The sequence below is a fragment of the Trachurus japonicus genome, chromosome 5 (genome assembly GCF_045865225.1).
Source record: "Trachurus japonicus isolate A0001 chromosome 5, Traja_1.0".
In the NCBI taxonomy this organism is placed as follows: domain Eukaryota; kingdom Metazoa; phylum Chordata; class Actinopteri; order Carangiformes; family Carangidae; genus Trachurus; species Trachurus japonicus.
Genome location: NC_140911.1, coordinates 4033225 through 4101168, shown reverse-complemented (window position 1 = coordinate 4101168; position 67944 = coordinate 4033225). Strand labels below are relative to the sequence as shown.

Here is a 67944-nt window from a genome sequence, read left to right as displayed (position 1 = left end):
GATCCTCATCTCCTTCTTCCCGATGAGGCTCTTCAGCAGGTTCCCGAAAATGTTCCCCATGACGACGACGATGATGAGGATGATGAAGATTCAGGTGAAGCTGGACGTTAAAGTGGCCGGTGTCGTTGAGCAGAAGAGATCTGAAGAGGAAACAGAGAATAAACGACGCTGCAGCTCAGTTCAGTTCAGCTCCAGTAACATCTCACCTCTACATGCAGGTTCCCAAACAGGTGCTTAACACCCACAGCCATCATCATCATCATCATCATCATCATCCTCATCATCATCACCACCCACAGCCTTACAAGGTTGGTTTTCAGCCAAGAGACGCGAGGTGGAAGGCAGAGAGCCTCCATTCTCCCTGCAACTAGTTACTAGTCATTGATTTAACCAGAACTAGGACTCTGGAGCTGGAGAGAAGGGACACATGGAGCTGAGTTAAGGTGGAAATACTACAGAGTTAAAGGGATAGTTCAACATTTTGTCAAATTGGCCCATTCCCATAATCCCTATAGTCACAGCAGTAGGTTTGTTACCTTTAATTGTCGGTGCAAGCTATTTTTAGAACGGCGGAGCAGAGCCGTGAACTGCTCAGAGCTACGCTACGGAGGCTCATGGGATTTCTTGGTTTCCCTCATCACAAACTCGTCAAATACACAATCCAACAACTCCACAACGCTCTGGTGGATAAGTTGTGACCTGCACATTCACCACGCAATGAGATAATAACACAACGTTACCACACAGAGTTGTTTTAGAGGGAAATGCAGAGACTGCTTGATGAAAAACTGTCCCTGAAGGCAACGTGCATCAGCGTTTTTGCATGAATTTCCCTCTAAAACAACTCTGTCTGGTAACGTTGTGTTATTATCTCATAGCGTGGTGAATGTGCAGGTCACAACTTGTCCACCAGAGCGTTGTGGAGTTGTTGGATTGTGTATTTGACGAGTTTGTGATGAGGGAAACCAAGAAATCCCATGAGCCTCCGTAGCGTAGCTCTGAGCAGCTCACGGCTCTGCTCCGCCGTTCCAAAAATAGATCTAGATCATCATCATCATCATCATCATCATCATCATCATCACACAGAGGGTGAAGAGGAGACATGTCAGTGCCATGACTCCTCCAGGCTACAACACAATCTGTTCACACCCTGTTTTATTTCTCTCTCCTCCAAAGCCCCCAGAGCCACGTTCACCACCACCGCGTCCTACATTACAGCAGGGACTCGAACACGAACAACGTCCTCCACTGAGCCATGTGGTCGGCACAGAGACAGAAAGACAGAGAGACTGGAAGACGATGACACGTAGCCTGGAGGACGCCGAGCAAAAAGAGCCTGTGAACACGTTAAAATTAGATTCTGCACAATTTGCTGCTTCCTCCGTCTGCACACGACCGATCTGGATAATGGGACAAACCACAGAGGAGCCAGGAAAACACACATAGCTATATAATATATAATATATTATAATAATAATAAAAAATCCTTGGTTTATGTAGCAGCAGGGTTTACAAGGTGCTTTGACACACTAAAAGCAAAAACACATAAAAAACAACATAAATCATACGAGAAACACAGGAAACACGAACATGACCTGGTGACATCAGCTGAGATGATGATGATGATGATGATGTAATAATGCAATTAAAGGAGACAGAAATAAATAAAAAAAGAAGGATATGTGAGTTAAAAGAAGAAGTGCAATAAAATAAGATAAGATGAAAAAGTGGTAAAAGGAAATAATCAATAAAAACATAACGTTTGGGATAATATGACATATACAGTTGGTAAAATCAGCATTTAATCCCCTGTTGATTTCTGGCCTTATTTCACTTGATGATATAACATGATGATATTATTTCTGGATGTTTTGTTGATATTCTGTTTCTCTCTGTTAAAATAAACTTACCATAAAAACTACAGGCTGTCTGTCCGTTTCTTTGTGGAGGAGCAAATAAATGATGTATAAAACAGAAGAAAAACACTGCAATATTTATATTTTCCAGCATTATTGATTAACTAATGTGTTGGGAACTGAATCCTGTGACCACATAATACACAGTTTCTGAAATAAAGTGACCAGTAGAAGCTAAAACAGAGTAGAACCCAGTAGAAGACTGATAGACCCTTAAATTAATTGTAGCCTTTTGATTATTGTTCTTACACAGAGAGTTGAGACATTTTGTCTCAACTGTACCCCGCTGACCACTTTGTGTATTTCTCTAGATTGTGCAGTGACCTAACATGCTAGGATATCATGAAATATGTGAGTTGTTAGGGCGCAAAATAACGTTTGCAATGATGTAAGTTATGTTTGATGGTCACAAAAGGATAATAAGCTATTCGTTGGGGGCGATACGGCTCTATCTCCCTTGTTACTGCACGCACACTCGAAAGGATGGTGTCTATCTGCTGGTCATGGACTCGGGAGTGAGGCAAGACACGAAAATTTTTTTTGGCGTATCCCTTTAAAGTTCTGCTCCTGGTCTACAAATCACTGCATGGTCTAGGTCCAGAATACATGAATGACATGTTAGTAGAGTATAAACCCAGTAGAGCTCTGAGATCTACTGACTCAGGTCAGATAGTGGAGCTCAGAGTTCAGGCCAGACATGGTGAAGCAGCATTTAGCTGTTATACTGCTCACAACTGGAACAAACGAACTGTGAGCACTTTTAAATCCAGGTTAAAAACATTTCTCTTTTCATGTGCTGCTGAGCTCTTTTTAAGAACTTTAAACTTTATATATTTTCTTTTCTTTTTACTTTTTTATTCTTCTTTTGCTCCTTCTTTTAACTCTGTGTTTTTTGTTTTTATGCTGTTTTATGCTGCTCTTTTAAAAAAAAAAAGTTTTGTCTTTATGAAAAGCACATTGAGTTGCCTTGGTATGAAATACGCTTTATAAATAAAGATGCCTTGCCTTGCTCTGCAAAAACTCAAAATCTTACCAAGAATATTTGTCTTATTTCTAGTCAAAACAAATCTCATTCTACTTAAAATAAGACTCATCACATAAAAAGTAGTTTGTTTTTAGACACTTTTTTTTCTCTTTTTTTTTTTTTTTACTTCTTTCAAGCATATTTTCACTTGAAATAAGTAGAAAAATCCAATAAGTTTTTCTTTCTTATTACAAGCACAAAAACTTGCTTTCACTGGCAGATTTTTCTACTTATTTCAAGTGAAATTTTGTTTGAAACAAGCGGAAATGATCTAAAACAAGTAAATTTTTAGGTGATGAGTCTTATTTAAAGTGGAAAGAGATTAGTTTTGACTAGAAATGAGACATTTTGACAAGAAATAAGACAAATATTCTTGGAAAGATTTTGAGTTTTTGCAGTGTAGGCCTACCTTATTATAAGGACTGGGACTGGACACAGCGATGGTCTTGACTACAACACTGCTGGGCCCTGTCCATGGTGCTGAAGAGCCTCCACACACACACACACACACACACACACACACACACACACACACACACACACACACACACACACACACACACACACACACACCGGCTCGCCGTGCCGTGCCGTGCCGTGCCAAACTGATCCTTCGGTCTCTTTCTGCTCTGATCACCGAGTCCATGAGATGAGATGAGACATGACGGCGGCTCGACCGACCCCCCCCCACCCCCAGCCCCCCGATCCGCCCCATTCATCCAGGCAGCAGCATCCCACCGCCGCGGCCACTGGACCGAACCACGCCGAGGATGCGACACCTTCCCCGGCCACACATCACACACACACCCGCTCCTCAGCACGGAGATGATGATGATGATGGAGATGAGTAATAATAATATTATTATTATTATGGGAGGTTGATGGAGGTGCAGTGTCCTCACTTACCTTAGCTCAGGAGTCCTCCTCCGCTGAATGTCTCACGAGATTTCAGCGGGATCATTTACCAGAGAACGAGATCTCGCGAGAGTAGCCTAGGTAGATGTCAGAACCGAACCACAAATGTGTTGTGGTTGTTGTCCTGAGTGTTTCTGGAGAGGACGATTCATTCAACCACTGGGTCTCTGCACAGAAATAAATAAATAAATAAATAAATATAAGAATTATGTTTTTAAATATTACAGATAATGTGGTGATAAATCACAGAGAAATGTAATATGTGAGTGAGATGATCCAGAGTGATGTCATGTCATCTGTATTATTATAAACACTCTCTGGCTGTATGATGATGACATAAGTTTATAACATAAACAAGCAAAAATATATTGAAATATCAATTACAACGTCATATGGCGAGATTTTTTTGTAATATGTTATTTAAGATATATTTACATTAAGTATATTTGCAGGACATGTCTGTAATGCTGTCTATGTGTCATCCCTTAGTAAAACATGTCAAACCAAACACACACTTCAGTCATAATGTGTCATGGAGATAAAAATAGATTAAGAAGAACTTCAACATCCTTTGGTATAAAGTTCCTGTTAGTTCTTCCTTTATTAAAAACAGCAACATCCAATATGTTTGATTCTCTTTTAAACTGAAGCATAAAACACTTCATGACCTTCATGACCTCTGCAGACTGGAATGATATAGACATGTCAACAGTAAAGTTATTGAAGGAATTGTAAAACCACTCTGCAATCTATCTTTTCAATCAGGTATATTTCTTGTGCAAAATGAAAATTGCAAAAGTGATACCATTGTTTAAAACCGGAAATAGACGCCATTTCACAAACTACAGGCCTGTTTCTTTACTCCCCCAATTCTCCAAAATACTCGAAAAACTTTTTATAGATGTCAGAACCGAACCACAAATGTGTTTTGGTGGTTGTCCTGAGTGTTTCTGGAGAGGACAATTCATTCAACCACTGGGTCTCTGCACAGAAAAAATAAATAAATAAATAAATAATAAGAATATGTTTTTAAATATTACAGATAATGTGGTGATAAATCACAGAGAAACGTAATATGTGAGTGCGATGATGTCTCAGAGTGATGTCATCTGTATCTATTAAACACCCTCTGGCTGTATGACATAAGTTTATAACATAAACAAGCAAAAATATATTGAAATATCAATTATAACGTCATATGGCGAAATTCTTTTGTAATATGTTGCCACAATATATGTTAAAAATATGTAAATATGTAACTTTAAACACAGTCTTTTTACAGTCTATGGTTAAACATAAAGTAAAGCCTATATTTTTCTATATTCTATATACTGTACTGGATGTTTTTTTCTTTTTTATATGACATTAATGTTGACATATACTTATATTCTGGGAAGTGAACCCACATAACATATACAGGCTATTAGATGGGTATTTATGTATCATATGTTTGTGTTGTATATTATCAAATTTTACATACACATACAGATTTTTTATGGGTTAGATATCATATCGCTACATGCCAGTAAATAAAATGGTTCCAATTTCTAATGGTTTCCATGTGGAATTTCTACATGATTGTTTTTTATTTTTATATAGGCTACACTCATATCACACCTAGCTATAAATTCTGTGTTGTTTTCACCACTGGACCGACTCCATGCACCTTCACTCTGGGCCCAGCTCCAGACCACCTGATCCAGGACCAGAGGATTAACCACAGCTGGACACAGCAGGAGATTACACAGTTTAAAAGTCACTTCCAGTGACATCACACAACTGGCCTGATGTAAGATATATTTAGGCTACATATCAGTATATTTGCAGGACATGGTCTGTAATAGCAATGCTGTCTATGTGTCATCCCTTATCGTCAAACCAAACACACACTTCAGCCATAATGTGTTAATGTTGTGTCATGGAGATAGAAATAAATTAAGAAGAACTTCAACATCCTTTGGTATAAAGTTCCTGTTGGTTGTTCAATATGTTTGATCCTATTTGAAATTAAAGCACTTCAAGTAACTGCAGTGGGAATTGAAATAGGCCTACTGATTAAAAGTGTTTCTTGTGTTTTGGAGGAAATGTAGGCTACAGTAGCCTATATTTATTGCTGTGTAGATACGTCCATCTCAAACAATCACATATATAATACTAATATATTTCAATGGGATTTGCCCCCAATGGCACTCTCAAAATGTTCTAAAAACCTCTGTATGATTATTATTATGATTATTTGAAACGATAACCCCTTTTCTTTTCAATTGTGTAAATAGATCCTGCATATAATGTGGTTATGTTTTGTTTATTTTTTTGTGGTTTCTTTGGTCTTTATTGTCACTCTCTTTTTTTTTTTATCATTTAGGCCTACTATCTGTTACCTATTACTTGAATTCTTCATTTGAATAATTCTTTTACTGTCTATGCACTATGAATCTATCTATCTATCTATCTATCTATCTATCTATCTATCTATCTATCTATCTATCTATCTATCTATCTATCTATCTATCTATCTATCTACTAGACTTACTTGAGTAAGAGTACAAATACTACTGGTCAGAATTTACTCCGTTACAAGTAAAAGTAGCTCAGTCGACATGTTACTCGAGTAAGAATATAAAAGTACTTGCTTTTTTTGTGTCTCTGAGCCACAATAATTACAGCCGAAATCATGCATAGTTCTTCTCTGGATATAGGCTACTTAAGTAGGCTACAGTACTCAAGTAAATTTACTCTTTACTGTCCACCACTGTCTATCTATTTTTTTCAACCTTTATTTAAATTAATCTTGAGAATCATTGAGAGGATAGACGGATATTTTCAATACAGATAAGATGACAACAACAACACAGCATAACCACTGTGGAATTTCCTTTGGGATCAATAAAGTTGCTATCTATCTATCTATCTATCTATCTATCTATCTATCTATATATCTATCTATCTATCTATCTATCTATCTATCTATCTATCTATCTATCTATCTATCTATCTATCTATCTATCTATCTATCTATCTATCTATCTATCTATCTATCTAAAAAAAAGAAAGTGTTTTGTGTGTATACTATAGAAGGGAATCAGAGTAAGATCCACTCTCCAGTCCAGAAGGTGGCAGAATGCAGCCAAAAGTTGTCAACCATAAGACGATGAAGAAGCAGAAGAAGCCGAATCGCTTTTGTCCCTCCCGGTTGCCGTCGCCGGTTCGAGTCCCAGAGAGCGGCAGCAGCGGCCTGTCCCTCCTCCTCTCCTCCTCCACGGCCAGAGAGCTGATAGCTGATAGCTGTCATAGATATAGCTGCTAGCTGTTAGCTGCTAGCTGCTAGCTGTTAGCTGTTAGCTGCTAGCTGCTAGCTAACTGACTGTCTGTCTGTTCAGCGAGTCAGTAAAAAGATGGCGAACGTGGTTCTGGAGTTCAAGTCTTCCGCCGGAGACTCGGAGCCCCAGAGCCGGCCGGTGCTGATCCTGGGCCAGCTCAACAACCTGCAGGCGGCCAGCTGGAGCCAGCTCAAGGGGAAGCTGCAGCCGGTCGTCACCAAAGAGGTACAGACAGTCGAAACACGATTAAAACACACACACAGAGCTTCAACGGCTGATGCTAAAGCTAGCTCCGGCTACCACCGGGTTTAGACAGACTATAACGCTGCTGCTCGTTAATTAAACAACAACCGAGCTTTAATAACTAATCTTCAGTAGCTGCAGCTACTAACTTCAACGTGGTGTCTGAATAATTATGTTTTATATAGAATACGAACAGTTAATATTGTAATGGAGATGCTAACGGTCCTTTCTTTCTTGTCAGAGATCAGTCACATCCGTCATCAGGTTACAGCTCCAGCAATGACCCACATTAAATAAATAAAACACATATTTTATAGAATAGCACATGGCTTTACATAGTCTAGGTTTTGATTCTTTGCTTCATTCAGCAGTTTATTATTTAGTTAGATCACACTAGGAACTTTGAGTCATTTTTTAAAAATCGTTTTTATTTAATTTTTAACCTATGTTATGTCTTTAGAGCTGCAACAATTATTAAATGAATCGTCAACTATTTTGACAATCGAATAATCAATTTCAGTAGTTTTTGAAGACAAAAAAGTCAAAATTCTCAGATTCCAGCTTCTTAAATGTGAATATTTCTGGTTTCTTTGTTCCTTTATGACAATAAACTGAATATAGACATTTGAGGATGGTGGTTTGGGAAACACTGATTGATATTTTTCAACATTTTATTGACCAAACAACTAATCGATTAATTGTTTAAATAATCGACAGATTAATCGATAATGAAAATAATCGTTAATTGCAGCCCTATGTCTTTTAATTTGTTTTATTTGTTTTTATATGTAATTTTATGCCTTATGTGAACGATTAGCTCTGTCTTTTATTTCTGATGCTTTTTAATTAGGCTATTATTCTGTGCAGCACTTTGGTCACTGCTCAATAAGTAAAGCTGGATTAGATTGAATTTCTCCTGAAACAGTGAAGGTTTAATTTAAAATTGTGTGACAATGCAGCAGCTGGTCATGTGTAAACACAGTGTTGACTCATGAGAGCAGGGAGGAGAAGTTTGGAGCCTGAGATCATGTCTCTCCTGGTGTTTACGTGTGTGTGTGTGTGTTAGAGACTAAAATAATACTCTCCTGGTGCTCTCACGTTTTCCTTAAGGAGCTTCTGTAGTAGTAGTAGTAGTAGTAGTAGTAGTAGTAGTAGTAGTAGTAAATCTTTATTCAAATGCAGCCAAAATACCTGCAATAACACATAAGACAAGAAACAGACATTTGCAAAACAATAATAAAAGACACACAGTGGAAAAAGTAGCAGAATAAAATACGCAATTTCTAAATTTCATTAAAATAAATACAAGGGGTTATCAAATTGAAAACCTAAAAGTAGACTCAGTGTTGTCTCTTGTGTCTTGTCGTGCAAAGTCCTGAGAGGAGGTTGTGTAACGGTGATAAGGAGACACTTAACACAGAGTCTAAGTCTGTGAGGTCAAGGCAAGTTCATGAACATGAACAGAGCTGCTCAGTGTCTCTGACAATCATTAGACTGATATGATCATTACTACCACTGCTGAATATGACTGTTTTTTGTAAGACATGATATCTGATTGTCAACTGTAGGTGGAGGCGTCTAATTAGCTCTTTGAGTTTTCATCTTTTCCACCAAATTGTTCCTTTTTACTATATTGTGTATTTTTAACTGTGCAAAGTAAATCTAAAATCTAAAACCAACGGTAGCAGCCAGTGTTGGTGTTGTCAGTGTGAATCTGTCGTGTCTTTATGATGAACCTGACGTGTGTGTGTGTGTGTGTGTGTGTGTGTGTGTGTGTGTGTGTGTGTGTGTGTGTGTGTGTGTGTGTGTGTGTGTGTGTGTGTGTGTGTGTGTGTGTGTGTGTGTGTGTGTTGCCTCCTCAGACCTGGCAGGCGGCTCTGGGCGCTCTGAACCCGAACCCGACCGACAACTGCCCCCTGTACCTCAACCAGGCCACGGTGGCGGCGCTGCCGTCCCGCGTCAGCCGCCACAACAGCCCGTCTTCTGCTCACTTCCTGTCCCGTCTGGTGCGCTCCTGTCTGCCCGGGGGCAACAACCGCTGCATCCTGGTCAGTAGCAGCAGCAGCCGCATGTCTGTCAGTCTATCGTTCTATCTATCATTCTATCTATCTATCGTTCTATCTATCTATCGTTCTATCTATCTATCGTTCTATCGTTCTATCTATCGTTCTATCTATCTATCTATCTATCGTTCTATCTATCGTTCTATCTATCGTTCTATCTATCGTTCTATCGTTCTATCGTTCTATCGTTCTATCTATCTATCTATCTATCGTTCTATCGTTCTATCGTTCTATCTATCTATCTATCTATCGTTCTATCTATCTATCTATCTATCTATCTATCTATCGTTCTATCGTTCTATCCATCCATCCATCCATCCATCATCCATCCATCTATCGTTCTATCTATTGTTCTATCTATCAGTCTATCGACAATGAATATAGAATAATCAAACAGTCAAATTAAGGCAAGGCATCTTTATTTATATAGCGCATTTCATACCAAGGCAACTCAATATGCAATGTGCAAAATTCAATTATGAACCTCATCTTAGCAGCTATGTGCAATAATATTAATGATAATAATGATCAAACAAAATATGCAAATATGGCTCTAATAATCTATCTGTCATTTTTCCAATTAAAGCTTTTATAGATAAATAAAAGCCAATGCCTGTGCCGTCTTAACGCTAGAGGGGAGACGTGTTAGTATTTGGTGTGTTTTATGCGTTTGGTGTGATGACTAATGTCTGTCAGTCTGTAACAACTGGAAAGGTCCTGGAAGACGATAGTCTGTGTTGTTACTGATGTGATGTGTGTGTTAACTCCCTCTCTCTCTCTGCAGATGGTGTGTGAGCGCTCGGATGTGTTTGCCTCCTCCTGTGCCATCTCCAGGGCGTTCCCCATCTTCTCCCGCCGCTCCACGTCGCTGCGCCGTGCCGAGAAGAAACACGTCACCGTGGAGTTTGTGATCGTCGGCCAGGACAGCAACGGTCTGGACGCCGCAGAACTGGAGGTACTGAGCCCAGTTTGATTTAAATTCAGTTGTACACAACAAGCAGAATAAAGACTTAACCTTTTTAATCTGGCGTTAAAGTAAAGAGTTCTTGCACATTGTTCATATTGTTTTAGTGAAGCTAAACTTTGATTTTATGCGGTATCTCTATTTTTATTCTTTTAAATTATTTATATATTACACATATATATTTTTACATATACATATATATTTACCTATTATATGTTAGTTTTTATCCTCTCTGGCTTTTTCCCCACTGCAAAGTACAAATTGTCAGTGTAGATGGCGTTTCCTCAGTGTTTTTAACTCCTGTTTTTACTATTTTTTATCATGTAAAGCACATTGAGCTGCTTCCTGTATGAAAAGTGCTCTACAAATAAAGATTGATTGATTACTGATTGATTAACTGAACAAAACAGATCAGATCCACAACCCTCTGCCATTCTTTTCTTCCTGTGTTCAGTGTCTGTCTAACGCTGCTGATGGCGTGCGTCTGGCAGCTCGTATCGTGGACACACCGTGCAACGAGATGAACACGGATCACTTCTTAGACGTAAGTGGAATAGATCACTACAGGACATGCAGCCGCTGTAGTAGTAATAATAATAATAATAATAATAATAATAATAATAATAAATACCTGTTACACACATTTAATTCCTGTTTGTAGGAGATCAAGGCTGTGGGAACTGAACTCGGAATCACTCCTGTCATCATCCGAGGAGAGGAACTGAAACAAAGAGGCTTTGGAGGTCTGCACACATTTCTGTTGTTGGAATTAAAACAGAAAACTAAACAAAAACAGTTGCTTTAGAGGGAATAGAAGATAGTTCATCAAAGTTAGTTCCTAGACGGTTTCTATTTTACTCTTCAGTTGAGAAATTATGAAAAGTTACTGAAAGTAATGCTTGTTTTCTAAGGAAATAAACAAAACACAGCACGTTTCCCAGTAAGATATATTTACACAACACGTGTTTATACTTGGAATTATTTTTTTGCAAAGAAAAATGTACAAATATAATGATCCACAACTTTATTTTCATCACATTAATGCAGTCTGCAGTCTCTTAATTTACTGTAACTTGTGTCATTTTACCTAAATCTCTCTGTGTAAAGCATGTACAGTCTGAAATCCTCATCCTGAGAACTGGGAATCAGGATTATTAAGTATTTTATTTTAATGTTTCTTCCTCAGGTATCTATGGAGTTGGAAAAGCAGCGGAGCATCCTCCTGCTTTAGCCGTCCTGAGCCACACACCCGACGGTGCGACCCAGACTATCGCCTGGGTGGGCAAGGGCATCGTGTACGACACCGGCGGACTCAGCATCAAGGGAAAGGTACTCTGACTTTTCTTCAGGGAAAGTTAAAACATGAACGTATGTGTCATCGTCATCCAGTGAGTCCAAGAAAGACAAAAATATTCTCACTCGTCTGCCGTCCATCCTCCAGAGCTTTAAAGGGATAGTTCAACATTTTGTCAAATTGGCCCATTCCCATAATCCCTATAGTCTTAGCAGTCGGTTCGTTACCTTTAATTGTCGGTGCAAGCTATTTTTAGAGCGGCGGAGCAGAGCCGTGAGCTGCTCAGAGCTACGCTACGGAGGCTCATGGGATTTCTTGGTTTCCCTCATCAAACTCATCAAATACACAATCCAACAACTCCACAACGCTCTGGTGGACAAGTTGTGACCTGCACATTCACCACGCTATGAGATAATAACACAACGTTACCAGACAGAGTTGTTTTAGAGGGAAATTCATGCAAAACCGCTGATGCACGTTGCCTTCAGGGACAGTTTTTCATCTAGGAGTCTCTGAATTTACCTCGAAAACGGGTCTCTGACTGACCTGTCGCTCTGAGCTTTAAGCCGCTTCTCAGTTTAATCCCTTTTTACATGTAGTTCCAGCTGCATGCACCAGTTTTTTTATTTTTTATTTTTTATTGTGTCATGTGTAAAGGTGAGTGTTTGTTTGTTCTGCAGGTGGAAGCTTCACAAACCAACTCTGTGGAGCTCTTCTGCAGATTTATACTTGTTGTGCTCAGATGCATGTAGAGTAGAGGTGTAAAACAAAATGAGAATCAGACGAAGCTGCTTCATCACATGTTTTTGTTTTTGTGTTTGTTGTGTAGACTACAATGCCGGGGATGAAGAGAGACTGTGGTGGAGCTGCAGCTATTCTGGGAGCTTTCAGAGCCACCATTAAACAGGTGAGGTGACCTCGTGGATTATCCCTCAGCAGCTCTGAATCTAACCTCTGTCGCTCTGCAGCTTTTATTGTTTCATTATTTACTCAGACTCCTTTCTCCTCTTTGTGTCGTTCAGGGCTTTAAGGACAACCTCCACGCTGTTTTCTGCCTGGCAGAGAACGCGGTCGGACCCTCGGCCACACGACCCGACGACATCCACACTCTCTACTCTGGAAAGTGAGACTGAACCTCATGTGGTTTTTATTTTATTTCATTTCATTTATTATTAGAATGGAGCAAGAAGAAGAAAACGTATAGCTAAAACCTGCTCCTTTCTAAAAACAAAAGAACACTTCCATCAGATGAAATGCCAGTTTACAACCGACAATAAACAAAGAAAAATAAAAAATAAAATCCACAACCAATAGAAAACCTTCCATCACAACATGTTTCTATATAAATTCACCACCTTTTTCTCATAAACCCTCTTAAACTGAAAAACATTTGAACAACTTTTCTAACGAATTCCAAAGCTCAGCATCCACCACAAAAATACACATTTGTTTTAACTTGGTCCTCGCCATTTGATATTTGAAATTTAATTTCCTTCTATGACTGACGACGTCTTGTGAAACTAAAACAAAATACTTCTGCAAATTTGCAGGTGAAAGTCCGTCTGCAAACCCAAATAAAACAGAAAGCGGGAGACGGCTGTAAGCAAACGATTCAGGCTTTATTCAAAAGCAAAAACGACTGTGGCAGCGCCTTCACCCTTCAGTATAAACCACTAGATATAAATAATTAGTTATGGTTGCTTAAAGCTTCAGTTGGTAACAATTATTCAGTCATATTTGCTGGAACTGACACTATATTCTGATGGTCAGACATTAAATGAGTAATTTGGGACAAAATCCAACTCCTCTGGCTCCACCTACAGCCTGTAATCGTATTTGCCAAAATCCACCGCGCCCGACGATTCTCCACCAATCAGGTAGAGGGAGCAGGAGGAGCAGCCAATCGCCGTTCCTACACGTCGTAGTAAACTGACGAAAGTGAAAGTAAAGTCTGTGACTTGGTCGGAAATTTTAAGACAATACACCGTCAGCTCCCTCTTTTCACCTCTGTCATACCTCCCCCCCCCCCCCCACTCCACACACGCAGACACACACAAGAAGAGTGTGTTGGTGAGAGAGATGTGAGATCGTTTTGGAGTCTCCGGTTGCTATGGATACGGTACGTCTTTTGTGGGTGCGTTTATGGCTACTTTGTGTGCGTGCGCCTACACGTGTGTATGTCTGTGTGTGTGGGGTGCTTGGCAGAGGTTCATAAAGAGACCTGACGAAGTATTGTCTTGAAATTTCTGACCAAGTTGCGGAATTTACTTTCACTTTCATCAACTTACCAACTGGAGCTTTAATATTACTCTGATTTTCTATAATTCAACCAGTTTTTAAATTTGATTCTAACATTTTTAGCCTTCTTTGAGAATGAGAATAATACTAGTAGGCTGTTGTCCCCCTGTACTAAACACAAAAGGAAGCTGAAAACCACAGGACATGTCTGTTCTGATTATACCAGCGCAATCTCGTTGATTTACATTACATTAAGCCGACTTCAGGAGAATAATGAGACGCAGCGGTAAATTAAAGGGACAACGAGGAGTTTCTATTTGGTTATAAAAAAGTCTCAGGTTAATGTGGATGAATCTCCGCTACCCACACTTGTTAATGGGCCCATTTTCGATAAATATATTGTTTTGTCTCTATCGTTATTTTGTTATTTTAATTAATGGTGGAAATGCTGGGCGAGCCGACCAGCGTTTCTTTACTTTCGGTTTTGTGGCGAGTCATGAGAATAACGCCGCCGAATCGCCGTTTATGGTGGGAACTACGACGGTATGTGATCGTCTTCCAACCTCTGACTTTAATTCTTGATGAATGAAAACATGAGTCCGTCTTGCGCTGGTCAAAGAATTTCACGGTGCGCGGAGGCTCATAAATGTAGTGTTAAAACGCTTCGCTTTTCCAAAACTCCTCGTTGTCCCTTTAATGAAAATAAAATTATAGTTTAATGTCATATGATAATAATGTACAAATACAAATATATATTTGTTTTGAAAACATAAGGAGCATGGTTTTTGGGGGCATTGTTGGCTAAATTTGTTTTGTCGTGGTGCAAATCAGCAGGAATGCAGATGGACTGTTGTGTAAAACTTCTGTTCTGATCTGTGTGTGTTTGTGTGTGTGTGTGTGTGTGTGTGTGTGTGTGTGTGTGTGTGTGTGTGTGTGTGTGTGTGATGCAGGACGGTGGAGATCAACAACACGGATGCAGAGGGCCGGCTGGTTCTGGCGGACGGCGTCGTGTACGCCAGCAAAGACCTGTCAGCTGACATCATCCTGGACATGGCCACTCTGACGGGCGCTCAGGTGACAGACTGTTGCTGTTGTTACGGCTTTTAAAAAGGACGTTTGTTTTAGACGTCATGAGCCTGATGGGAACTCTGTGTTGTGTTGTTGCCGTGGTTACAGGGCATCTCCACGGGGAAGTTCCACGCCGCCGTGATGACCAACAGCGAGCAGTGGGAGGTCGCCTGCGTCCGCGCCGGCCGCAGCAGCGGAGATCTGGCTCATCCTCTGGTTTACTGCCCCGAGCTGCACTTCAGCGAGTTCACCTCCGCCATGGCCGACATGAAGAACTCTGTGGCAGTAAGTCATTTAAAAAACAAAAAAACAATAAATAAAATACCGTACAGATCTGTGAAAACTGCCACTTTTCAACAAGAAAATCTGACGTGACAGCGTTTTAAAGAATCAGTAAATACACGATGAAGGCTTTGATGAACCTGATAAACCTGCACCTGTGATATCACCTGCACAGTGTGTTTGGTTTTATTAGACCTCAGCACAGAACTGTAGTCGGCTATTTATTATTGTCTGTCTTTTATGTATTATTGTCTGTCTTTTATGTATTTTTAGTCCCTATGGACCTCTGATTGTGTCCTTAATAAAGTCTTATTATTATTATTAATCCACAGACAGCCAAATCTCAATTTAGTAATCATCTTAAACTGGGGACACACTACACGACTTTTTGCCCGATTTTACTCACAATTCACAGTCGGGTCTAGTCTGCACCGGTCGGCACTAGTTGGGGACAGTCGGCCTGGCGAGTCGGCGCAGAAATCTGTTAGTGGCCAAACAGATGCGCCCGACTTCAGTTGCAACAATTCAAACATGTTTGATTTTTTTTAGCCAATTCTGGACGCAGTCGGGTAGTGTGTACTGGTTACAGACCCCACTACAAACACGTCGCCCACAGCCAATGAAAAAGAGGAGGTGGGATAAATGAAACGGCGTCTGAACTCAACGTTGACTCCTCCGCAACTTGATCCAGACCCGTTTTTTTCTTTTTAATGGATTTCTCACAGCAGATAGCTCCGCAAACAGCAGCAGCAGCAGCGAGCTGTATGTATGTCGTCCATTGACATGGTTGCCTAGCAACTGCATTCATGCGGGGAATCACTTCCGCTAATGAAGTGAGTCACAAGTTAACTCAACTAACTGCATCTGTGGAAATTACACAGTACACTCTTAAACTGTCACTCCCGTGGGAGTTTATTGCGAAAGTTTGGTGCGTTCAGGTGTCTTCAGTTGGTTTGACAAATCGTGTCGTCTGTGCTCCCTCATCTGGCGAAGTCGTTAAGTGTGTGATCCCCAGTCACCATAAAAATCTTCTGAAGCCAGTCAGTGTGAGTCTTTTCTAAATCGGCAATGACTGTGAAAATCGTGTATCGTGTGTCCCCAGCTTTAGTAATATCCATGCTTACAAATAGGAAAAAGAAAGTCACAGAAATATCAGTTTATACGATAAATATATAAGATGCAACAATGATATGAACGAGAAAATGAATAAGAAATAAGAATAAAATAAAATAATAGAAAATAAAAAAAACACTGATGAGTGATGAAATCCTCCCAAACCGTCTCATTATCCACCGTTAAAGTAACGTAGCTGTAAAAAAAATAATAAAAAAGGAGAGTGAATAACAAGACAGTTACTGCATTATCAAAAAGAATCAGACACTTTAAATAGTGTCGTCACTGATGTTATTGTTTGTATAGTTTATAGTTATTTAAAGGTTATTTCCTGGGTGTCTGTATCAGGTATTTAATTTGTTTATTTGAATGGGACTGTGGATATTAATGAACCTACAACACAGGATTGTCGTAAATACACATTTAGAGGATTTAGCACGACCTCTAGTTTCCATCCGTAGTTACTAATCTCTCTTTTTAGCTTCAGCTGATGCATCTTCTCCGTGGTGAAGTGTCTTTGCTTAGTCACTGATCATCAACACAGTATTTATAGTAGAATCATATATTTTATAATTTTATTCCCTAAACGTTTTGTCTTGTCTTGTCTCTCTGATGTGGTGACAGGACAGAGAGAACGCCCAGAGCTCCTGCGCCGGCCTCTTCATCGGCTCCCACCTGGGCTTCGACTGGCCCGGAGTCTGGGTCCACGTGGACATCGCCTCTCCCGTCCACGCCGTGAGTAACTGTAGTCTGACGAGGAACGAGCTCACAGACACTTTAGTTTACACTCATGATTAGGGATGTCACTAAACACTATTAATGTGTAAAATCAAATATAGTTAAAATATACATTACTAATTATAAAATATTTTAAATATCTATTAAAATATGACCAATTATTAATCCTCCAGGGGAAGTGTTTGAAATATTCAAGTAATTAATTGTCATTGATTCCAAATGTTTAAGTTAATTTTAATCTATTTATTACAAATGACACTCTAGCATTTACGTAAATTCCTACCAATTCAATGCTACGTTAGGTAAATGGACCGGTATCTGTGCATTTACCTTTACTTTGGTGCCACATCTGCCGATACAGTTCATACATAATCTTTCTTTGGAAAGTGACGGTATTTAGGAATCTTTGCGATCAGTTAATTGTGCCGTTTAATACCGCGGTTAATTGTGAAAACAAGTAATTGTGACATCTCTACTCGTGATCTTTGTCCTGGAGCAGATCAGGTGATGAGGGTAACCTGCTCCAAGTGGCAGTTTATTGGACGAATGCAGATGTTGGCTCGACAAAAAACACTTTACTGAAGTTTTATTACAAATCAGACTTCAGCCTCAGAAATGAAACTAGTTCAGACCATGTGCACATACTGTAGATATATCTGATAATCCACATTTGTTCATCTCTGAATGTACCGTAAATGTCTTTTAACAATTATTCAGCTGCAACTGTAGAAAATCCTCCTCAGTTATTTTTTATTTCTAAACTGGGTTGGTCTGATCTGAAACCAGTGACTCAGTTTCCTGGAGGAAGAAGCTCAGATCAGCAGATTCTGTTGTTCTGTTGAAGCCTGTAACAGGTTTGTTACAGCTTTAACTGAGTTTATAAAAAAATGTTCTGGCTGTGTGAGGACAGCTGAGATGAGTGAAGGTTAAAGGTGCAGGACAAAAGATTTACTCATTAATCTCAACAGAGAAAACGAATGAGATGATGATGTTGACTTGTTCCCTTTGCTGATGAACAGGAACAACAGTGAACTCTGCAGTCAGCACTAAATTTTAGACCTTTATTAAACATGTTACGACTGATGAGTTTCTCATCTCTAACATGTGACATGTGCAACGTGTGCATGTTATTGTTGGACAGTTGTGTTAAGGCTTTTGAGTCCTTGAAAATAAACTGCATGTGGAGTTGGACTAAACTGTTGATTTCCACTAGAAACAGTTTTATCTGTAATAAGGCTGACTGCTTAATTTATTTCAATAGTGGTTCAATTCAAATAGTGAAACACATGTATTATATAGATTCATCATTACACACAATCTAATGTTGATTATGGCTTATATTTAATGAAAACCCCAAATTCAGTAGATCAGAAAAAATCAGCTGATTAACTCCAAACAACTTCAGAGGTTTCCTGAGCACATTATTAAATAGAAACTTTCAATAGAGGCCTATTGGGGTCCAATATCACATTAAAAGCCCCTGAAATGAGCATAATAGTTTCCCTTTAAATGGTCTTCTGGTTCAGACTGCTGACCTCCATTATTCTACTTTATTGAGATGCGTCTGTAATTTCAACACATTTTTATGAGGACACAGCTGCAGAGTCGGGATTACACCTTCAAGAAATAATAATAAAAAAAAACCTGCTGCTCTGTCCCGTCTTGTGATGCAGCTCATAAAAACAAAACAAAAAAACAACTTCACTGCAGTTACACTGATGAAGATCATTGGGTTTTAAGAACAAACACGGCTTCAGGTTTCAGTCAAGTCACAGTTTATTATGAAGCACATTTAAAAACAACCTCAGCCGACCAAAGTGCTGTACACTTGTAAAAAATACAACTAAATACAATATAGTTAATCACAGACACTATGATAAATAAAAACAATACAAGGAATAATAAGAACTCAATTTAAAACATATTTAGAATAAAAGAGAAAGTAAAAAAAGAGAGAGAGAGCTAAGATTACTCACTTAGTTAATTCCAGGGTCGATTTCCAGCCCTGACGCTGTGATACTGTGATCTGAGCCTTGTGTTTTCTGTTTCTTATTTGCTCTAATCCGTGCAGGGGGAGCGAGCCACCGGCTTCGGCGTGGCCATGCTCATGGCTCTGTTCGGTCAGGCGTCGGATGACTCCATGTTGAACCAAGTGTCTCCTCTGGGCGCCGCCAAGAACGCGTCTGAAGACCAGATGGAGCGCGACTGCAAAAGACGAAGACTGGTGTAGAGAGGATTACTCCCCGACTGCTCCGCTGCCGACACACACACACACACACACACACACACACACACACACACACGCACCCAAACTGTTGAAGCAAAGTGCTCGTCAAGTTAGAGATAAAACGTTTAAAGCTGTGATTCGACTTCCTGTGTTTGATTGATGAGATGTCACACGCTGAATAAAAACGGATAATCAATATTATTATTGTTATTAAAGCAGGCGTGTTATGTGTGTATGAAGATGATAAAACACTGGCCCTCATTTGTCCTTCGCCTCCTGTCTTTGGTGTTTTATGCACCGATCACCTCAGAAATCATAAAATCTAGAAGAAAAAGACAAAAGCAGGTGGTTTCTTTTCTTTCCACGACTGATTCACAACTGGCCGATTAGTTTTTATTCTTTCACTCAGCAGTGAGTCTTTGTAGTTCACCTCCTGAAACATTAACCTTGTTTATTTTTTGAAGTATCCGCCTCCTAAATCCTTGTTGTGTGTTAAATTTATGCAAATCAAACATGTTGTGTAACACATTGTGATAAATACTGGATCTGAATCATAAAGCTAAGCATTTCTTTTTCTTTTGGTAACCACTGCACTTTGTTTGTATTCATCCTCCTGTGAGAAGTTGGGCCATGTATGTGATCTCTGGACCAAACTGAGGACCGGTGCTCACTGCAGATTCACAGTAGTGTTAAAATGTAGTCATGACGACGAACACCACTACATGTTTGTCAGCACAGAATAAACACACACAAAAACACACACAAGATGTCAAACTGTAAGTATTGAACAGATTCTGGCGCAATTGATGTTTTTCCACCCTTGTGACAATCATGTTCTCCTTCAATAAAGGCAGTGCCATCTGACCTCTGTCGTCATTTAAAATAAAATGCAACAAAACTCTTAAAGGGATAGTTCACCCAAAATTCAAATTTCACCCCATCTACTCACCCTCATGTCAACTAAGAGCTGTGAGAAGTTTCTCACAGTCCTCCGTGCCTTCTCTGAGTTACAGCGGGGCTCCGCGCTGCAGTATTTGTCCATATAATGGTTGTCAATGGACACCACTTTTCTTCGTCCAAAAAACATCCAAATACCTCCATAGTGCTCGTCTGTAATGTCCCTCTTGTATTGAAGCCCCAACAGGAGAAATTGTTCCGAAAACAATTAAATAAGTCTATGTTTTAAGCTTGTTTGTAGCGGAAGCTCCCAGTGTCTCAGTTCACTGCTCTTCCTGTGTCAGTGCGGAACAATTTCTCATGTCGGGGCTTCAATATAAGAGGGACATTACAGACGAGCACTATGGAGGTATTTGGATGTTTCGAAAAAACGTTTCGTCCCAGGGGTATATTGATTATCGTCCCAAATACATATTTTTACGTTACTGGGATGACGGGACAGTGTTAGTCTGGAGCCCTGCCCAGTTCCCACTACCATCATTATAAATACAGTATATTCTTTTTTTTCTTTCTTTAAGATATTCTTTTTTTCTCTCTTTAAAGATAAATATATTCTTTTTTTCTCTTTTTATAGATAATTATATTCTTTTTTTTCTCTTTTTATAGATAATTATATTCTTTTTTCTCTCTTTATAGATAAATGTGTTCTTTTTTTCTCTTTTTATGGATAAATATATTCTTTTTTTCTCTCTTTATAGATAAATATATTATTTTTTCTCTCTTTAAAGATAAATATATTCTTTTTTCTCTCTTTAAATATAAATGTGTTCTTTTTTTCTCTTTTTATGGATAAATATATTCTTTTTTTCTCTCTTTATAGATAAATATATTCTTTTTTCTCTCTTTAAAGATAAATACATTATTTTTTCTCTTTTTATCGATAAATATATTCTTTTTTTCTCTCTTTATAGATAAATATATTCTTTTTTTCTCTTTTTATCGATAAATATATCCTTTTTTTTCTCTCTTTATAGATAAATATATTCTTTTTTTCTCTTTATTGATAAATATATTCTTTTTTTCTCTCTTTATAGATAAATACATTCTTTTTTTTCTCTTTTTTATCGATAAATATATTGTTTTTTTTTCTCTCTTTATCGATAAATATATTATTTTTTTCTCTTTTTTATCGATAAATATATTCTTTTTTTTCTCTCTTTATCGATAAATATATTCTTTTTTTTCTCTCTTTATAGATAAATACATTCTTTTTCTCTTTTTTATCGATAAATATTTTCTTTTTTTTCTCTTTATCGATAAATATATTCTTTTTTTCTCTCTTTATAGATAAATACATTCTTTTTTCTCTTTTTTATCGATAAATATTTTCTTTTTTTTCTCTTTATCGATAAATATATTCTTTTTTTCTCTCTTTATAGATAAATACATTCTTTTTTCTCTTTTTTATCGATAAATATTTTCTTTTTTTTCTCTTTATCGATAAATATTTTTTTTTTCTCTCTTTATAGATAAATATATCCTTTTTTTCTCTTCTTATAAATAAATAAATATAACTATTCTTCAAGTTATCAGTTCTTCGAGGAACTGAAACCAAACAACACCTCGTGACTTCCTGTTGTTGTGGTCTACGTCGGCGTCATGACGTCACGTCACGTGTCTACGTGGTCACATGACTGCAGCGCAGGACAGACAGGTACCGGTTCTTCTGCTGCTCAGGAGAAGTTCAATCACCAGTTAACTCAGTTTAGCGGTTCAGCACCGACGTGTCTCCTCCTCTCCTCCCTCGGGTCTCTGCTCTCTCGTCCTCCCCGCCTTCAGGCCTCCTGTTCCCGGCCACAATGTCCCGCAGAGCCGCCGTCCTCCTGCTGCTGTCGGCCGCGCTGTCCGCCGTCTCCGCCGGAGTGTTCTTCAACCCCAAGCAGCCGTGCTACGTCCGCAGCCCGAAGAGGAACGGCTCAGGGCTGAAGTAAGACACACTGATTTATTACCTGCTTTCTTTTTCCTTTTCTCTGTCTTTTTCTTCCTCTTATCTTATCTCATTTCTCATCAGACACCTGGATGAGTTACAGTAGATTAGCCGAGATAAATTAATAACTAAGTGTTTAAAGTCAGAAAATGTATTGATTTAGTTTCATAACTGTGGTAAAAACTCTGGTCAGACAGGTCGGTGCAGGTTTATCACAGTTCAATGTTTATTTAATCACTTTTTTTTTTTTTACACGAATCACGAGGGTTGTTTATCACATGTTTATGACACTGAACGTTTCCTGCTACAGTAGCCTAGAGCGAGTGACACGTTCAAGTGTCAGGAATACAGCTGGGATTTTACAAACACCCCAGGCAGAACACACAGCAAAAAACACATACACACACACACACACCTCGTGTTTTTAATAACTAGCCTGTTAAGAAATCATATAAAGAAGCAGAAAAAACAACAACTTTATGTAGGCTATGTATTTCCCACAGTTGTTCTCTTGTTATTCGCTTTGGCTCAACTTTATCACGTTTCTTATTCATTTAATATGTGTAAATAATGGCTCTCTATAACTTTGCACTAAAGTTAATTTTGATTTTACGTTTTCATAAGGATCTAATGTTGTGTTAATCATAGCGGTGGAAAAGCATCTTTTACATTTTGACCATTTTGGCTTAAACGATAATGATAAAATGCCTAATTTTTGTGGAACTGGATAATCCACTGACACAGAAACTGGGTTTTAAAAACGTAAATAAAAAGGTTTTGGTGGCTTTTGACCTTTTAGCAAACACACACACAACAAAGAGTTTCGATGAACCAGGAAACTCACGCAGTTTTTTTTTCTTACAGGAAGTTCAGACTTGTTTGTAAAAAATGAACCAAATCTTTCCTGTAAATTTGATCTCTCATAATAACAGGAAGCAACTTTAATGTTTTTTGTTCTTTCATTACCAAGTTGTAAAAAAAAAAAGATATTGATTGATTTGTTTAAGTGTCATGCAGATCACTGTGCAAGACACTAGACAATATAAATACAGACATTCAAAGGTGCAAGTCTGCTCATACTGTAAATATGTGTTAATAGACTCATGCAACTATTTGTGCGTTAACAGGCAGTTTTTCAAAATAACCAAAACAATTAATAGCAAGTACAGTGTAGTAGGATGTAATGTTTTCTGTCTCAGAGTCTTCGCTTTTCCAATAAATCTGGCCAAGACATAAATGTAATACTGATATGATAAGATACCAGTGAAGAGTAAAGAATAAAATAGAAAAACACTTTGGGAATTAAAAAGTACATACATAATACTATGCTGTACATGTTATAGATAGACAGTGTTGGGTGTGAAATGTAATAAATGAATGAATTTGTGCAACACTGTCCACAAAATGCTCTTTTTATGTTTTTTTACATTATGACTGAATGATTGTGTACAAGCATGTGTTGTGTATTTGTTTGCTTCTTTTATTCAGACATGGCACAGTGAATTTCGTTGACAATAAAGTCTAATTGAATCATTATCACACCTGTGGACCTGTCTGTTGGCAGGACGACCGCTCGGCCTCACGAGTACCTGAACGTCTCTGCTCTGCCCAAGTCGTGGGACTGGAGAAACGTCAACGGCACAAACTACATGAGCACGACCCGGAACCAGCACATCCCTCAGTACTGTGGCTCCTGCTGGGCGCACGGCAGCACCAGCGCCATGGCTGGTAACTAACTAACTAACTAACTAAGTAACTTATGAGCAATATAAACAAACGATATAAAGAAACCGATGAATGACCACAGAAATCTTTTTTACTTAAGTCCATCAGTTTCAAAGCAATAACGGGAAATCATCAAACTAATAACTACAATAGCTCATACACATTGTATTTTACACCACAACTGGTAACACTTTATAATAATTACACACTATTAAGCATTAATAAATACTGAACTCTTCATTTATAACACATGAATACTCATTAGTATGTAGTTTATAAATACAGTTAGTGCTCATCAATGATGAGTAAAACATTTTTAACTGTGTTTATAAACTACATACAAATGTGTATTTATGTGTTATAAATGATGAATTCAGTATTTATTAATGCTTAAAGCAGATATCAGTGAAATGTTTTTGTTAATATAAGTCCTAAATAGTCCTATTTTCCGTCAGCAATCACTTACATGAAGTATTTCAGCCTAAACACGAGTCTCTCCGTCACTCTGCTCTGCTGTAACCCGAGGAGAAAATTTTCCTTGTGGGATACAAGTGTTATCCAATGAGGGGAGAGAACGGCATGAAGGGCTGTGTGTGCAGCCAAGGGATGCGCGTGAATGTGGTGACGTAGCACGAGGACCAATTGATGCCTGACAAGGGCGGGGGCTGCTAACTCATGGTGCGTTCAAGGAAACTCGTACTTTGTGTTTTTCCTTCCTGTGAAGTCATACCAGTTCGATCTGGTACGAGTTCACGGGTCGGAAGTTACGAGTGGCCGTTATAGGGAACTTTCACAGACAACAGGACGGTAAAAACACGAGCTACGGGTTACCTGGAACGCTACCAAGTCGTAGTTGTGACTTGAAGCTGTAACTTACGGTTTCAAAAGCCTGCCTTGAACACAGCATTAGCCGAAACGGCCGTGCCACTGATATCTGCTTTAACTAATGCTTAATAGTGTGTGTTACCCCACAACCTTTATTAGTCTATTCTCAAAATTGAACTTACATATAACGAACAATTTTATCTAACAGTTCTGACCATTTTCAAAAAATGTAAATGTAAAGTTTACGTTTCGGTCTTGATAGATAGATAGATAGAACGATAGATAGATAGAACGATAGAACGATAGAACGATAGATAGATAGATAGATAGATAGATAGATAGATAGATACATACATACATACATACATACAGTAGATGATAGATACTACTATGCACTTTTCACTATGTAAGGTTGTATGCTCCAATGGAATTTCGTTGTTATTTATGGCAATGACAAATAAATGATGATAGATAGATAGATAGATAGATAGATAGATAGATAGATAGATAGATAGATAGATAGATAGATAGATAGATAGATAGATAGATAGATACGACACACAAAATATAAATACATACAAATACATAAAACACATAGTGTAAAGAAGCTTCTAGGAGTTCAAGTTGTGGTTCTGTGGCTGCAGGTCACACATGTATTTTAATATAGATTTTAACGTTTCCACTTCCTCTTTACACTGAGAGAAACTGGCTGTCAGCTGTTTCTGTTTCTGAGTTCTCCTCCTCCTCTCTTCTCTCTCTCTCTGTCTCTCTCCAGATCGTATCAACATCCAGAGGAAGGGGGCGTGGCCGTCGGCCTACCTCTCCGTCCAGCACGTCGTCGACTGCGCCGACGCCGGCACGTGCCACGGCGGCGACCACGACGGCGTCTGGGAATACGCCAGCAAACACGGCATCCCAGACGAGACCTGCAACAACTACCAGGCCAAAGACCAGAGTGAGTCAGAGGAGGAGGTCGATCGTCAGTGATCAACCAGCTGAGACAACAAAACTAAACACAACACAACACAACACAACACAACACAACACAACACAACACAACACAACACAACACAACACAACACAACACAACACAATACAACACAACACAACACAACAGAATACAACAGAAAAAGGCCCAGACAGCTGAGTCAGCGTCGGCACATTTGAATCACAATCAGCTCTTTTGTCCTCTGCTGGCCTCCGTAAAGAAAAGAGCAGGACAATTCACAGGGTTCAGCAGTAGAGAGCTGCACTGCTGTGGTGTAAAAACTGTTTATTTAGTTTTTAGTTTAAAGGGATAGTTCAACATTTTGGCAAATTGGCCCATTGCCATAATCCCTACAGTCATAGCAGTAGGTTCGTTACCTTTAATTGTCGGTGCAAGCTATTTTTAGAACGGCGGAGCAGAGCCGCGAGCTGCTCAGAGCTACGCTACGGAGGCTCACGGGATTTCTTGGTTTCCCTCATCAAACTCATCAAATACAAAATCCCAAAACTCCAAAACGCCAAAGTTGTGACCTGCACATTCACCACGCTATGAGATAATAATGGAATGTTACGAAATGGAGCCGTTTTCGAGGTAAATACAGAGACCGCTCGCTGAAAAACTGTCCCTGAACGCAACGCGCATCAGCAGTTTTGCAGAAATTTACCTCTAAAACAACTCTGTCTGGTAACGTTGTGTTATTATCTCATAGCGTGGTGAATGTGCAGGTCACAACTTGTCCACCAGAGCGTTTTGGAGTTGTTGGATTGTGTATTTGATGAGTTTGATGAGGAAAACTAAGAAATTCCCTTAGCCTCCATAGCGTAGCTCTGAGCAGCTCGCGGCTCTGCTCCGCCGTTCTAAAAATAGCTTGCACCGACAATTAAAGGTAACGAACCTACTGCTATGACTATAGGGATTATGGCAATGGGCCAATTTGCCAAAATGTTGAACTATCCCTTTAAAACTGTCACCACTGTGTAGTGTGAGGAAGGACGGAGGCACTGGTGTTGCATTCAGGTGCAGTCAGGCAGACAGCCGTCGGCAAACCAACCGGATGTCATTTTACTCGACAAATACCACATCACCTTGACAACATGTTGTCAGGCCTGTATTGTTTTGCCTCGTGCTGGCGGACCACTTGTTTACATAGACGCTTGTTTATCCTGTTACATGCAGCGTCTGTTGTCTGTCTGACGTCTGCCCGATTTCACCTGAATGCAACATCAAGAATACGTTCAGATATGCAACCGCACCGATAGATGGGGGGAATTCCTACATATTATACCTTTAACTATTAATTAATTGTGGCGTTTAATACAGCGGTTCATTGTGAAACAAGTAATCGTGTATTAGTAATTCATTCATAAGGAATGGCTCAGCGTTACAGTACATTGTTGATATGGAATAACAAACTGGGATTTTTTTTTTTTTGTTTTCCAAAATAAAAGTCCCCCTCTGTAATTGCAGCTGGAAGTAAAAGAACAGAATCCCCCTATTCGTCATTCTAGTGCAATGGTTCATGAAGGCGTCATAAAACAGTCAGGAATGCAATCTGTGTTCCTCAGATGTTTCATCAAAGTCCTTTTATCACATCTGGAGGTGTCGGCCTAATACTGGGACAAAACCAACCAACTCTTACAAAGGCTTCATTAAAAAGTCATTTACGCAGTATTTGTGCATCGTTTGCTTTGTTCCCGTCACCTCCACCAGCGTCATGAATCCTTCACCACCTGGACAGTAAAGTGAGATGCAAAGTAACATTCATAAACTATTCATGAAATATGAACGGGGGTATTTTGTTCTTGTATTTCCAGGCGTCCATAGCAATGTACAGTAACCTGATGTATAAATGCTGAGTCATGCCTTATGAATGCGTTACCAACACCTAATGAAAGGTCTTATGATTTGATTTATTATTTTTTATTGAAGTGTCATGCACATTTTCTTTTGTGCCCAGCCCACATGGGCTTATAAGACACTAAACATTTAAATACATACATTCAAGAATGGCTATCTTGTGAATGTGATGTGCAGCAACATGTCAAGTAAAGTGTTACCAGATCAACTTCTCTGTGGCACCAGGTGGGACATTTGTTGCTGCAGCCATTTAGATACAACATACACACTGTGCAACATTGTTCATTCAGCATGCAAAATGATAAAAACACATAAATGAATTGATTATTATTATTATTATTGTTATGAATTATTTATTGCCACACAAAAGTTTCGGGAAAAACCCTTCTTCAGCGTGTATCAGGTTTTTCCCTAATCGTCATGTGGCGGGAAACACTTTAAATTGGAATGCGATCCTGGACTTTTTGTACATTTTCTATGTGGACTTTTGTTTTGAGGATTCAACACCAGTTTAGACTTTTGGAGGGTTGAGTGGGTTGTTTTTGGATTTCTATTATTATTATTATTATTATTATTATTATAAAGAGATTATGAAATAGACTGGAAATCAGGCGAGAAGAAGAGAGGTAAAGAGCCGTGAGTTGGATTCATTTCATTTATTTGTTTATTTGTAACGGGACTCTGCATATTAATGAGCATACAATATGTAAATATGCCAGATTTGGCTCTAAAGCTCATTTCCATCTGGATTCACACTGAGGCTGCTGAGGTTTGGACTAAACCTCAGTCCTGTTTAAACATGAATGATCTCTGGTGAAGTCTCCTGACTGTGTGACCGCCGTTGCAGCCGATAACGGCGGTTTATAAAAGACCTTATCCGTCTGATCTGAGATCTTCTTCTTCTTCCTCTTCTCTCCTCAGAGTGTAAACCCTTCAACGAGTGCGGCACCTGCACCACGTTCGGCGTCTGCAACATCGTGACCAACTACACGCTGTGGAAGGTCGGAGACTACGGAGCCGTGAGCGGCAGAGAGAAGATGATGGCAGAGATCTACGCCAAGGGACCAATCAGGTCGGTTTTTATTAACATGCAGCTCATTATAACTACGTACAGGCTCAAACACGCAGCGAGGAAACACTTCCCCCCCTTGCACACACACACACAGAGATGCCAACCTCAGATATTATAAACCACAGGGAGCGAGTCACGAGTTAGAGCGACGATAGAAAAGTTTCAGTTTGATCTGGAAAGTCCAGAGAAGTCGTGACAGGAACAAAAGATTAAAAGAGAAAAAAAAAGAAAAGAAATCTTGCACAACTGCCTTTGAATCTCCACACAAAGAAGAGCAAATAATGAAAAAACTAGATGGAGGAAAAAGAAAAGGAACGACAGGAAACACATATTTATTAATCATTTACTCACACACACACTTTACCACATCATCAAACTTCATGTGTTTCCCCGGAAACGAAAACATAAACCAGAGCAGCGCTGAGTTTTATCTGTTTATTAATCGCTCTGCAGGTGTCGACTGGTTTTTACAAACTTGGAAAATCCAGTTTTTCTTATTTTGCACCTGCAGCATTCAACAATCTGCAGGAAACTTTAAAACTTTCTTCACTTTGCTCCTTCAGGCTCTTTTAAAGGGATAGTTCAACATTTTCCATTCCGTTATTATCTCATAGCGTGGTGAATGTGCAGGTCACAACTTGTCCACCAGAGCGTTGTGGAGTTGTTGGATTGTGTATTTGATGAGTTTGATGAGGGAAACCAAGAAATCCCATGAGCCTCCGTAGCGTAGCTCTGAGCAGCTCACGGCTCTGCTCCGCCGTTCTAAAAATAGCTTGCACCGACAATTAAAGGTAACGAACCTACCGCTATGACTATAGGGGTTATGGCGATGGGCCAATTTGTTGACCTATCCCTTTAACTCTTTGATGACATCACACTTTACTTCCAGATGTTTCATCTGTACGTCTCTTATTCTCTTATCATTAATAAGGTTTTGTCTTATTTTTTTTATTTCCATTTTTGTGGGTTTATTTCTTTACTTATTCTTTTATTTATTTATTTAATTTAACCTTTTATTTATCCAGGTCAAATGTTTGAGAACAAATTCTCATTTCCAAACCTGAATCTGACCTGGCCAAGAGGCTCCAGCAAAAATAAACATCATACAATAAACACATCAATAACAATACAACGCAATAAACACAATACACACGTCATGTCAAGGGACAAACATGATTATGCAGTGTGCATGTTAGTGAGAATGTGTGTGTGTGAAGTGTAGATGGGAGTGCATGTCAGTCAACTTCTGTTCTGTGATTTCTGACTTGAATGTGTTTGAGTTTCCTGACAAATTCATATATAATTATCAATATTGTTGATGTTTAATCTGTATATATTTATTTCTTTACGTTTCTCAGCTGTGGGATCATGGCCACAGACAAGCTGGACACCTACACCGGCGGTCTGTACTCCGAGTACCAGGAGGAAGCGTTCATCAACCACATCGTGTCGGTGGCAGGATGGGGCGTGGAGGACGGAGTCGAGTACTGGGTCGTCCGCAACTCCTGGGGGGAGCCGTGGGTGAGTCCATGTCACTGAGGGAGAGAGGCAGAGTTTATAACAGACGATGTTTGTGAGATTTTATAAAACTCATTTACATCGTTTACAAGAATATGTCACTAAACTAGGAGACGGTGCAGGGTTTTTCTTTCCAAAAGTTTATTATTACATAAATGAAACTCATATATAGTATTAAAAAACACACACCACGTGGTCTACACAAAAAAATACAGTTAATTTTTTTTTATCACATCCTACATCAGAGTGAAAACTTTTAGAGGAATTAACATCTGCGTCAGAAGTGTGAACAGGAAGGATCAGATAAACATTAAGACATGAAATTTGATATAAATAGAATAAATGGTCGCTAAAAGATTCAGAAACACTATTTTATCAGTCACCATGGAAACTATTGATTAAATATCAATACAGGGCTTCAAAGAGTCTAAAGTTTTATTAAATATCTAGAGATATTTAACTTTCAGTGGTTTCTTCCTGTCAACCTGATCAAACACACAAATTTTTGTCTCTGGTGGACAAGTTGTGACCTGCACATTCACCACGTTATGAGACAATAACACAACGTTACCAGACAGAGTTGTTTTAGAGGGAAATGCAGAGACTGCTTGATGAAAAACTGTCCCTGAAGGCAACGTGCATCAGCGGTTTTGCATGAATTTCCCTCTAAAACAACTCTGTCTGGTAACGTTGTGTTATTATCTCTTAGCGTGGTGAATGTGCAGGTCACAACTTGTCCACCAGAGTGTTGTGGAGTTGTCGGATTGTGTATTTGATGAGTTTGATGAGGGAAACCAAGAAATCCCATGAGCTTCCGTAGCGTAGCTCTGAGCAGCTCACGGCTCTGCTCCGCCGTTCTAAAAATAGCTTGCACCGACAATTAAAGGTAACGAACCTACTGCTATGACTATACTAGGATTATGGCAATGGGCCAATTTGCCAAAATGTTGAACTATCCCTTTAAGTAAATCAAAGAGTTCCTTCTGACTATTAAAATATTTTCTTTCTCAGTTTGTTCTTTAAAACTTGACATGTATTAAAACCAGTTTCCTTATGAGTGAGATGACGCCTTCAGATTAGCAGAGACTGTTTGATTTTTGATTGATAAATTGATTAATTAATTGATTGATTGATTGATTGATTGATTGATTGATTGATTGATTGATTGATTGATTTATTGATTGGTTGATTGACTGGTTCCTCCTCCTGTGTGTTCAGGGAGAGAAGGGCTGGCTCCGGATCGTCACCAGCGCCTACAAAGGCGGCAGCGGCAGCAAGTACAACCTGGCAGTGGAGGAGGACTGCATGTACGGGGACGTCATCGTCCCTAAGGGATACATGTAGGAGGCAGACAGGGATGGAGGAGTTTTTATATGTGAAAGCTTGAAAAAAAAGGGAAGTTCAGATTTTTCTTTATGGAAATTCAATCTGCAATTATCTGTATTTTTTTTTTCTACACTTTTTAATCAGAGTCAGATTTCAGTCTGACGCTCGAGCTGCTGGAATCAGTGCAAACTTCCTGTTTTTTTTTTCTTATCGCGGCGACGTCTCGTCTTTCTGCACGAGACCGAACTCCGAACAGTGCCACTGATTTCTGTTTCTGCAGGGAAAAATGACAAAGAAGCCACTTGCTGTATGTTAAAACAGCCACGGTAGAATAATAATAATAATAACTCTTCAGCACATTCATTCACGCTTACACACACACACACAAAAACCCTCAAATGCAAACTGAGTCAGCCAAAGAATAAAAGTGTTATGATGATTTTTTTTTTTTTGCTCGGATCCAACACTGAATGTTTTTTCAGCGTCTGGTGTTAACGTGACGACGACGATGACGATGACGTTGTTGCACTACAGTCGAAAGCTTCAGAGAGAAAGAAATCAAACTGTAATTGTGCCTTATTTGCATATTTTGTTTGTTTTTTGAATCTTTTTTATTTTCATGCCGAACAATCTGCAAAAAATCTGAATATTTTCAAAAAACAAACAAACAAACTGATGTCTTGTTGTGTTTCAAACTTTGCCAATAAACACATGAGAGTGATTCTCAACACAAAGTCTCATCTGTTCATCACCAACACTCGATGCAAATTCTGTTCATAACAAGTTCTTGTAACTGACACTTTCTGTTCAGGAAACATCTGACGCTCAAGTTTCAGTTTTCTTTCTTTCTTTCTTTCTTTCAATCTATCTACCTTATCCCCCTCTTTCTCTCTACCCCCTTTCTCTGTATTTTTTACGTCTTTTTTTCTTTCTCTGTCCCTTTCTTTCCTTTTCTTTCTTTCGACCCCCTTTCTGTCTTTTTCTTTCTTTTTTCTGCCCCACTCTATCTATCTACCTCTTTTTGTCACCCCCTCTCTCTGTCTTTTTTCTCTCTTTTTCTTCTTTCTTCTACCCCTTTCTGTCTTCTTTCTTTCTTCCTACCCCTCTTTCTTTCTTTCTATCCCCCTCTTTCTTTCTACCCCCTTTCTCTGTATTTTTTACATCTTTTTTTCTTTCTCTGTCCTTCTTTCTTTCCTTTTCTTTCTTTCGTTCTACACCCTTTCTCTGTCTTTTTCTTTCTTTCGTTTTTCTGCCCCACTCTATCTCTATCCATCTACCTCTTTCTATCTGTCACCCCCTCTCTCTGTCTTTTGTCTCTCTTTTTCTTCTTTCTTCTACCCCGTTTCTCTGTCTTTTTACTTCAAACTCTTCAACTGTTACACATGTAGTATATCAACAGTTTCTTCTACCTTTTTAACATTTCTACTGCTTTTCACCCATAGAAAAACAGCATTGTTTCAACTATTTCTTCAGCTCATTCTGCATTACTTCAGCAATGGCGTTCGGCTGCTTTCAGCATTCACACGCATTTCCTGCTGGAAATGCTTCTTTTTCTAGTTTTAATCATCTGATCCGACACCTCTCGACAACCTTTCTCCTGTTGCACATTTCATACTCTGACTTTATGGTTTATTGATCCTGTCGTCGAGCTGCAGGAGGTACGGTGGCCCTGAGGGCTCAACGCGCTGCAGAGACACAAGACAACAAGCTGCAGAAATTCACACAACACAACAGAGATGTTTCTGGGGACATAAAATAAAAGTGGCGGACTAGTTCACAGCTTTTTCAAATTAAAAGTTGTGCAAATAAGCCATGTTTGTTTGGTTTATTATAATTCAGATTCAGATTTACTTACTTAGGAATTTTTCTTTGTTACAACCTCGTGAATTTTAAGAAAATCAACACAAAGTGAGATATACTACATATATAAATAAAATATTATTACTAAATTAAAAAGCAGAATAAGATAAGATAGAATAAGAATTAATGAAAATAATAATAATACTAGTACATATGTACTAGTTTTAACCCTGGTCCGTCACTGTTTTGTGTCCCCAGAAACTCTGTTGAGTTGTGAGTCTTTGCAGCTCATTGATGAAGTTGTTGTGAATTGACCCTTACAGCGTACATGAGACACTTATATAAACTGAGACTGGCAGACTTTTAGTATTTTGAGTTTATAAGAAAAAAACAAAACAACCCACAACATATTCAGTTTTTTTATTTTAAAACATCCAACATAAAAATAGAAAATCAAATGTACAAGGTGAAAAAGAAAAATATTTTGCTTCTTCTTCTCCTCCGTCGTCCAACCAGTTCAACTTTTCCTCCTTCACTCGGACAAAGTGAAAAGTTCAACTCATCGTCTCCTTTCCGTCCAGATCTCAGATTCTCCGTCTCGGTAAAAATCCACAACGATAAAGTTTTTCTTTCAGTCTCTGTTTCCTCATCAGTTGATCATGATGAAGTTTGATTTACAATGAGCTGAAAAACAAAACCAAGACAAAACAAAACAAGTTGTTATTGATTCAGATGGAGGAGGAAGTGAAGAGTCGTGTGCTGACGTGTTGAAAACCACTTCCTGCTTTTGTTTGTGAACCTGCACAGCTTTGATGTTGAAGTGATTAGTTACAGTATTTTAAAGGGATACACCAGCATTTTTTTTTTTACGTGTCTTGCCTCACTCCCGAGTCCATGACCAGCAGATAGACACCATCCTTTCGACTGTGCGTGCAGTAACAAGGGAGATAGAGCCCGTATTGCCGTAATTACCTTAGCTCAAACGCTGGAAGTGTAGTGTTAGCCTGCCTCCACCTAAAGTCATCAGAGAAACTCTTCAGCAACTCTAAACGGAAACCGGCGGGCCGATCTTGGTCTCAGAGCTGACAAAACTCTCCGGTAAGGCATCTTGAGCGGTCAAATGCCGGTAATGGTACGAGATCGGTCAAAACGGAGGGTTCAAGCAAAAACGGTTTATTTTGGTTCAAGCTAGCTACAGCGAGGGTAGGTTAGCTTCCTATTTCAAAGTAAAAGCACAAATTCCATCATCATGGTTTTCTGTATGTAAAGGGCAACGGGTGTTTTATTTTGTGAAAGTAACCGGAAGTAAGTTGGTCACAACGGCTAGCTTGAGTAGCGCCGAATTCGTCCGAACAAAATTGTAAACAGCTGGTATTTAGACAAATTAGCAACACACTGCTGATCTAAACGTCTACTTTCTCACCTAAAAGTGTTTGAAATGTGGATAAAGTGATATATTTATAGAGTTTAGAGCTAAAATGAAATCAGCTTCTGACTGCTGATTTCGGCTCGGGTAGCAGGCAGGCTAACACTACCTATGCACTTCCAGCGTTTGAGCTAAGCTAATTAGCGGTGCACCAGCTCTATCTCCCTTGTTACTGCACGCACAGTCGAAAGGACGGCGTCTATCTGCTGGTCATGGACTCGGGAGTGAGGCAAGACATGAAAAAAAAAAAGTTGGCATATCCCTTTAAGCTTGTATATGATAATCTCATCTCATCTCACCGATGAACTCGGCCACGGCGTCGTGTTCTCCCTCTGTGCGGATCGTTCCGGCGATGCTGTCGTTCTCCAGGATCGGCAGGAAGAGCTGGACGAAGTCTGACGTGTATGGAGGAGCGATGACGTCCAGAACCTGCAGAGACACAGCAGCTCAGGGATTAATCTGTTCTACAGGGGTCTCAACATTCAGGTTTTAATATAGAGATAGATATAGACATATAGATAAACAAATGCACTTCAATAAACTAGAATATCATGGAAAAGTCCATTTCCAGATGGATTCAGGCTGAGTGATCTTTAATATGTTCAGCCGTTAACACTTTAAAGCTCTTCTCTCACCAGAAACATGAATAATTAAATAAACCAAATACAAACAGGCTCATCGTTACATCAACATCAGTTGGTGCAGATTCTTATCAAAGGTTTTCAACTCAAATAAAAACTTTATCTCAGAACCGTTTTATGGCCTTAAGGGGTGTTCACACCAAACGCGATGCTGCGTCGTCGCGCGTCAAGATTACATATAAAATCAATGCACAGACGTGATTAGACGCGAAATTTGACTCTTCTCTTTCTGTGAGTTTGTTCCTCTTTTTCCTCATTCTCTCTTTTGCTGATCCGACCGGATGCTGCCGTTACCTCGGTGACGAAGTATCTGATGAGGGAGATGTCGGTGTTGAGTTTCTCCAGACACTTCCTGATGTAGCCGACCACCGGCAGCACGTAGCCTCGACTCAGCAGGTGAACCATCCGGTCCAGCAGCGTCTTCTTCAGCTCCAGCTGTCACACACACACACACACACAAAATAATCGATTATTAAATTAATCATCAACTATTTTGATAATCTAATAATCAGTTTGAGTAGTTTTTTTTTAAGAAAAAAAGTCCAAATTCTCCAGCTTCTTAAATGTGAATATTTCTGGTTTCTTTGTTCCTTCATGACAATAAACTGAGTCTCTCTTTGGTTTGTGGACAAAACGAGACATTTGAGGACGTCGTCTGGTGGTTTGAGAAACACTGATTGATGTTTTTCAACATTTTGTTGACCAAACAACTAATCGATTAATTGTTTACATAATGGACAGATTAATTGATAATGAAAATAATCATTATTTGCAGCCCTACTAAAGACTGGTATCGATGTAAAATACTGTTGATGGCTTGTAAAAAAGTGCTGGTATAAAACTGAGTCCAAGCCTTAAAGGAATAGTTCACCAGAAAATGAAATTCAGTCATTATTGACTCCCCCTCATGCTGATGATGAATACTCCAGAGTAGTTTTTTATTCCTCAAAGTGCATCTGGAGACCCGGGAGGCCGGTTCCTAGTCCAACCAAAATTTTATAGGGCCCGACACAAAAACGTCCATAAAACTACACAAGAACCATTTAATATTCCTCCACACTGCTCGTCCACTGCAATCCAAGTGTCCTGAAGGGAGATAGTCCAGAGTTTACTGGAAACAACGTCATTTAGGACATTTTTACAGCCTCAACAGTCCTGGATTGAATTTGAAAGTTGACCGGACTTCCCTCAATGACGTAGTTTCCAGTAAACTCTGGACTATCTCCCTTCAGGACACTTGGATTGCAGTGGACGAGCAGTGTGGAGGAAGATTAAATGGTTGTTGTGTAGTTTTATGGACGTTTTTGTGTCGGGCCCTATTACTCTCATATAAAGTTTTGGTTGGACTAGGAACCGGCCTCCTGGGTCTCCAGATGCACTTTGAGGAATAAAAAACTACTCCAGAGTTATTATTCATCAGCATGAGGGGGAGTCAACAATGACTGAATTTCATTTTTTGGTGAACTACTCTTTCAACCAACGGATGGACAGAGTGAAGGGAATGTGTTTAACGGATCTAGAGGAGCGACCTTTCCCAGGAAATGGGAGAAATAATGAACTGCTTTTATCAGAACAATAGAGGAGGCTACATATTAACAACTGAAGCAAGTGGATACTATATAAAATAATATTATCAACAGACGTGTTTTGTCTGTTGTTTCTGTCTCCAGCAGCTTGCCGTCAGCTTGTTTTCCCTCAAACTGAAAATACTAAATAAAAAAGTATCAAAAAAAGAAAAGGGAAGTGGTGGTGAGTGTTGGTTTAAGGCGGACGGACTCGGACACACACCTGCTCCATGACGTCCAGCTGTGAATGCTCCGTCTCAAACAGTTTGATGAGCAGCTGCAGAACCTGAGGATGGAGCAGCTGGTGACACGTACAGATCTGAGGACGGAGACAGAGACGTTGCGTTAAAATCAAAGTCAAGACTGAAAATAAATGAAACCTGTGAATGAAATAAAAATTGAAACCTCATCTCAGTGAAGGACAGAATACATATTGGGGAGATAATTGTTACATGTCTCTAGATATTTCCTCCCCTACATCTTAGGGCGTATTCACACCAGGAAAGTCCGATAGTTCACTTGCTTTGGTGCGGACTAAATTTTTTTTTTACTTGGTGCGGTTTGTATTCACATTGCATTTTTTCACAAGCGGATCAACTTTGTAAACAAAAGCACGTGTGTCCCACAGTCGCTCAGTCATTGGATAAAAATTATCAGCGTACTCAGACCAGGGTTTTTTCTGCATTATACATTTTGAGGCGGCCGCCTGTCTGCGTTTGTACGGAGAGATCAGCTGATCCGCTGCTGTTTTCTCCGAGCGTCTCCGCCTGCAGATGTTCAGCTGAGGGAATACGCTCCTCGCGTCAGGAGCAAGTTGATAACCAGCTTCGTAACCTACCGTGTTAACTCGGGCCGGAGCTTGAGGTTTTGTTGAGCTGGAACATGAACACAAAGCCTGGCGATGTTGAGCCTCCTTCACAGTACAGGCCGGAGGAGTCAATGTTTTTTTTTTCCCCTGGCCTTTATTTTGAAAGGACAGCTGGAGAGAGACGGGTAGGCTACACGGAGATAAAGTGAGGGGGGATTGACACGCAGTCCATTATTATCTGAAGCTTTCAGGCAACATTATCACCCCTAACAATACTATAGCCTATATATTGGTGAGAAATGAACGAGGAGGAGGGGGAAAAAAGACGTGTAAACGGCTATTGATTTTTCTAAACGGTTATAATTTGTTGTGTACCCGTTTACACGTGTAGTGACACCCCTAGTCTGAAGGATGGTGCGCTAAAAAGAAAAAGGAAAAAAGGACGGCACAGCAAAAAACAAACAAACAAAAAAACATAATCATTCTCTCAGGATGTCGCGTACGTGCCGATCGTCATTTAAGCCTAGTCATATTTATTTCTATTAACGGTTATTAATCGGATAACGACTTTCTGTTATCGGTTAAAAAATATATAAAGAATGCGCATCCTTAACGGCGACGGGTGCGTCCTCTCCAGCATCTGACAAATGTTTTCCACTGACCAAAAATCAAGGAGGCAGTGTGTCTATCTGTGCTCCATGTTGACCCACGGCTCATTGTTGATAATTTACACATTTTCTGACAACAACGGAAGCCTGTTGAATCCAAAAAGGCGCTTGGATTTTGCATTTGGTTCGGGAAAGGTTCGGTTTGCATTCACACTGGACGCGAACCGCACCAGGGTTCGTTTGGGACTCTGGTGCGGATCAAACAAGTGGACCGAGTCCCAGCTGCAGAGGTGGTCTCGGTCCACTTGTTTGATCCGCACCAGAGTCCGCTGGTTTGTATTCACACCTCCCCAAAAAGTCCGCACCAGAGGAAAAGTCCGTTTTAAGCGGACCAAACGAGCCTGGTGTGAATACGCCCTTAATCAGCTTCTATTGTTAAAGTAAAAAGAACTGTGAATCTGTAGAAACCTGACAACTGTTTGTTTCAACGCGTCTTCAAACATTAGATCGGCTTGAACTCGTCCATCATTGTTAATCTTACCTCGTCCAGCAGAGCTAAGTGAACTGGCGTGTGGTCGGTCTGCAGCTGAAAGTAGCGCGGCTCCGACACGGTCCAGTCCACCCACTTCAGGACGCCCATAGCAACGACTGGGAATCTACACACACACACACAGTCAGAGGTCAATGGAAAGTTTCTTTTCAAAATAAAAGTCAATCATGCACTGATCAATTTAGAGATTTTGGGTTATTTTTCTTCCTTATCATGTCTTCTTTCAGAATAGTGGAAAGAAATGGTAGAAAATCCACATTAAGGTTTTTATTTTACTTCATTTTGTCTGTAAATTTCTCCTAAATTGACCAAAAGTTAGTCTGACCCATGTCATGTCAGGTGGTGTCATTGTAAAGCTCTCTCTCTCCTGAACAATGATGTCATTTCCTTTGTATCCGCAACCAATTGCAAAAGTGCGATTGACAATAACAATCTATGTAATTTTACAGTCCAAGTCTTTAAAGGCCGTTTTCTCAGAAAGAGTTTTTCAGACTCAGACTCGACTAGAAATCTCCACTTCAGCAGCACTTACAGACACCAAACCTTCCACTTTGATCCCTTTCTATATCCTGAAGGTTTTTCAGAGGAGATTGTTGATACATCATTCACAGCCTGATTTATACAACATTTTATAACTCAAAAAAGGGCAAAATTAGATTTTTTTTTTAGGGCTGTTGACAGTATTTTCTCATTTACAGAGTGATAAAAAGAGATATCCAAAATCCTCCTCTGTAAAAACTTCTGACTCTAATGTGTCAACAAAACAAAACAAGAATTTTGAAAGTAGCTTTATCCATTGTTCAGATTTCTGTTCTGGAAATATATGCAAATTAGCGCATATTTAATTAGATATGGTCTCATTTACATATTTAAACATAACATTTTGACAAAACTTGTCATACAAAAAATATTTGTCTTAATGTGAGTGATAAACTTGGGAAGTTTCATGGTGATATCTGTTGGTTTAAATTTTTACCCTATTCACCTGTAGTGTCTGAGATGTTAAAACTGAACCTGTGTTTGTTAGTTTTGTCTCTTTCTCACCAGTTTCCTCTCAGATCAATAACAAGCTCTGTCCCTCATCTCCCTCCTCCTCCAGCTGTTGGTTTAGTTTTGTCCACTCGTCCACTCACCGGATGCACTGGTACAACGTTCCCAGCTCGGCCACCAGCTCCGTGGCTCCTTTGTTCTCGTTGCAGCAGAGGTTGTGAACCGTCTCGATGGCCTTGGAGGTCGACTTCAGCTCGTCCTTGTTGATGTTCACTCGCTTGTTCTGGGACGGAAGGAAGAGGCAAGGCAAGGCAATTTTATTTGTATAGCCCGTTTTTTACAAACAGTTTGTCTCAAAGGGCTTCACATGGCATCATAACAACATCCTCTGTCCTTAGACCCTTAGAGGAGAAGAGGTGTCACTTGTTTTGCAAAGTGTCTGATATTTATAAAGACAAAGTCTGTCTGTTCGGGGTCACTGCTTCAAACCTCAGAATAACAGATTTATTTAAAGCAGAAGTAAGTGATATATTTGTGTTAATATAAGTCTTAAATAGTTATATCTTCCGACAGCAATCACTTCTATAGAGTGTTTGGACCGAAACACGGGTCTGTCAGTCACTCTGCTCTGCTCTGAGCCGAGGAGAAAACATTTATCGTATCCTACAGTTTTTATCCAATGAGGAGAGAGAACGGCATGCAGGGCTGTGTGTGCAGCCAAGGGACGCCGTGAATGTGGCGACGTAGGGACGAGGACTGTTATGGTGCGTTCAAGGAAACTCGTATTTTTCCGACCGTGAAGTGGTACCAGTTCGATCTGGTACGAGTTCACCGGTCGGAAGTTACGAGTGGCCGTTATAGTGACTTTCACCGGTAAAACAGGTCGGAAAAACACGAGTGGGTTGCCTGGAACGCTACAAAGTCGTAAGTTGTGACTTGAAGCTGTAATTTACGATTTCAAAAGCCGGCCTGGAACGCAGCATTAGCGAAAACGACCGGACCACTTACTTCTGCTTTAAGTTTTTACATCTTTCATCACATCATCAGTTTGTCAGAACTTTACTCTTCCTCCAATAAACTCAGTTTGCTTTATTTTAAAAACATTGAAGGGAAATTGGACTGTTTTTACTTGTTGAAGAGCCATAAATAAACTTTGTTAACATCTGTTTTTTTCTAGTAAGATAAATAAATCTTATTCTGTTCAGATAGATACTTGGCGTCCGTATATCGATACATGCCGTGCAAAATATTGCAATACTATGCTGTATTGACTATTAACAGGTTGTGAGCAGCACAAGAGGAAGATGAAGATGAGCAACTGAACGATCAGCTTGTTGTTGCATATTGCTGCTAATGTGTAAAAATAAACAGAGCAAATGGAAGGAAAACTGAAAATAAGGAAGCTTCATATTTAAATATCAGCTATATACTTATACAACGGAGGAAATTAGAAATACTGTAAAGGCCTCGTTCTAATAAAAGCCTGGTCCTCTGGGCAGTTGAGGTAAATAAAGGCCTTGGTCACTATTGGAGGAAATGTGGTAATTTTCTGAATTGTCCAGGCTGCTTCACAGTGCATCTTAACTTCCGACACACCAGAACTAGTAAATATAGTATAAACTACTGATAGAGTGAATGAAAAGTGAAATATTTGGTCTTGGAGCTTGAAAGCACCAGATGTCAGATCCATGTTTTCTAAAGTGTGTGTTCTCTGAGCAGATGTAGATGTAGAACTGCGTCTGCACCTTCTTCCACGTCTCCACCACGCTGGCGGCGTAGGCCAGGATGTGGATGTATTTGTGTTTGTGGTCCTGGTTGATCTTTGATCCGGGTTTAAACAGCGACTGCATGAACAGGTCCAGAAAAGCAGGAACTCTGATCTGAGGAGAGGGAGAGAAACACCTCAGTTTATCAGCACGTTAAGGTTTTAAAACGCTGAAAATAAGCGTTTCAAAGATGCATCAAGATTCTTAATGGGACGATTTTTAAATTCAAATAATTCATTCAAGTTTGATGATGTTGAGACAGTGATGTATTTTATTTTAAAGCACAATGCAAAGATTTATGTTTTGTTAGGGTTAATTAACAAGTGAACCTTTAAGTAATCGAGGCCTTTTCTTTTTCTTTGTGTGTTCAGACTCCAAGGAAGCTGCTGTATTGTAGAAATGCATTTAAATGATATTTTCTAATTTATTTTATGTAAATATTAAAAGTTATCAAATTTATCTGATGATTTATGTTAATTAATGAAGAAGCAAAGTAGAAAATTGAGGATGTGATCGAGATGCATCATATAATCCAATGGTTCTCAAAGTGAGAACTTTGGGGTCCTTGAGAGGATTCAAGGGGGTCCCCAACTTTTTCTTGAAATTTTACCACTTTTCTAAATTTTTTTTTTTTGAGAGAGATTTTTTTTTACTAGAATTGTTTTTGAGAAATTTTACCACTTTTTTCTAGAAAATTCTTAACCTTTTTCAATATTTCCAAAAATTCATGCCATTGGCCCCAATTTGAACGTACAGGTATATATATATATATATACACAAACACATATTAGTGTATTTCTAGTATTTGCTTCAAAATGTTGTCCAATGGGGGTCCGTGGTCTAATTTGTGTCCTTGATGCTGTAATCAAATCGAAGCGAATCGTAGACTCTGTGAATCGTGATCTAACTGGTTCGGCCAGTGAAGATGCAGCACCACTACGATGAAGACATGAACACATGAACACATGAAGGCATGAAGACATGAAGAGGGACGTCGGTCCTCACCAGCTCCACAGGGGGGGGGTCCATGCTGCTGAACATCTTGAACAGAACCGTGATGTCGGCCGGGTTCAGCGCTCCTTTAGACAACATGGCTCCCAGCGCCTGACAGGCCCGAGGATACGCCGCCGCCGTCCCCAACGCCAGCGTGATCTGACTGGCATCATGACCTCTGAGACACACAACAGCAACACAACAACACAACCACAGTCAGGTACATCAACATTCACATTTAGTGTTTGTTATGAACACAAATACACACAACACAGTCAGTCTGTCGGTTTTTACAGCTGAAGCACGAAGATTAACGATTAAAACCTTCATCATTTCATCATTTCAACTTGTTGCAACAAAACCGCAGGAACTTCGGGGTCATTGTTACAGGGGCTAAACGAGTCCCTGTCTCGTGTCGGGTGGGGACTCAGATCGGCCATGAAAAACTCCCGGGGGTGGGGCTTGAGGTTTCCTCTGAGCTGATTGGGTATAATCAGAGCAGGATGTAACACCAAGAGAAAGCCCCAAAATGAATGGCGTTTTTTTCTTCTTCTCTTTCCCAATGAATTAGCACAAAAAGACAACAACAAAAATATCCAAACTGAAACAATATCAGTGATGGAGTGACTCATACAGTTTCTTTGTTATTTTTAACCTAGATTCCGAGATTCCTCCCCGTATTTCCCAAAGAAAAAGAAAAGAGAGAAAAAAAGAGGGGGGAGAAAAGTAAAGAAAAGAAAGAAAACAAAACAAACAAAAAACACAGAATACAAACAGAACAGGAGAAAATAAAAATCTATGAAAATACATAAAAATAAGTGAAAAAGGAGCAACAATAAATGGCGTTTTAAAAGCCTGATCACAGACATTCAATAGAGCATTTTAATCTTATCAGTTAACAGCGAGAGTTGTTTACAGAAAGCTGCTGCAACGCTGTGTACAGAAGCCTGTGAGGACACGCAGCGCCACGGAGGAAACGTTAATAGAAAATACATTTTTGAAGTTTATGAATCGATCCAGAATCGTAGAGGATAAGAACTGGAGTGTTGACACGTCGAGGGGCGGGGCTTGTGGGATTTCCATGTGTAAATTGCATTTTGTCTTTTAATATTTCCTATTCAAATAAACAGCAGAAAGTGCCACTTTTCCCCTAATGAAATAAAATATTTAAAATAAAATAAATCCACTTTTTCTAAATGGGATAGCTACTTGACCCTCACTCTACTTCACATGTGACGGGAGCGTGCGTGCACGCTGACAGGCGACAGAGTCAAGAGATCAGCTGCCCGGGCTCCCTGCAGTCTAGGTGATGGTGCTGTTGATGACAATCGAGTCCGGCTCCGCAAAAAGGGCAAAACAGGTGGATGCAATGGTTGCATTCTTCGTAGAGGGCCGCGGACATGCACGGGAAAAAAAAAAAAAAAGAAACCAAATGCGTGCTGCTTCGTTCGCTCGTGCCGACAGCAGCATTAATAAACCACAACAAAAGCACGTGTAGCCCCCCCCGCATATCTGCTGCTGCTGTTAAAAAAAAAAAAAAGGGTCGACAATTTGACAAAAAGTCGACACATGGGCCTCGACAATCGATTTTCCAAATCCCGTGTCGTTCCCATCCCTAGTAAACAAGCTGTACCTCTCGTGTGCAGACTTCTGAACCTCTTGTCCGATCCGTCGAACGGCCGAACCTCCCTGTTCCTCCTGAGCCAGGATGGACATCATGGCCTGAGCGAACAGGTAGGTGTGTTCACCATGACACACCATCTTCTACGGAGGAGAGGAGGAAACAACTCAGCACAGACCAACCAACAAAACACAGCACCATGACAACAGCTTAAAGGAATAGTTCACCAAAAAATGACTCCCCCTCATGCTGATGAAGACTCTGGAAGGCTGCAGCTAACGATTATTTTCATTATCGATGAATCTGTTGATTATTTAGACGATTAATCAATTAGTTGTTTGGTCAATAAAATGTTAAAAAATGTTGAAAAACATCAATCAGTGTTTCCCAAACCACCAGACGACGTCCTCAAATGTCTTGTTTTGTCCACAAACCAAAGAGAGACTCAGTTTATTGTCATAAAGGAACAAAGAAACCAGAAATATTAATGTGAATTTCATTTTTTGGTGAACTATTCCTTTCAAGATGAAGAAGAAACACTGAGAGGGAGGATCAAACCAGCTCTAAAATAAATAAATAAATACATAAATAAAAACGAACAGGTTTTATTTCTAGAGACTGAGCGACTCACAGCGAACTCCGGCAGGTTCTTCTCCAGGTTTTCCTCTCCTCCGTCGAGCAGCGCGGCCAGCGACGTCCTCAGCACGCGGGAGAAAACCTCCAGCTGCTGACACGCCGTCGACACGCTGGTGATCTCACCCTGGTAACCGGCGTCTGAGATGAGCTGAACACAAACAGAGAGACAAGAGTCAACGGCTGCTCATCATCACACAACCAGACAGGGTTATCTCTCTATCTATCAAACTACAGGTTGTTGCTGTTTCTAGTTGCGAAACTTCTTTTTTTTTTCAATTCTGTTTTTATTGTGATTTTCATGGTTCACATGTTCATTCACATGTTCATTCACATATCAATTCACCAATCTCATCCATTCATCTGTAAATTACAACTGAGTTGCACAGTAATACATCCACGCTTCCACTGACAATACAGAAATCACACAAAAGATTAAATTAATAAAATACAACAATTGAGAACTTAACTCCTTAGGCTTAGAACAAGAATACTGGGGTGCACATCTGTTATATACTAGAGAAAAAAATTAAAATACTGATGCATAAGCGTTGAAAAGGAAAAACATAGGGGAAAAAAGGAAATGGATATAAGACCTAGTACTAGACAAACGATGGACGAACCGGAGTGACATATCTAATCCATCTTTCCCATCTTTTCAGAAACGGTTTTAGTCTTATAGCAAAAGTAATTCTTTCCATCTTCAAAATGTTATAAATTATGTCAAACCACTCGTCCACTGTAGGCTTTTCTAGTTTTAGCCACTTCCTTGTTATAGCTTTTCTAGAAGCAGCACTTTGAATCTGAAATAGTTGTGTAGTTTTTCTACCTTGACAGTGAAGTTGAGCATGAGACAGTCTGGATGAGCCTCGGCCAGCTTGTAGAAGAGATCCCTCCATGTGGTGTGCGCGATCATCTGTTCCAGCCAGGCAGGAGTCTGAAAAGGAAACACAGCAGGATGTTTTTATTCTTATTTCATCTCTCCACTGACAAGGCACAGTTTTTCTCAATTGCTAAGACACATTTCTTGAAACCTTCCATCCTTTTCTCTAAACTGTAAACACAAAACCCAGTTTTCAAACTGCATTTACAAAACCAGACATTGTTGTCAGATAAGACCCCGAGTCAATCAAATTGAAAACCACCACTGAACAGTCTGATTAGACACAACATAGAAAAAAGGAAAACACAATGATCAGATCATGAAGCTTTAGAAATAGTCTTTATGTTCACAATAGGAAAAAAGCATTTTGCAAAACAAAACAAAAATCCTGTTTAGCACTTCTAGTAAAAAATAAAAATATAAACAGGAATCATATTACAAATACAAAAGTGCATACAGTCTCTACTGTACAATCACTCATCTGCAGCATCATGTGGGTGTGCTTGAACTGGCTTATACTGTTTCTTTGAGACACCTGTGCTTTGATCGAGTTTCACTTTTGCTGCCTCCGCTCACCATTGTGCAACACAAGTGCACCACAGTGCCGAATGTGTTTGAGTGGGTGAGAAAATGTTTGCAAATCACATCTAACTAGGTGAGAAAAGTGCTCAAAGTTCTGACAAAAAGGAGGACCAATTCACTAAATGGGTTCAGAGCGCTGAGCGTTTGGTTCAGACAACAGGGTTTAGTGTTTTAGCAATTGAGAAAAACTGTAAGACACAAAAAAAGACAACTTTTATAATAAAACCATCTCCCAGAAATCTCACCTCTCCCTCCACAGTGAAAATAGAATCAGCTTTCTGGGGGTCGAAGTGTTTTATCAGGAGACTCTTCAGGTGGTTTTCTACTCGCTCTTGGACCTGAGCAGGTTCCACACCTAGGGACACATCACAGATCAATAAAGGATCAATAATGATGTTAACAGGTTGATATATATAAATATATATATATGTCTCTCTGTCTCTCACCCATCTGGATGAGCCACTCTGCCAGCAGGTTGACGGTCTGAGCCACAGCAGAGTAGTTTTCAGAGAGAAGCTGGATGACGTGTTCTGGAGAACCTCCTGCCTGGAAATACCTGTCAGGAAAATACATATGGTTTCAATCATACAATTATAATATGAGTATAAGTATTAGATCTTTTTTTATATATATATATTTCAAGTGTTTTTTCTCTTATTGGTCCAGACAGGTCATGATTGAAACGACTACTTTTGTGTGGCTTGAAATCTTATTTTATTGAATATATTTTCCTGTTTTATCTGTTCATAAATTGAAGAGCATCCTATTCTACTGTCTGTTTTGCTTATTTAATTATGTTTGATTACTTAATTATGTTTCATTTCTCTCTGTATTATATGCAAAGTAGCCTAATGATCTTGTCTCGACACCATGATTGATTGTAAATGTATCAGTTGCAAGGGGGCAGGTTCCTCATAAGCCTTAGTTGGCTTCTTACCTATCCTTTTCGTACGTATGTCTGTCATTCATACGAAATAAAACATTCATTCATTCAAACTCGCAGGCTGCTCACGTTTTGAGGGTGTTGAAGATGGCCGGCTCCATGATGTAATCTCTGCTGGAGAATTTCTGGAGACAATCTTCCTGGGTTTTCCCGTCATTTTCTCCTTCAACATAACCGTCCTCCTGGAAGACACGTGATTATGATTCAGTAAAAGTCTCATCTGAAAGTCTGTTTTTAGACAAACTGAATTCATAGCCAGGCTCCAGACTAGTTAGAGCACTAACTTAATATTAAAATCGGTAAGCAAATATTCACATTTCCTTTTCATTCATGATCCTCACACACCTTGACCTGACTGACACCTGTATGACAGATTCTTTGGGTTGTTCCATGTTTCACCAGTGTAACACTGCACATGCACAAGTAGATGAAAACGTTACTTGCACTGTCTCAAATTTTAGCCGCAAAGTGAAAAGAAACATACAGCTGATTTTTATACGTTCAGACTCAGAAAACTTTCTTCCGCATCACTGTAAATACTATCAGATGAATTAAGCCTCAATCTGTAAATAAAGTGTGATCGAACAGGAAGAATCAGAGAAACATGAAGAAATTAAATACAAAAATCCAACTACACTATTTTTGTGCAACATTTTTCTTTACAGAACAAGGACCATAACAAAATCACTGTCAGAGTGTAAACTATTCAAATTAAATGTTGATACAGAGCTTCACAGAACCAACACAAACTTAAATGAAACAATATTTTCTTACACCTTCATTACAATAGAGACAACTCTAAGATGACTTTACAAGACAGGACACTGGAATAAATGTGATAAAGCCAATAAGAAGCTAATCAATATTTGTTCTAAATTTTCACTCATGTACAAATTAGATGCCGCACTCTTTACTTTAACAAAACTATGTGATGAAATCTAAGATAGATAGATAGATAGATAGATAGATAGATAGATAGATAGATAGATAGATAGTTTTATTTGTCAGATTCGGGTGAGAATCCCGAAATAGCAAGAGTTTTAAAAAAAAATAAAGGAGAGGCAAGAGACAGTCATTTAAAAGAAAGATAATTGATTAAAGAAAAGTGATTACCTAATAAGGTTAATAAATAAATGAATGAAAGGCTAACACGAGAGAGGCATAACCAACTTCTTAAGAAAGTATTACAAAGTAAAGAGCCAGCCAAGAGGTAATTATGAAGTCATTATAAAGTGACTATGGTTTCAATCCATATATAAATATATTGCAGGCAATCACTTCAGCTAATAATAAATTACTAATATAAATATGAAAACAGCTGTTAGTGATCAGCTATCAGTTAGCATGTAGCCTGTTAGCATGTAGCCGGCTCATACAGTCACTAAGCTGCTGTTAGCTTTGATAATCTGAGCATCAGTGTGGATTTATCTGTCTCTAGCTCTCCGTCACCTCTGTCTGTGTGGTTTTTACTGAACGTTTTCTGTTCAACTGTCACAACAACAACAACAACAAACCACCACCACCACCAGCAGCAGCATAAGCTAACGATGCTAACCGAAGCTAACCAATCATGCTAACTGGCTCCTCACCGTGTTTCCCTCCCAGTCTCCGGCGCCGCTGTAATACTCCTCGTCCATGGTGACGGGGAAGAGGAGACGGTGACCGAGCTCTGGCTGTTATGAGGTCAACTGTGTCAACTGTGTGTGTGTCTGTGTGTTTGAGGAGGCTGGAGGAGGAAGCTAACCTGTCTAAGTAGCTTAGCCTGCTAACAACAACAGGAGGAAAATCAACATTCGAAAATGGCGAGAGGCCACGCCCCCCACTGACGTCACCAACACGCGAACAGAACATAAAATCAGAGTTTGTCATAGATTTGTTTAAACAGACCCATACAAAGACAGTTTTTCTATGGGTCTGATGGGTCTTTTTATTCATAAGTCAAACATCTAACCCATCTTCACATGCTTCTTAAAGGGATAGTTCAACATTTTGTCAAATTGGCCCATTGCTCTCTCTATTTTCAAAAATCGACTTAAAACATTCCTTTTTAATAGGGCATATAATTAGGGATCTGACTATGGTATCTTTTATCTTTTTATTTTTTTTCCGCAAATTGATTTGTTTTTAACTTGGCCTAATTTTATTCGTATGATTGTTTTTGTTTTATCACTGCTACTGTTTTATTGTCACTGTGTATTTTTACTGCCTGATTGTTGATTAATATTGTTTTTTGTTTGATGATTTGTATAAAGCACCTTGAGATGCATTTCATGTATGAAAGGTGCTATATAAATAAAATTATTATTATTATTATTATTATTGCCATAATCCCTATAGTCATAGCATTTGGTTCGTTACCTTTAATTGTCGTGCAAGCTATTTTTAGAACGGCGGAGCAGAGCCGTGAGCTGCTCAGAGCTACGCTACGGAGGCTCATGGGATTTCTTGGTTTCCCTCATCAAACTCATCAAATACACAATCCAACAACTCCACAACGCTCTGGTGGACAAGTTGTGAGCTGCACATTCACCACACTATGAGACTGCTTGATGAAAAACTGTCCTTGAAGGCAACGCGCATCAGCTGTTTTGCATGAATTTACCTCTTAATGTACATTAAATTAAAAATTAATTTTTTGCTAAGGGACTACTAAACCCATTCAGAAACGCAAAACAGAATTTTAGGTCATACCGCCCAGCCCTACTCCTGTCTCTCTCACTGTTACCAAATAAAGGCAAAAAAAAAAAAGCCCAAAAATATACTTTCAAAAGTAAAGAAAACAAACTCAGAGCTACCAAACTTTGCTGTTCTGGAATTTTTCATAAAATGTGGATACAGAAACACAGAAACCAGGTTTTGTAAATGAAATGTTTTTGGTTTTAACACGTGCACGGCCAAGCAGGTGGGAAAACATAATGAGCGCCGCTGCATTTTGACCTTTTTTCTGTTGAGGTTCACAGTTCAGGCAACATGTTTTTTAAGTTGTTGTTAGCAAACAGTGAGTTGCTTCACATTAAACCTTCCTTTTTAGAGAGAAGTTGTAGCCACAGTTTGTTCAGGCTTAAGTTTCATAGCTTTTTATCGATAGATGTGAAAAAAAAATCTATTTAAGCAAGATAACGTTATCACAAACAGAAACCATGAACTCTTCAATACCAGTAAATTATTAGTAGAGTTTAAAAGAAAGAAAACAACTCACCTGAAATCTTATTTTTTGTTGATACAATCATAATATAATAATACACAATAAAATATGCATTTTTTCAGTATTTATCTTTTTCTATCTCCTCTGCCATAATGACAAAACATCTAAACATTTTGACCTGCAGTGCTCACACGATGCCAAAGAAGGAAATTAGTTTTGACACATGAGTGAAGTGTTTTGAGAGAGAGATGCGCTTCTGCCAGTGATCTGTGGTGTTGTGCTGAACTGTAACACTGTTTTACCAAATTATGTTAAGAGTTTTGAGAATGTAATTTCTGTTTAGAGAAATGAGCCAAACCAATGGAGAGAAACTGTAATATTCAAAGTCAGCGTGTGTGTGTCTTGACAAATCCAGGCACATGGGAACAAACATTTTTATTTTATAATGCAAACTGCAACATATGAATTATATTATTTACCCAAAGGAGCAGAAAAAGGTCATATACCCGTGGCAAATAAATCACACAGTCTGTGTTAAATCTAAGTCCAACACAATATTTTCATCCTAAACCATAAAAAGGGAAAAAAAAAAAAATCCACCCTAAAAACAAAATGTACATTCCTTTGATGTCGGACAGTTCATTCTTAATTAATTTTGTGAACATCGTCGTCATCAAGTCTCATCACCAGCTCCGAGAACGAACGACAAATCCAGGGCTCGTTTTCTTTTTTTTCCTCCATCGACAGCGCAAAAAAAAAAAAAAAAAGGAAACTTGACTTCGTCTCAAAGTCAAAGGTGATTTCATTTTTTTCCAGGTGCAAACTTCTGATCTGTGTTTGGATCAACAAGCTCAGACGTACAGTGTCTTTTGTCTCTGCTGCTTCTGATTCGAGTTGTTCACAAATGTGTAGCTGAACTGTGTCATATCAGAGGATCGATAAAGTGAATTCTTCAGGGTTTGTTTTATTTTTTTATTTTAGCTTCATGCCTGCTGCAGGCACCTACCAAAGAATGTCTAAGCACAAATATACAGTTCAGGAGAAAAAGTGAACTTCAATTAATCAGTTCCGTTATTGCTTAGATAAATAATAATTACTCTACAAGAGAAAAGATAAATTTCACATTGTTCTGATGCATGTAAAAAAAAAGAGGAAAGAAACGGTTTGAAAATGTAACGTCAAATTGACTTTTTTTTGTTTAGTTTTTTTGGTTGAAAAATCCCTGCGCTGTTGGTTCTTGAAACATTTTGCTGTTTTTTTTGTTTTGTTTTGTTTTTTTTGTACATCTGCATCACCGAGTCTTGGAAAGTTTCAGAAAGGGTTCGTTGTTGTTAGTTGATTGGCTTGAAAAATGAGCCACGTGACGTTCAAAACAGTGACAGAAGTCTTTTGTAACTCTGGGAAGGAAACAAAAAAAAAAAAAAGAGAGAGAAAAAAAAAAGGGAAATAGCACCATGTTCACTAAGGGCAAGCCAGACGGTAAAGAGGGACGAGGGGGCGTGGCCACAGAGCACACACACCGCTCAGGTTCAGGTGTGTGTGTGTGTGTGTGTGCTGAAGTGCTGCTGCCGGATCCTTCACAAGTCACTTTTTGTTTTTTGGTCTTCTTCACTCTCCTTTCTTGTAGTCGGGCTGCGTGCAGCTGATGCAGATGTAATCCTCCCTCTCTGCTCGCTCTGCAGACAGACCCACACACACCTGGTGGAACCACTGGTTGCAGCTGCCGTCACACTGGACCCAGTTCACCTGAGGAGAGACGACGACAGGACGAGTTTTTAAAAAAGTTAGTGTTCAGAAAGACGGGTTAGAAGTTATTCTTAGAGATGAAACCAGATGTAACTCTCAGCAGGAAAAGGATGTAGATCTTATAAATACTATTAATAGTAGCAAAGAAAGCAGCTACACTAAGATGGCTTCTATTCTAAGAAATACCTCCTTCGCCAAGATCCATATCTTCCTATTCACTCTTTAAAAAGCAGCTAAAAATACATTTCCGCCTCTCTCCATATCCCACATCCTTACTCTGTCTTTTTTTTATGATTTCAATCTATGAATTTTTTGTACCTTATTTCCATTGTCTCTATTTGATACTGATCACTTTGTTCTCTATCTCCTCATTTTTGCTCATTTTTGTTCATTTTGCTCATATAACGTTGATTATATGTATGCAAATTATCTCCTTTTTTTCCCTCTATGTTTATTTGTTAGCCATAGAAATTTGTTTTGTTGTTATTAGTGGCAGGGGTGGAACTTATGTACAAGCCAATCGGCTTCGTTCCCTCCTTGCACCATCGAATATAAATATGTGCTAAATAAGTAAACCTAAAGCTAAACCTATTAACACGTGTTTGTAGAATGTCCATCTTCTTTTAATGTGTTTTGAGCCACAACAATAAAGATTTTCTGTGATGAACAGACAATAAAGTTGTTCTAATCTAATCGAATGGAGAGAAAAAAATCACTGGGGGTGAAACATGTAGCACGAAAAAAACAAGTTGAGGTCAGAAGGACACGACAACGATCCGTACCCAAAACCATCTAGTCCACGGAAAAAAAATAAATTTCAATCAGCCATTAGATTTAAACAGAAACTAAAACTAACCACTGGTCTCTGCCTCCTCCTTCAGTATCTACATGTATATACAGTCAAATTGTTTACGTTGTGTGTTTTAATCAATCCTGTAACAGGGTTAGGTTAGGGAAAAATAATAAAGAAATGAATGAGTAAATCTAAGACAATCAGTTTTATTTTTGATAAACCAGTGTTGTGTGTTTTTTTCTTTTCTATAGTATTATTAATTATTCTAATTTGCTCTGATTCTCTTTCTCATATTATGCTGGGGGGGTTTTTTTGGAGGGGGGGGGGGCTCAGTGGTTGAGTGTTGGCAATGGATGCAGTGATTGCAAGTACGAATCCTGACTGTGTCGATCTGTTCTACGTGTCATTTCCCCAGTCTCTCTCTCTCTCTCTCTCTCTCTCTCTCTCCACTGTCCTGTCCATTAAAGGCAAAAAATGCCCCTAAATTAAATAAAAATAAATAAAAATATTATGTTAATTGGTTATTAAGGCCACCCACTCTGGTTAAATGAACTGTGTGTTGAAAAACCTCTGATGTAAAAGTGGATGTAAGAAAATATTAAAAAGAAAGAAGTATTTATGGTATTTTGGAGTAAATTCTGCATGTGTTGTAGTGATGGCGTCACACCGACCTCGTCCCCTTCCGGCTCGCGGCACCACGGCGCGGCGCACAGCGAGTAGTCTTCCTCCGAGTCCGACGGCGCCGGGTCGGACGCCGTGTGCGTCGGGGAACTCGTCCTCTTGGTTTCTTCGCTCCTCTCTTTCTCTTTCTCTTTCTCTTTGCTCTTCTTCGACTTCTTCTTGCGGCATTTCTTGGCGCCGTCGCTGTGCTGAGAGTCCGAGCTCTCCTTCCGCCTCTTGGTCCGTTTGCTCTGACCGTTCACCGCCTCCTTCTTCTGACCGGACACGCCGTTCTGCAGCAACACAAACACAAAGACAACGCCGCTGATTCTCAGATAGATGCTGCTCTCCTGTACTGGACCGGGTCTGGCTCCAGGTTTGAGTAAATAAAAGCCGAGTCTCAGTTAGAAGTCGGGTCTGTTTCTATTTTCTAAAAGTTCTGAAAATTAAAACACACATCCGGACTCATGGGCATTAATCCTCGGCCCGAACACGGCCAAAAAAGAAGAAGAAAGGAAGCCTGTGGTCCGACCCGACCCGAGTTACAGGTGCATTTGTATAAATTAAATTATCATGGAAAAGTTTATTCAATTCAAAAAGTGAAACCATGTATAGATCCATTACACACAGAATGAAACATTTCATGTCTTTTTTAATTTCTTTTAATTGTAATAATGATGTCTTCACATTTAATGAGACCTAAAATTCAGAGTCTCCAAAAAAAAAAGAAAAAAGATTACAAAAGACCAATTTTTTTTATTTTTTTAAAGCATTTTTAAAGCAGAAGTAAGCGGAATGTTTGTGTTAATATAAGTCTTAAATAGTTATATCCTCCGACAGCAATCACTTATATAGAGTGTTTGGTCTGAAACACGGGTCTGTCAGTCACTCTGCTCTGCTGTAAGCCGAGGAGAAAACTTTCCTTGTATCCTACAACCTTTATCCAATGAGGAGAGAGAACGACATAAAGGGGCGGTCCTCTCTGTGTGTGCAGCCAAGGGATGCGCATGAATGTGGTGACGTAGGGACGAGGGCGGGGACTGCTAACTCCATCTGCTGACAAGAAGCCAAAACCACCGGATCGCTTACTTCTGCTTTAATATGGAAATGTTGAACATCTGAAAAGTGTGTCCATCTATATGAACTCAATAAATTGGGGTTGTTTGACTTGAACGACTGGAAATGGTCTTTTACATGATATTCTAATTTATTTCGACCCAAACCTGGCGTGTTCGGTCCGTTGAGAACTGTGGCTGAGCCGAGGAAAGAGGCGGAGCCTATAAACGGTCTGTGGGCGGAGCAACACATTTATTTATTAGAAATTGAATGGGTGCTAATTAAACTAGCAAATGATGCTGCTCTGGATCCAATTCTTTCCTTCTGGTCTGACTCTGTTAAACAGGAACAACAGAACCAGTGGAGAGGCTGAACAGAAGATCTGTTCCTGTCTCTGATAGAATACGGGTCAGTTCAGCAGCGTTTTTAAATTGGTCTTTTGTAATATTTTTTTTTTTTGAGAGACTGAATTTTAGGTCTTCATTAAATAACAGTTAAAAGAAATTAAATAAATAAAAAAAACAACATGAAATGTTTCATTCTGTGTCTAATGGATCTATATAATGTATTAGTTTCATTTTTTGAAGTGAATTACTGATATAAATAAACTTTTCCACGATATTCTAATTTATTGAGATGCACCGGTATAATAATAATAAATGAATATACCAAAAAGTATTTTTGGAAGTGAAGGACCATCTAAGATTCACTGACTTTAAGTTAGAGGCCGACATAAATAAGAATTATATTCTTCTCACTGCTCCTTTACAATCATGAAAAGTGTTGATTCCAATATATTTATGGGTTTGTGTAACATCATATTGTATTGTACTCTACACTTTCATGACTGGAACAAATAAAGAAAGAATAAATTAACGAATACAGTTGAGTTTTTCCACTTGGGGGTGTCGTCCTGGTTACCTTGTGGTGGTGGTGGTGGTGGTGGGGGCTTCCTCTGGGCGACGGCTGCTCCGGCTCCGATTGGTTCCCACAGGGGGCGCTGTGCGTGGGCAGCGGGGCCAGTTTGTACAGCAGGTATCTGTAGAGCTGCTCCGTCTCCGGCAGAGTGACCTGCAGCAGGAAACCCTCCACCATCAGCTCGTCCAGCTCCGGACCCAGTCCTGTAAACACACACACACACACACCACGACGGAGGTCAGAGGAGTTAAATAATACTACAATTGTGTGTGTAAAGATGTTAAGTTAAAGTTAAAGTAAAAAAAAAGGTTTAAAACACCGACCCTGGAGAGGAACAGACTGATGCTCTGTGTAAAAAGATGAACCGTTGATTTCCTGAGTCTGATGTGATGATGATGATGATGATATTCTGGGTCCAACTCGCCCCTGAAACGATGAAAACAAATCAAGTCAACACCATTAAACTTATAAAACACACACACAAACACACACATGAGCGCTTTAACAGTGATTTAAGGTGTGACACTACAGGTGAAAAGAGTTTTAAAAATATATATTAAACTAACAGATATCACCATTAAACTTCCCAAGTTTATTATTTACATGAAGACAATTATTTTTTTGTATTACAAGTTTTGCTTAAATATGTAAATGAGGCAATATCTAATTAAATATGAGCTAATTTGCATACACATTTCCAGAACAGAAATCTGAACATTAAAAATTCTTGTTTTATTTTGTTGACATATTAGAGTCAGAAGTTTTTACAGAGGAGGATTTTGGATATCTCTTTTTATCACTCTGTAAATGAGAAAATACTGTCACCAGCCCTAAAAAATCAAATTTCTGTCTGAAGGAAGGCAAGAAGGAAGGAAAAAGGGAAAGATGGGAGGAAAGAAGGAAGGGAAAAGGGAAGGAAAGATAGATGGAGGGAGGGAACAGATTGGGTCAAAAAGGAAGGAAGGAAGGAAGGAAGGAAGGAAGGAAGGAAGGAAGGAAGGAAGGAAGGAAGGAAGGAAGGAAGGAAGGAAGGAAGGGAGGGAAAAAGTATTGTGGAAAGAAGGAAGGGAAAAAGGAAGGAAAGATGGAGGGAGGGAACAGATTTGTTCTAGGAAGGAAGAAGGGAAAGAAGGGAGGGAAGAAGGAAGGGAAAAAGGAAGGAAAGAAGGAAGGGAAAAAGGAAGGAAAGAAAGATGGAGGGTCAACTGGATGAAAAGAGGAAGGAAGAAGAAGTAAGGACGAAGGGAAGGAAGGAAGAAAGGAAGGGAGGGAAAAAGTATTATGGAAAGAAGGAAGGGAAAAAGGAAGGAAAGATGGAGGGAGGGAACAGATTCGTTCTAGGAAGGAAGAAGGGAAAGAAGGGTGGAAAGAAGGAAGGGAGGAAGGAAGGAAAAAAGGATTGTGGAAAGAAGGAAGGGAAAAAGGAAGGAAAGAAAGATGCAGGATCAATTGGATCAAAAGAGGAGGGAAGAAGAAGTAAGGACGAAGGAAGGAAGGAAGGAAGGAAGGAAGGGAAAAATGATTGTGGAAAGAAGGAAGAGAGAAAGGAAGGAAAGAAGGAAGGAAGGAGGAAGGGAACAGATTGGGTCCGTTTGACTCAGAAGGACGACAGGAGGATGAAAGAAACAAGTATTTTAAAGTATTTTCCTGCCGTGTCTCTCAGGAAACTCATCTTCTGGTTGTTCTGCCAGTCAATAATAAATCATGTGGTTATAGGGCCTCTTCCTACCGGGCACCCTCTTTATGGAATAGTCTCCCACTGCAAATCAAACAATCCACTTCCACTGTAACTTTTAAAACACTTCTTAAGAAACACCTTCTTACACAATGTTTTGGCAAAATTTGAATTTCCTATTTATCTCCCTGTGCGTTCTTTTGCTTGTTCTTTCTTCTGTCCTCCACAGTATGTTTGCCTGTATTTTTCAGATTATTTATCGTATACTGTACTGTTTGTGTAAAGTGACCCTGCGATTCTTATTATTGTAATGAATTTTGTAAAGTGTATCGAGACCATGTTGCACCATGGTGATTTTACACTTTAAATAAACTAAACGAAGTGAAACAAAGTCTTTCCGTCTGCTCTCACCATCTTGGACACCTTCTCCAGCGCTCCCTCGGTGCACGCCTGCTGCACTCGGTGCTGCCACCGCACCGTCCTCTCGATCAGGAAGCGCAGGGCGTCTCCTTCCGGGAGTCGAACCCGGATCCTCTGCAGCGCGGCGAGCAGCGGCAGCACCTTGTCCAGCGGCGGTTTCCTGGAGCGCCGGCACAGCGGGCAGAGCCAGGCCTGGCCGTACTCCAGCTCCGAGCCGCTGCCGTCCACGCAGCCGCCGCGGTGGAACAGCTCCCGGCAGAGCTCGCACTGCACCATGGCTCCCGACGGCGCCTTCTGGCAGACGCACACGCTCGGCGGCGGCGGCGAGCCGCTGCTGCAGCTCTCGGCGGCGGGAAGAAGCTTCGACTCGTTGGACGTCCTCAGAGCCAACAGGATCTCCAGCTCCCTCTGGTGGACGTCAGCCAGCGTCGTCATCTGAGACCAGACCAGACCAGACGAGAGCAAATCTGTTAATTTTACCTTCATACACAACACATAGAAAAATATTCACCATACTCATATTTGGGTTTTTTCCAGCACTTTTTTTTCCCACTTAAACCAACTTTATTAACATATTGAGCTGAAAAAATACACATAAATCACATGGAGTAGTATCAGCTTGTTTTTGTTTTGTAGGGCTGTCCCGATTATCACATTTTGATAATCGAAGCTTCGCGGACATAAAATCGATTTAAATCGAAGCTTCGACGGCCGGGGGGGGTGCGCGATGGTAATGGCAAACAAACACTGCATACCTCCAAAATCAGGCAGGTTTCCAGGATGCCAAGTAGCCTACTCATTTTAATGTAACAATTGTCGATGAGAACCGGTGTGAAAAAGGAAAAAAGGAACAAATAAAAAAAAATCGATCACGGACTTTCATGATCGATTACCATGGCAACGAACGAAGCTTCGAAGCTTCAAATTTTTTGGGTCAGCCCTATTGTTTTGTTTCTACCCATTATTGCTTTTTTGATACTGTTTATTTATGGTCTAATATTTTAGGATAGGCATTTGTATTTAGGAGTTATGTTTATTCTTCTCACTTTATGCCTATTTAGCTAATATTTCTTGCATATTTGTTATTTTTTGTACTTTTTAAAGTTATTTTTTACTCTGCAGAGATGTTGTTCTACTGTTCATGTTCCTGCTGTTTGCCTTTTGTATTTTTTTCCCCAGTACCCAAAAGGGGGCTGTGTGTAATGTGTACCACTTTTCTCTGTATTTACTGCTACATTTCTTAAAAAAAGATTAATAATAATAATTTAAAAAAAAAGATTAGTCCCTCAGCTGATTCCACCACTTTTTTCTATTATGACAAAAAAAAGGATGAACACAGCAAGAAAAAAAACAAATTTAAATTTAAATGAGCATTAATGAATAAACTCAGACAGTTCAGTGATTCTGGGTTATTAATGAAAGTCTGTGATAATTATTTTGTACAGTCTGAGTTCAGTTTGAATGAGTAAACTCAACTTTACCCAGATATTATGGTAAAAACAGTGAGTGTTAAGCTTTATTCAAGCCGAGTGTTTTATGTAATAAGAGACGAATATAACAAGTTATACAACTACATTATGTTTTCAACAGGAACAAAGTAAAGCAGATAACAGATAACGGCTCCACTCACAGCAGAAGCAGAGTCCTTGCTCTCCGACAGCGCTCGCTCCACGTCACACAGCGACTCCAGTTTTGAAGGTGAAGGAGATTTTTTACTCATCTGTGGAGAATCCTTCGTTTTCTTAGATCGTGACTTCTGATGCACCGACCCGACGTCACATCTCGGACAAAGCACCTAAAAAAAACAACAAAAAAAAACACACACACATTCATTATCTGTTCAGACGTGTTATAATCAGGTTTGTGATGTGATATCTTTCTGTGTGTTTGTGTTTTACCTCCAGCAGAGAGAAGGGGGAGTTTTTCAGCAGGAATGTCTTGGCGGCGCTCTCCTTCCAGGTCTGGACGTCGCTGACCAGCGCCTCCAGTCGGCTCAGAGACTCCAGCCTCACTGGGATGCCCTCGGCTCTGAGAACCAGCTCAGAGAGGCTGTCCAGCACAGGAATACGTCCGCCCAGCTGCACGCAGAGACACACATTCATCAAAAAGGAGACCTATTATTCTGCTTTTCCAGCTTTATTCGGACGTATAAACATGGTTAAAATGTTGGATACTTGTTCTAGAGGACGTGGACGTGTCGTATCATGAGGGAGAGATGAGTGTGTTGAAGTTTCAGGAGCGCTGGGCTGGAGGCCATATTTATCCAACTTCTTAGAATCAGTCCTAACAACACTGCTAAGAGTCGACCTTTGAGTAAAACAACTGCACTTAAAAGTTGGTTATCAAGCCTCTCACTCACACTTTTAGTGAAGTGTAGGACTGAATCTACAGTGCCAGTCTCAGAGCTTAAGTACGACTGTCCCATGTTCTGTAAACTGAATTTTAGATGACGTCACTTCCATAAGTTCATAGGAATGACCAATCGCTGAAGGGAATCCTTCTCTAAGAATATAGAAATATCTCAGTGAACAGTTAAATGGCCAATGGGAGTTTATATTCAACCGTATTTTGATAATCTACCAAATATATACATTGGGAATGAATCAAAACTAAATGTTCCTAATCTTTCCAGTTCATTAATTCATGCTACATGGAGACAGGGATGAAACCTGATCTGTCAGAACGATGTCATCTTATCAGCTGCTCGTCATCAAACAAAGACAGAACGTCCTTCTACTCAGTCTCATCTCCTCCTGTCGGCTCCTCACACTGAGGAACATCTGGAGCTCTCTGAAACATCTGGAGGAGTAGCAGTGATTCTTAGTCTTGTGAAAGTTGACAAATAGCTTTTATTCTCAAGTTTGAGAGTCGGACTACAATGTCACTCTAAGACGCTTGATAAATACAGCCGCAGTTCAGAGAGTTTCTTTCCCTAAAGCTGAGGGGAAGTTTCCTGTATGGCAGCTCTCCTGGCTCCGGCCTCAGCACCCAGAGGTAAATAACCTGAGGACTTTTAGTCAGAGGTTGACGTTATATTTAACCATACGATGATGATAATATGAGATGTGGTGGGATTCAGCGTTCACCGTTCAGAGATGTCGTTGCTGCAACGTTGGTTCAGGCTGCGTGTTTGTGTTTTCGTTGTCTGGGTCCAAGACGAACGGTTGTATGGATGAAGTCGACGATTTTAAAATGCTTAAATAGTAAATGAGCCAATTTCTGTACCTTTGTAAACACATCTATGATCAGTGGGAAACACAACCATAACCGCTGCATATCCGGTCGTCAGAGACTTTCTTATGGAAATGTATCGACGTATTTTATTGCTATTTATATTATGTAAAGCACCGTGGTCAACCTAGGTTGTCTACAAGGTGCTATGTAAATAAACGTGACCTTGATCTTGACTTTTCGGTTAGAGAGTGAGATAACTTCCTCCAATGTGAGAGGAGGAGTTCACAGCTCGTACGTGATAGTTATGGAGTTTTTTACTGATAGAAACTTCCAACAGCGCCCCACTGAGGTCCAATATCATATTAAAAGCCCCTGAAATGAGCATAATAGGTTCTCTCATCATCGCCAACGTCTCTCTAGCCAAGAGTTGTCCACATTCTTTGTGTCTGTTAGATATTTCTACCTGGAGTGCTTCAGCTTCGTGCAGCCACCTCTTGGCCTTGGTGACGACGTCCTTCAGCTGCAGACAGTTGGGCAGATAAGCGGGGATGTTTTCTACTTCCTGTAGAGCGGCGTTGAGTGTTTCCAAGCTGTGATACGGCCTGAGAAGAGAAGAGACAGGAGGAGGTTCAGAGACCGACACCGACAGTCGTGTGTAATCGTCAAATATGAGATCAGATCAGATCGGTGTGTGTCTGCTGTGTGGAGTCTCTCTGAGCCATTAGCGGGTTAAGCACTGTCACAACAACATGATCCTCTTTATCCACCATGATCCTGCTCTGCAGACTTGGCACATTTCACTCTGCACTGTCTGAAGTTTAAGCTGGTTTCATGTTCTCACATCTGCCACCGTTATTTAAGAAAACTGTGCATTTTACTAAAAAACTGCATTTATACGTTTTTTAATTTATAATATCATTAATATCTTGAATTAGATATTGAATTAACATTTCAGGAAGAAGGGGTGGGATTGAATAAGCTTTGGCTTCTTCCCACTCCTTTTGAACATAAATAAGTGTTAAGTCGTATTTATTGTTGTTTGTTTTTATTTTGTTCTTTTATTCTGTCTTCAAATAAACTTTCATTCATTCAAATAGTCTTCTAATAATCTACCGCATGTCACACGCGGACCTGACAGGAACAGTGGCTGACTGATCAATTTATACATTTTATTATCAACCACGTTGGCTGCTCAGAGCTACGCTACGGAGGCTCATCGGATTTCTTGGTTTCCCGCATCAAACTCATCAAATACACAATCCACCAACTCCACAACGCTCTGGTGGACAAGTTGTGACCTGCACATTCACCACGCTATGAGATAATAACAGAACGTTACCAGACAGAGTTGTTTTAGAGGGAAATACAGAGACTGCTTGATGAAAAACTGTCCCTAAAGGCAACGCGTATCAGCGGGTTTGCATGAATTTACTTCTGTTGAATGTTGAACTATCCCTTTCAGTTTCCAAGACTTTTCCAGGAACGGAAAAAGACGTACAAAAACCCTGAATCGAACTCAACAGGTCCAGGATCAGCGGGGCGTCCTCACCTGGCCTCCATGAGGCTGAGCACCTTCTCCTCCCACTGCTCCGACACCGTCAGCAGCTCCTGCAGCCGCGCCATGGCTCTCTCCACGGAGCTGTGCGGCGCCAGCCCCACGCCCTGGTCGATCAGCCGCCTCATGGTGTCCAGACAGAGGCTGTCGGGCCAGCGGCCGGCCTGCTGCACCGCCTCCAGCCAGCGCGCCTGCTCCAGACGCTCCCGCAGCAGCGGCAGCTGGGGCAGCTCCACGTCCAGCCCCAGACTCACGTCCAGCAGCTCCTGCAGCTCCTGGGGGCTCGGGGCGTCGTCGGACAGCAGCCGCTCGCTGCGCTGCTGGAAGTCGTCCACTCTGGTCAACAGGTCCTGGAGATCAGACCGAACAGACACTGAGTCTCAGACCTGGAAACACTTTTTAAAGAGACCCCGAGGAGTTTGTTTTTGGTTATAAAAGAGTCTCATATTAATGTGGATGAATCTACATTACCACTTGTAAATGGGTCCATTTTAGATAAATATATCGTTTTGTCTTTATAGTTATTTTGTTATTATTATTTAGTGGTCGACTCGCCCAGCATTTCCTGGTTTCCCGGAAGCTGCCCAGCGGGTCATGGGAATAACGCCACCGGATCGCTAGTTGGCATCGTTTATGGTCGGAGCTACGACGGTATCTGATCGTCTTCCAACTTGATTAATGAAAATGTTCTTGGCAAATGTTTTCACTTTCATCCGCCTTGCGCCGGTCCAGGAATTTCATCGTGCACGTGGAGGCTCATGGGAAATATAGTATAGTGTGAAAACACTTTGCTTTCCAATACTCCTCGTTGTCACTTTAAATCTCTGTTATTAAAAAAAACGAACACTCATGTAGCGTAAATGTTAAAAGGTCCAGTGTGTAGAATGGGGGGGGAAACTGTGACATCTGGCGTTCAGATTCTAGATTGGTGGCCTCCAAGGACAAAAAACTGGGACGACTGGGAGTATTTCAGGAGCATGGAGCAATGAGGTGAAGATCTAAACCATTTTACCATACTGTATGTCTGCTTCTTCTTCTTCGTTGGTTTATTTATGAAACGTGCTCTCTGACTGGCTGGATGGCGACACTCTCTAAAGCAAGACCCTTGTTATATGTATATATAAAAGAATAATTATAAGACTTTTATTTTATAGCGATTATGCACTGATACAAACATATTCATGGGTAGTATATTCAGATTTTACCAATAAACCTTGACAATTATTACACACTGGACCTTTAACAGATATAATAACAGAAGTTCACCGACCTTGAGTAAAGGAGCCTGTCGGATGGTGCACGGTAAACTGTCCAACTGTCGGACAAACGACCTCAGCTCCTCCACGGTCAGCTCATTCTGGTTCTGAGACTTTCCTCCTCCAGATCGATACCTGCAAAAAACAACAACACATTATTGAGCTTGGTTGAGATTCAGAATTTTTTTCATTTTTCTTTGTTACAATCTCATGGATAGTAAGAGAAAGTGACAAACAAAGTGAGATATACATAGATAAATAAAATACAGTATTATTACTAAAATAAAAAGCAGAAATAAGAACTGAATTAAATAAGATAAAACAGAATAAGAGTAAATAAAATGTGTAATATGTTCATGTAATTGGTGTTTAATTGGTCAGGATAACACACACACAACCCGTTTACACCTGGCGTTAACATGCGTCTCCAGTGTCCACAATGAGATCCGATCACATATTAAAAAATAAAATAAATAGTTGAAGTGTTTCCTCCTGTGTAGTCGTATGCAGATACAGGACACGTTACCATTTACACTTGTGTTCAACGTGATCACAATCCGTCCTCAACGTGTCTTCGGTGCGTTTACTTTACACCTGTACTTTCATGTGATCAAGCTCTATCTGATTGTAATCTGATTACTAAAATGCATGTTAATGCCAGGCGTAAATGGGGTGACAGTGACAGTGAAACAGATGACTTAAATTCTCTAGGATGGACATTAATGCTCAAGCACCATGTATCTTCAAGAGTTCATAGGAGCTTATTGTCCCGACAGACGACTCAGAACTTTCTGTTTTAATAGTGTATACCTTGTATCTTTGCTGTTGTTGTTATTAATAACACAAGTTACAGTTATGCGCATTATTTTTTCTAACTTTCATTATTACAAATGGACACCAGGGCTCCAGTCCGCCTCTAAATGGAGGCATTTTGCCCCTAAAATTTGAGACAGTACAAGTAAATTTGTCTACTTGCGCATGTGCAAACAGTAAATTTGCCTCTTTTTTTTTTTGAAACACAGGTGAAACGTGGAAGTGGCGACTCAAAGAATCTTACATCTGTCATTACAGGTGTCAGGCCAATGTGTGTGAGGACCACGCATGAAAAGGAAATGTGAATATTTGCTTTACAAGTCGATTAACAGTGTGCGCTCCCAAACTTTCTGCTGCGCTCCTAAAATTTTAAAGGGATAGGTCAACATTTTGGCAAATTGGCCCATTGCCATAATCGCTATAGTCATAGCTTACACCGACAATTAAAGGTAACAAACCTACTGCTATTTTTAGAACGGCGGAGCAGAGCCGCGAGCTGCTCAGAGCTACGCGATGGAGGCTAAGGAAATTTCTTGGTTTCCCTCATCAAACTCATCAAATACACAATCCAACAACTCAAAAACGCTGTCGTGGACAAGTTGTGACGTGCACATTCACCACGCTATGAGATAATAACAGAACGTTACGAGATGGAGTTGTTTTTGAGGTAAATTCATGCGAAACCGCTGATGCGCATTGTATTCAGGGACAGTTTTTCAGCAAGCAGACTCTGTATTTACCCTGTATTTACCTCGAAAACGGCTCCGTTTCGTAACGTTCCATTATTATCTCATAGCGTGGTGATTGTGCAGGTCACAACTTGTCCACGAAAGCGTTTTGGAGTTTTGGGATTTTGTATTTGATGAGTTTGATGAGGGAAACCAAGAAATTCCTTTAGCCTCCATAGCATAGCTCTGAGCAGCCTGCTGCTCCGCTCCGCTTTTCTAAAAATAGCTTACACCGACAAATGAAGTTAACGAACCTACTGCTATGACTATAGCGATTATGGCAATGGGCCAATTTGCCAAAATATTGAACTATCCCTTTAAGTTAGGGAGCGGTTTCTTTTCTCATAATCAATAAGTAATGTTTTTTTTCGGGGGGAATGGATATTTATTGTGTCACAGTCATCAGTATCTGCAGCTCTACCTCGTCTGCCTCTTCCCGTTGAGCAGCTGTTGTGCCATGGCGGCGACTTTATCCGCCTCCGTCGTGACGGAGCGCAGCTGATCCAGGAGGCTGGCCGGGGGGAACGCCTTAGTTTCCGCCTGCTCCACCAGGCCGTGAAGCTCCTCCAGACCTGACCAGGAAACAGTTCTGTTAAGTCTGAAGGTCGATGTTTACACACGTCACTTACAATGACACTGTTGCTCACGCCCTGAAAAACCCAAACATGAGGCGGTGTTGCTGACTGACAGAGAGAGAGAGAAGTGCAGACGAGACAAAGGTCTTGTGATATGGACTTTTGGCATTTTCTTCAAACCTTTTTTCTTGTTTCCTTTGTTCTCCAGGATTTCCTGAACGCTACAGAGCCAGTCTTTATACGACTCTGCACGCAGCTTCACCGACTCCATCATGGGGTACAACTCATCCAGTGTAAACTTGTAACTGTGGGGGAAAAAAAACAAAAAAAAACACACAAAGCAGGACGATGAACACACTTTTCATTATAGTTCCAGTTCTGGAAAAGAAAATGTATAATTCATGCATTTCTAAATTTACCTCGGAGGAGAGATTATAAATAAAGCAGGAAGCCGTAGAGTGCTTTTCTTTTTTTTTTTTTATAAATTGGATTTCGCAACGATCAAACTACATTATTGCTGCACAACCCAAGTGCTTTGTTGTTTAATCAGTTCTCTCTTTCTGACTTTTAGAAAAATATATATATTGTGACAAGAATCATTATTTGGATGTTAAAACTCTTCTTTAAATCCTAAATTGTATATAGTATACGCATATTTTTTGCACTAGAATATTTATTTATTTATTTATTTTATACATTTTTTTATTCTAAAGCTACTATTTACTATTTTTTGTACCTTTTGTGTCTGCACCCGACACCACGTCAAGTTCCTGGTGCTGTAAACTGAACTTTACTGCTCTTGGCAATGAAAACCATTTCTGATTCCGATTTCCAAATTTGAGATTAAAACATAAAGAAATGTATCTTTCTTTATGAAATAAAATGTTAACACATCTGAAACTGTACAACTAGTTTCCAGATGAAAGAAATATTGAATTGCTGCACACAGGGTTAAAGGACAATTCCAGTCGAATTCAACACGGGGGTGTATTTTCATATCATTTTAGGTCTAAAAGAATGAATCTGAAGATTTTCAGTTTAATCGCTCCTGTTTTGCGGTAGCTGCGTCTGTCCCTGCATCGCCACGGCAGCAATGAATGGGAGTGGATGTAAGTTCTGCTGTTTAGGCTGTTTCCAGCCCTCAAAGCCGCATTTTTTTTCCACAGACAGCGTCAGATGGCTACTCAAACATGCACCGAGAAGTTTATTTACCTCAAGCAAGTCGACATGTTTGTAAAAGTCGATCTAATTCAAAGTCTCCCGGAGTCTCGCGCGAGCCCGAAGTTGCAGTGCTGGTGTATTCAGGCGCAGTAGGAGCTACCGCTTGTGTCATAAACACAGGAATATCAACTCTTTACTTGCTTGAAGTGTACATTTTTTTCCACAGACAGCGTCAGGTGGCTACTCAAACATGCGCCGAGAAGTTTTTTTTACTTGAAGCAAGTAAAGAGTTGATATTCCTGTGTTTATGACACAAACGGTAGCTTTTCCCACTTCATGTGAACACACCGCGCACGGCAACTGGGTCTCGCGCGAGACTCCGGGAGACTTTGAATTAGATCTAGTTTTACAAACATGTCGGCTTGCTTGAAGTAAATAAACTTCTCGGTGCATGTTTGAGTAGCCATCTGACGATGTCTGTGGAAAAAAATTGCGGCTTTGAGGGCTGGAAACAGCCTAAACAGCGGAACTTACATCCACTCCCATTCATTGCTGCCGTGGCGATGCAGGGACAGACGCAGCTACCACAAAACAGGAGCGATTAAACTGAAAATCTTCAGATTCATTCTTTTAGACCTAAAATGATATGAAAATACACCCCCGTGTTGAATTCGCCTGGAATTGTCCTTTAAGCTGATAATTTCTGCAAATATCACGGTCACACTATTATTCTATGTGATGATCAGAGGTTTTATTTTACAAAACAAGTGAATTTCAGACGAGTGTGTGATGGCTGAGGACTCACTGGAGTGTGAGGTTGCTCTGCGGACACGAGCAGAGGTTCCTAGCGTGGTACAGAC

General features: G+C 39.8%; 5 protein-coding genes across 5 annotated transcripts in view; 2 read left to right on the top strand and 3 right to left on the bottom strand.

The window, feature by feature from the left end:
• LOC146986828 (ADP-ribosylation factor 3) overlaps positions 1–3983 on the bottom strand; it is an 8318-nt gene extending 4335 nt beyond the window's left edge. The window contains exons 1-2 of the mRNA XM_085775703.1: positions 3847–3983; positions 1–140 (exon numbers count right to left, since the gene is read on the bottom strand). The exon at positions 1–140 is cut by the window's left edge and continues 88 nt beyond it. Of these exons, the coding sequence (XP_085631829.1) occupies positions 1–60 (60 nt within the window). The 5' untranslated portion in view covers positions 61–140; positions 3847–3983. The remainder of the gene's footprint in view (positions 141–3846) is intronic.
• Positions 3984–7225: 3242 nt separating this feature from the next.
• Positions 7226–20269, top strand: npepl1 (aminopeptidase like 1). The gene is made up of 12 exons (XM_085775702.1): positions 7226–7400; positions 9281–9466; positions 10266–10436; positions 10900–10989; positions 11107–11188; positions 11632–11774; positions 12569–12646; positions 12762–12862; positions 14928–15051; positions 15154–15330; positions 17065–17175; positions 19250–20269. The coding sequence occupies exons 1-12, from the start codon at positions 7251–7253 to the stop codon at positions 19406–19408; spliced, it is 1572 nt and encodes a 523-aa protein (XP_085631828.1). The 5' UTR covers positions 7226–7250; the 3' UTR covers positions 19409–20269.
• Positions 20270–22059: 1790 nt separating this feature from the next.
• On the top strand, positions 22060–31888 carry ctsz (cathepsin Z). The gene is made up of 6 exons (XM_085775701.1): positions 22060–22289; positions 23854–24017; positions 25615–25794; positions 28606–28756; positions 30115–30277; positions 31493–31888. The coding sequence occupies exons 1-6, from the start codon at positions 22162–22164 to the stop codon at positions 31616–31618; spliced, it is 912 nt and encodes a 303-aa protein (XP_085631827.1). The 5' UTR covers positions 22060–22161; the 3' UTR covers positions 31619–31888.
• A 1917-nt stretch (positions 31889–33805) lies between these two features.
• Positions 33806–49214, bottom strand: nelfcd (negative elongation factor complex member C/D). The gene is made up of 15 exons (XM_085775700.1): positions 48999–49214; positions 47479–47591; positions 46913–47022; positions 46712–46821; positions 45831–45938; positions 45000–45152; positions 44381–44511; positions 42760–42925; positions 41734–41868; positions 40132–40271; positions 38990–39104; positions 37256–37351; positions 35762–35902; positions 35126–35255; positions 33806–34084 (listed from the first exon to the last, which is right to left on the bottom strand). Exons 1-15 carry the CDS (start codon positions 49044–49046, stop codon positions 34050–34052), a joined length of 1731 nt encoding a protein of 576 aa, XP_085631826.1. The 5' UTR covers positions 49047–49214; the 3' UTR covers positions 33806–34049.
• Positions 49215–50974: 1760 nt separating this feature from the next.
• kdm5ba (lysine demethylase 5Ba) overlaps positions 50975–67944 on the bottom strand; it is a 33514-nt gene continuing 16544 nt past the window's right edge. Inside the window, exons 15-27 of the mRNA XM_085775698.1 lie at positions 67890–67944; positions 66104–66228; positions 65770–65920; positions 63822–63942; positions 62546–62901; positions 61460–61598; positions 59721–59900; positions 59453–59617; positions 57814–58257; positions 56051–56153; positions 55731–55930; positions 53765–54046; positions 50975–52300 (exon numbers count right to left, since the gene is read on the bottom strand). The exon at positions 67890–67944 is cut by the window's right edge and continues 127 nt beyond it. Of these exons, the coding sequence (XP_085631824.1) occupies positions 52163–52300; positions 53765–54046; positions 55731–55930; positions 56051–56153; positions 57814–58257; positions 59453–59617; positions 59721–59900; positions 61460–61598; positions 62546–62901; positions 63822–63942; positions 65770–65920; positions 66104–66228; positions 67890–67944 (2459 nt within the window). The 3' untranslated portion in view covers positions 50975–52162. The remainder of the gene's footprint in view (positions 52301–53764; positions 54047–55730; positions 55931–56050; positions 56154–57813; positions 58258–59452; positions 59618–59720; positions 59901–61459; positions 61599–62545; positions 62902–63821; positions 63943–65769; positions 65921–66103; positions 66229–67889) is intronic.

Bases quoted from the DNA above. Each gene is read 5' to 3' on its own strand.
- nelfcd (XM_085775700.1), bottom strand. From the start codon at position 49,046: ATGGACGAGGAGTATTACAGCGGCGCCGGAGACTGGGAGGGAAACACG. The intron at 46,822-46,912 runs GTGAGAGACAGA...ATGTGTCCCTAG, and splicing joins AGAGTGGCTCATCCAGATGG to GTGTGGAACCTGCTCAGGTC. The intron at 41,869-42,759 runs GTGAGGACCGAC...CCCTCTCCTCAG, and splicing joins ACCCCCCCCCTGTGGAGCTG to ATCAGAGTTCCTGCTTTTCT.
- npepl1 (XM_085775702.1), top strand. From the start codon at position 7,251: ATGGCGAACGTGGTTCTGGAGTTCAAGTCTTCCGCCGGAGACTCGGAG. The intron at 7,401-9,280 runs GTACAGACAGTC...TTGCCTCCTCAG, and splicing joins AGCCGGTCGTCACCAAAGAG to ACCTGGCAGGCGGCTCTGGG. The intron at 11,775-12,568 runs GTACTCTGACTT...TTTGTTGTGTAG, and splicing joins GACTCAGCATCAAGGGAAAG to ACTACAATGCCGGGGATGAA.
- ctsz (XM_085775701.1), top strand. From the start codon at position 22,162: ATGTCCCGCAGAGCCGCCGTCCTCCTGCTGCTGTCGGCCGCGCTGTCC. The intron at 24,018-25,614 runs GTAACTAACTAA...GTCTCTCTCCAG, and splicing joins CAGCACCAGCGCCATGGCTG to ATCGTATCAACATCCAGAGG. The intron at 25,795-28,605 runs GTGAGTCAGAGG...TTCTCTCCTCAG, and splicing joins CTACCAGGCCAAAGACCAGA to AGTGTAAACCCTTCAACGAG.